The sequence below is a fragment of the Aegilops tauschii genome, chromosome 6 (assembly GCF_002575655.3).
Source record: "Aegilops tauschii subsp. strangulata cultivar AL8/78 chromosome 6, Aet v6.0, whole genome shotgun sequence".
Classification (NCBI taxonomy): Eukaryota; Viridiplantae; Streptophyta; class Magnoliopsida; order Poales; family Poaceae; genus Aegilops; species Aegilops tauschii.
The window spans coordinates 98,054,748-98,126,836 of NC_053040.3; positions in this window are offsets into that span (position 1 = coordinate 98,054,748).

The following is a 72,089-nucleotide window of genomic DNA, read 5'->3' on the forward strand; positions in this document are numbered from 1 at the left end:
TTTCGTCCACAAAGGTGGGACGTTCCCTACCGAAAACCATCATTCTTGTTGTGAGAGGCTTCGGTTTGTGAGAAGCATATACCCAAACCTGCCCCAAATCGGACAAAATTTGTACCACGGCATGTTGATGCCGCTCCATGATAGCTTGCCAAGTTTCATGAAATTTCAGACGAGTTTTGGATTTACTAGAATTTAAAGACCAGGCATCTCAATGTATTTCCTGCAATCAACGGTGCCCCGGTGTTTGGAATTCATTCCCATTTCTTGCATGGGACCTAAGCATGCACACAAGGACACATATTTGATTTTTCAACCAATTTATGTGCACTGGAGCATGTGCATGTTGTAAAATTTTGAATTGTTCACATAAAATGCATTGAAAACTCTATTAATGCATAAAAATGTTCACACGAACCCTGAAAAATCACAAAAAATCATACAACACTGCTGTTGTTCTATGTTTACATAAGAAAAAAAATTGAAAGCAACAAGAGGCAATGTATATCATTTCGTCCACAAAGATGGGACGTTCCCTACCGAAAACCGTCATACTTGTTGTGAGAAGCTCTGGTTTGTGAGAAGCATATACCCAAACCTGCCCCAAAGGGAACAAAAATTGTACCACGGCATGTTGATGCCGCTCCATGATAGCATGCCAAGTGTCATGAATCTCAAACGAGTTTTGGATTTACTAGAATTTAAAAACCAGGCATCTCAATGTTTTGCCGGCAATCAACGGTGCCCCAGTGTTTGAAATTCATACCCATTTCTTGCATGGGACCTAAGCATGCACCCAAGGACACAGATTAGATTTTTCAACCAATTTATATGCACAGGAGCATGTGCATGTAGTTCAAATTTGAATTGTTCACATGAAATGCATTGAAAACTCAGTTAATGCATAAAAATGTTCAAACGAACCCTGAAAAATCACAAAAAAAATACAACACTCCTGTTGTTCTATGTTGACACGAGAAAAAAAATTAAAGCACTAATAGGTAATGGATATCGTTTCTTCCACAAAGGTGGGACGTACCCTACCGAAAACCATCATGCTTATTGTGAGAAGCTCCGGTTAGTCAGAAGCATATACCCAAACCTGCCCCAATCGGGACAAAATTTGTACCACAACATGTTGATGCCGCTCCATGATAGCATGCCATGTTTCATGAATTTCAGACGAGTTTTGGATTTACTAGAATTTAAAAACCAGGCCTCTAAATGTTTTGCCGGCAATCAACGGTGCCCCGGTGTTCTAAATTCATTCCCATTTCTTGCATGGGACCTAAGCATGTACCCAAGGACACATATTTGATTTTTCAACCAATTTATATGCAGTGGAGCATGTGCTTGTAGCTCAAATTTGAATTGTTCACATAAAATGCATTGAGAACTCAGTTAATGCATAAAAACGTTCAAACGAACCCTTAAAAATCACAAAAAATCACACAACACTCATGTTGTTCTATGTTGACATGAGAAAAAAATTGAAAGCAATAAGAGGCAGTGGATATCGTTTTGTCCACAAAGGTGGGACGTTCCCTACCGAAAACCATCATGCTTGTTGTGAGAAGCTCTGGTTTGTGAGAAGCATATGCCCAAACCTGCCCCAAATGGGGCAATTTTGTTCCATGACATCTTGATGCCGCTCCATGATAGCATGCCAAGTTTCATGAATTTCAGACGAGTTTTGGATTTACTAGAATTTAAAAACCGGGCATCTCAATGTTTTGCCGGCTATCAACGGTGGACCGGTGTTTGAAATTCATTCCCATTTCTTGCATGGGCCCTAAGCATGCACCCAAGGACACATATTTGATTTTATAACCAATTTATATGCACTGGAGCATGTGCTTGTAGCTCAAATTTGAATTGTTCACATAAAATGCATTGAGAACTCAGTTAATGCATAAAAATGTTCAAACGAACCCTTAAAAATCACAAAAAATCACACAACACTCATGTTGTTCTATGTTGACATGAGAAAAAAATTGAAAGCAATAAGAGGCAATGGATATCGTTTCGTCCACAAAGGTGGGACGTTCCCTACCGAAAACCATCATCCTTGTTGTGAGAAGCTCTGGTTTGTGAGAAGCATATGCCCAAACCTGCCACAAATGGGGCAATTTTGTTCCATGACATCTTGATGCCGCTCCATGATAGCATGCCAAGTTTCATGAATTTCAGACGAGTTTTGGATTTACTAGAATTTAAAAACCGGGCATCTCAATGTTTTGCCGGCAATCAACGGTGGACCGGTGTTTGAAATTCATTCCCATTTCTTGCATGGGCCCTAAGCATGCACCCAAGGACACATATTTGATTTTTCAACCAATTTATATGCACTGGAGCATGTGCATGTAGTTCAAATATGAATTATGCACATAAAATGCATGGAATACTCAGTTAATGCATAAAAATGTCCAAACAAACCCTGAAAAATCACAAAAAATCACACAACACTCTTGTTGTTCTGTGTTGACACGAGAAAAAAATTGAAAGCAATAAGAGGCAATGGATATCATTTCGTCCACAAAGGTGGGACGTTCCCTACCGAAAACCATCATTCTTGTTGTGAGAAGCTTCGGTTTGTGAGAAGCATATACCCAAACCTGCCCCAAATCGGACAAAATTTGTACCACGGCATGTTGATGCCGCTCCATGATAGCTTGCCAAGTTTCATGAAATTTCAGACTAGTTTTGGATTTACTAGAATTTAAAGACCAGGCATCTCAATGTATTTCCTGCAATCAACGGTGCCCCGGTGTTTGGAATTCATTCCCATTTCTTGCATGGGACCTCAGCATGCACCCAAGGACACATATTTGATTTTTCAACCAATTTATGTGCACTGGAGCATGTGCATGTAGTTCAAATTTGAATTGTTCACATAAAATGCGTTGAAAACTCAGTTAATGCATAAAAATGTTCAATCGAACCCTGAAAAATCACAAAAAATCACACAATAGTCCTGTTGTTCTATGTTGACATGAGAAAAAAAAATGAAAGAAATAAGAGGCAATGGATATTGTTTCGTCCACAAAGGTGGGACGTTCCCTACCGAAAACCATCATGCTTATTGTGAGAAGCTCCGGTTTGTGAGAAGCATATACCCAAACCTGCCCCAAACAGGACAAAATTTGTACCACGGCATGTTGATGCCGCTCCATGATAGCATGCCAAGTTTCATGAATTTCAGACGAGTTTTGGATTTACTAGAATTTAAAAAATAGGCATCTCAAAGTTTTGCCGACAATCAACGGTGCCCCGGTGTTTGAAATTCATACCCATTTCTTGCATGGGACCTAAGAATGCACCCAAGGACACATATTTGATTTTTCAACCAATTTATATGCACTGGAGCATGTGCTTGTAGCTCAAATTTGAATTGTTCACATAAAATGCATTGAGAACTTAGTTAATGCATAAAAATGTCCAAACGAACCCCGAAAAATCACAAAAAATCACACAACACTCCTGTTGTTCTATGTTGACACGAGAAAAAAATTTGAGAGCAATAAGAGGCAATGGATATTGTTTCGTCCACAAAGGTGGGACGTTCCGTACCGAAAACCAACATGTTTGTTGTGAGAAGCTCCGGTTTGTGAGAAGCATGTACCCAAACCTGCCCCAAACGGGACAAAATTTGTACCACGACATGTTGATATCGCTCCATGATGGCATGCCAAGTTTCATGAATTTCAGACGAGTTTTGGATTTACTAGAATTTAAAAACCAGGCATTTCAATGTTTTGCCGGCAATCAAGGGTGCCCCGGTGGTTGAAATTCATTCCCATTTCTTGCATGGGACCTAAGCATGCACCCAAGGACACAAATTTGATTTTTCAACCAATTTATATGCACTGGAGCATGTGCATGTTGTAAAATTTTGAATTGTTCACATAAAATGCATTGAAAACTCTATTAATGCATAAAAATGTTCACACGAACCCTGAAAAATCACAAAAAATCACACAACACTCCTGTTGTTCTATGTCTACATACGAAAAAAATTGAAAGCAATAAGAGGCAATGTATATCATTTCGTCCACAAAGATGGGACGTTCCCTACCGAAAACCGTCATGCTTGTTGTGAGAAGCTCTGGTTTGTGAGAAGCATATACCCAAACCTGCCCCAAAGGGAACAAAATTTGTACCACGGCATGTTGATGCCGCTCCATGATAGCATGCCAAGTTTCATGAATCTCAAACGACTTTTGGATTTACGAGAATTTAAAAACTAGGCATCTCAATGTTTTGCCGGCAATCAACGGTGCCCCAGTGTTTGAAATTCATTCCCATTTCTTGCATGGGACCTAAGCATGCACCCAAGGACACAGATTAGATTTTTGAACCAATTTATATGCACAGGAGCATGTGCATGTAGTTCAAATTTCAATTGTTCACATGAAATGCATTGAAAACTCAGTAAATGCATAAAAATGTTCAAACGAACCCTGAAAAATCACAAAAAAACACACAACACTCCTGTTGTTCTATGTTGACACGAGAAAAATATTTAAAGCAATAATAGGCAATGGATATCGTTTCGTCCACAAAGGTGGGACGTTCCCTACCGAAAACCATCATGCTTATTGTGAGAAGCTCCGGTTTGTCAGAAGCATATACCCAAACCTGCCCCAAACGGGACAAAATTTGTACCACGAAAAGTTGATGCCGCTCCATGATAGCATGCCATGTTTCATGAATTTCAGACGAGTTTTGGATTTACTAGAATTTAAAAACCAGGCCTCTAAATGTTTTGCCGGCAATCAATGGTGCCCCGGTGTTTGAAATTCATTCCCATTTCTTGCATGGGACCTAAGCATGTACCCAAGACACATATTTGATTTTTCAACCAATTTATATGTACTGGAGCATGTGCTTGTAGCTCAAATTTGAATTGTTCACATAAAATGCATTGAGAACTCAGTTAATGCATAAAAATGTTAAAACGAACCCTAAAAATCACAAAAAATCACGCAACACTCATGTTGTTCTATGTTGTCATGAGAAAAAAATTGAAAGCAATAAGAGGCAATGGATATCGTTTCGTCCACAAAGGTGGGCCGTTCCCTACCGAAAACCATCATGCTTGTTGTGAGAAGCTCCGGTTTGTGAGAAGCATATGCCCAAACCTGCCCCAAATGGGGCAATTTTGTTCCACGACATCTTGATGCCGCTCCATGATAGCATGCCAAGTTTCATGAATTTCAGACGAGTTTTGGATTTACTAGAATTTAAAAACCGGGCATCTCAATTTTTGCCGGCAATCAACGGTGGACCGGTGTTTGAAATTCATTCCCATTTCTTGCATGGGCCCTAAGCATGCACCCAAGGACACATATTTGATTTTTCAACCAATTTATATGCACTGGAGCATGTGCATGTAGTTCAAATTTGAATTATGCACATAAAATGCATTGAATACTCAGTTAATGCATAAAAATGTCCAAACAAACCCTGAAAAATCACAAAAAATCACACAACACTCTTGTTGTTCTGTGTTGACACGAGAAAAAAATTTGAAAGCAATAAGAGGCAATGGATATCATTTCGTCCACAAAGGTGGGACGTTCCCTACCGAAAACCATCATTCTTGTTGTGAGAGGCTTCGGTTTGTGAGAAGCATATACCCAAACCTGCCCCAAATCGGACAGAATTTGTACCACGGCATGTTGATGCCGCTCCATGATAGCATGCCAAGTTTCATGAAATTTCAGACGAGTTTTGGATTTACAAGGATTTAAAGACCAGGCATCTCAATGTATTTCCTGCAATCAACGGTGCCCCGGTGTTTGGAATTCATTCCCATTTCTTGCATGGGACCTAAGCATGCACCCAAGGACACATATTCGATTTTTCAACCAATTTATGTGCACTGGAGCATGTGCATGTAGTTCAAATTTGAATTGTTCACATAAAATGCGTTGAAAACTCAGTTAATGCATAAAAATGTTCAATCGAACCCTGAAAAATCACAAAAAATCACACAATAGTCCTGTTGTTCTATGTTGACATGAGAAAAAAATGAAAGAAATAAGAGGCAATGGATATCGTTTCGTCCACAATGGTGGGACGTTCCCTACCGAAAACCGTCATGCTTGTTGTGAGAAGCTCCGGTTTGTGAGAAGCATATACCCAAACCTGCCCCAAACAGGACAAAATTTGTACCACGGCATGTTGATGCTGCTCCATGATAGCATGCCAAGTTTCATGAATTTCAGACGAGTTTTGGATTTACTAGAATTTAAAAACCAGGCATCTCAAGGTTTTGCCGACAATCAACGGTGCCCCGGTGTTTGAAATTCATTCCCATTTCTTGCATGGGACCTAAGCATGCACCCAATGACACATATTTGATTTTTCAACCAATTTATATGCACTGGAGCATGTGCTTGTAGCTCAAATTTGAATTGTTCACATAAAATGCATTGAGAACTTAGTTAATGCAGAAAAATGTCCAAACGAACCCCGAAAAATCACAAAAAATCACACAACACTCCTGTTGTTCTATGTTGACACGAGAAAAAAAATTGAGAGCAATAAGAGGCAATGGATATTGTTTCGTCCACAAAGGTGGGACGTTCCGTACCGAAAACCATCATGCTTGTTGTGAGTAGCTCCGGTTTGTGAGAAGCATGTACCCAAACCTGCCCCAAACGGGACAAAATTTGTACCACAACATGTTGATGTTGCTCCATGATGGCATGCCAAGTTTCATGAATTTCAAACGAGTTTTGGATTTACTATAATTTAAAAACCAGGCATCTCAATGTTTTGCCGGCAATCAACGGTGCCCCGGTGGTTGAAATTCATTCCCATTTCTTGCATGGGACCTAAGCATGCACCCAATGACACATATTTGATTTTTCAACCAATTTATATGCACTGGAGCATGTGCTTGTAGCTCAAATTTGAATTGTTCACATAAAATGCATTGAGAACTTAGTTAATGCAGAAAAATGTCCAAACGAACCCCGAAAAATCACAAAAAATCACACAACACTCCTGTTGTTCTATGTTGACACGAGAAAAAAAATTGAGAGCAATAAGAGGCAATGGATATTGTTTCGTCCACAAAGGTGGGACGTTCCGTACCGAAAACCATCATGCTTGTTGTGAGTAGCTCCGGTTTGTGAGAAGCATGTACCCAAACCTGCCCCAAACGGGACAAAATTTGTACCACAACATGTTGATGTTGCTCCATGATGGCATGCCAAGTTTCATGAATTTCAGACGAGTTTTGGATTTACTAGAATTTAAAAACCAAGCATCTCAATGTTTTGCCGGCAATCAACGGTGCCCCGGTGGTTGAAATTCATTCCCATTTCTTGCATGGGACCTAAGCATGCACCCAAGGACACAGATTAGATTTTTGAACCAATTTATATGCACAGGAGCATGTGCATGTAGTTCAAATTTCAATTGTTCACATGAAATGCATTGAAAACTCAGTAAATGCATAAAAATGTTCAAACGAACCCTGAAAAATCACAAAAAAACACACAACACTCCTGTTGTTCTATGTTGACACGAGAAAAAAATTTAAAGCAATAATAGGCAATGGATATCGTTTCGTCCACAAAGGTGGGACGTTCCCTACCGAAAACCATCATGCTTATTGTGAGAAGCTCCGGTTTGTCAGAAGCATATACCCAAACCTGCCCCAAACGGGACAAAATTTGTACCACGGCAAGTTGATGCCGCTCCATGATAGCATGCCATGTTTCATGAATTTCAGACGAGTTTTGGATTTACTAGAATTTAAAAACCAGGCCTCTAAATGTTTTGCCGGCAATCAATGGTGCCCCGGTGTTTGAAATTCATTCCCATTTCTTGCATGGGACCTAAGCATGTACCCAAGACACATATTTGATTTTTCAACCAATTTATATGTACTGGAGCATGTGCTTGTAGCTCAAATTTGAATTGTTCACATAAAATGCATTGAGAACTCAGTTAATGCATAAAAATGTTAAAACGAACCCTAAAAATCACAAAAAATCACGCAACACTCATGTTGTTCTATGTTGACATGAGAAAAAAATTGAAAGCAATAAGAGGCAATGGATATCGTTTCGTCCACAAAGGTGGGCCGTTCCCTACCGAAAACCATCATGCTTGTTGTGAGAAGCTCCGGTTTGTGAGAAGCATATGCCCAAACCTGCCCCAAATGGGGCAATTTTGTTCCACGACATCTTGATGCCGCTCCATGATAGCATGCCAAGTTTCATGAATTTCAGACGAGTTTTGGATTTACTAGAATTTAAAAACCGGGCATCTCAATTTTTGCCGGCAATCAACGGTGGACCGGTGTTTGAAATTCATTCCCATTTCTTGCATGGGCCCTAAGCATGCACCCAAGGACACATATTTGATTTTTCAACCAATTTATATGCACTGGAGCATGTGCATGTAGTTCAAATTTGAATTATGCACATAAAATGCATTGAATACTCAGTTAATGCATAAAAATGTCCAAACAAACCCTGAAAAATCACAAAAAATCACACAACACTCTTGTTGTTCTGTGTTGACACGAGAAAAAAATTTGAAAGCAATAAGAGGCAATGGATATCATTTCGTCCACAAAGGTGGGACGTTCCGTACCGAAAACCATCATTCTTGTTGTGAGAGGCTTCGGTTTGTGAGAAGCATATACCCAAACCTGCCCCAAATCGGACAGAATTTGTACCACGGCATGTTGATGCCGCTCCATGATAGCATGCCAAGTTTCATGAAATTTCAGACGAGTTTTGGATTTACAAGGATTTAAAGACCAGGCATCTCAATGTATTTCCTGCAATCAACGGTGCCCCGGTGTTTGGAATTCATTCCCATTTCTTGCATGGGACCTAAGCATGCACCCAAGGACACATATTCGATTTTTCAACCAATTTATGTGCACTGGAGCATGTGCATGTAGTTCAAATTTGAATTGTTCACATAAAATGCGTTGAAAACTCAGTTAATGCATAAAAATGTTCAATCGAACCCTGAAAAATCACAAAAAATCACACAATAGTCCTGTTGTTCTATGTTGACATGAGAAAAAAATGAAAGAAATAAGAGGCAATGGATATCGTTTCGTCCACAATGGTGGGACGTTCCCTACCGAAAACCGTCATGCTTGTTGTGAGAAGCTCCGGTTTGTGAGAAGCATATACCCAAACCTGCCCCAAACAGGACAAAATTTGTACCACGGCATGTTGATGCTGCTCCATGATAGCATGCCAAGTTTCATGAATTTCAGACGAGTTTTGGATTTACTAGAATTTAAAAACCAGGCATCTCAAGGTTTTGCCGACAATCAACGGTGCCCCGGTGTTTGAAATTCATTCCCATTTCTTGCATGGGACCTAAGCATGCACCCAATGACACATATTTGATTTTTCAACCAATTTATATGCACTGGAGCATGTGCTTGTAGCTCAAATTTGAATTGTTCACATAAAATGCATTGAGAACTTAGTTAATGCAGAAAAATGTCCAAACGAACCCCGAAAAATCACAAAAAATCACACAACACTCCTGTTGTTCTATGTTGACACGAGAAAAAAAATTGAGAGCAATAAGAGGCAATGGATATTGTTTCGTCCACAAAGGTGGGACGTTCCGTACCGAAAACCATCATGCTTGTTGTGAGTAGCTCCGGTTTGTGAGAAGCATGTACCCAAACCTGCCCCAAACGGGACAAAATTTGTACCACAACATGTTGATGTTGCTCCATGATGGCATGCCAAGTTTCATGAATTTCAAACGAGTTTTGGATTTACTATAATTTAAAAACCAGGCATCTCAATGTTTTGCCGGCAATCAACGGTGCCCCGGTGGTTGAAATTCATTCCCATTTCTTGCATGGGACCTAAGTATGCACCCAATGACACATATTTGATTTTTCAACCAATTTATATGCACTGGAGCATGTGCTTGTAGCTCAAATTTGAATTGTTCACATAAAATGCATTGAGAACTTAGTTAATGCAGAAAAATGTCCAAACGAACCCCGAAAAATCACAAAAAATCACACAACACTCCTGTTGTTCTATGTTGACACGAGAAAAAAATTGAGAGCAATAAGAGGCAATGGATATTGTTTCGTCCACAAAGGTGGGACGTTCCGTACCGAAAACCATCATGCTTGTTGTGAGTAGCTCCGGTTTGTGAGAAGCATGTACCCAAACCTGCCCCAAACGGGACAAAATTTGTACCACAACATGTTGATGTTGCTCCATGATGGCATGCCAAGTTTCATGAATTTCAGACGAGTTTTGGATTTACTAGAATTTAAAAACCAAGCATCTCAATGTTTTGCCGGCAATCAACGGTGCCCCGGTGGTTGAAATTCATTCCCATTTCTTGCATGGGACCTAAGCATGCACCCAAGGACACAAATTTGATTATTCAACCAATTTATATGCACTGGAGCATGTGCATGTTGTAAAAATTTGAATTGTTCACATAAAATGCATTGAAAACTCTATTAATGCATAAAAATGTTCACACGAACCCTGAAAAATCACAAAAAATCACACAACACTCCTGTTGTTCTATGTTTACATAAGAAAAAAATTGAAAGCAATAAGAGGCAATGTATATCATTTCGTCCACAAAGATGGGACGTTCCCTACCGAAAACCGACATGCTTGTTGTGAGAAGCTCTGGTTTGTGAGAAGCATATACTCAAACCTGCCCCAAAGGGAACAAAATTTGTACCACGGCATGTTGATGCCGCTCCATGATAGCATGCCAAGTTTCATGAATCTCAAACGAGTTTTGGATATACGAGAATTTAAAAACAGGCATTTCAATGTTTTGCCGGCAATCAACGGTGCCCCGGTGTTTGAAATTCATTCCCATTTCTTGCATGGGACCTAAGAATGCACCCAAGGACACAGATTAGATTTTTCAACCAATTTATATGCACAGGAGCCTGTGCATGTAGTTCAAATTTCAATTGTTCACATGAAATGCATTGAAAACTCAGTTAATGCATAAAAATGTTCAAACGAACCCTGAAAAATCACAAAAAAAACACAACACTCCTGTTGTTCTATGTTGACACGAGAAAAAAAATTAAAGCACTAATAGGCAATGGATATCGTTTCTTCCACAAAGGTGGGACGTTCCCTACCGAAAACCATCATGCTTGTTGTGAGAAGCTCTGGTTTGTGAGAAGCATATGCCCAAACCTGCCCCAAATGGGGCAATTTTGTTCCACGACATCTTGATGCCGATCCATGATAGCATGCCAAGTTTCATGAATTTCAGACGAGTTTTGGATTTACTAGAATTTAAAAACCGGGCATCTCAATGTTTTGCCGGCAATCAACGGTGAACCGGTGTTTGAAATTCATTCCCATTTCTTGCATGGGCCCTAAGCATGCACCCAAGGACACATATTTGATTTTTCAACCAATTTATATGCACTGGAGCATGTGCATGTAGTTCAAATTTGAATTATGCACATAAAATGCATTGAATACTCAGTTAATGCATAAAAATGTCCAAAGAAACCGTGAAAAATCACAAAAAATCACACAACACTCTTGTTGTTCTGTGTTGACACGAGAAAAAAATTTGAAAGCAATAAGAGGCAATGGATATCATTTCGTCCACAAAGGTGGGACGTTCCCAACCGAAAACCATCATTCTTGTTGTGAGAGGCTTCGGTTTGTGAGAATCATATACCCAAACCTGCCCCAAATCGGACAAAATTTGTACCACGGCATGTTGATGCCGCTCCATGATAGCATGCCAAGTTTCATGAAATTTCAGACGAGTTTTGGATTTACTTGGATTTAAAGACCAGGCATCTCAATGTATTTCCTGCAATCAACGGTGGCCCGGTGTTTGGAATCCCATTTCTTGCATGGGACCTAAGCATGCACCCAAGGACACATATTTGATTTTTCAACCAATTTATGTGCACTGGAGCATGTGCATGTACTTCAAATTTGAATTCTTCACATAAAATGCGTTGAAAACTCAGTTAATGCATAAAAATGTTCAATCGAACCCTGAAAAATCACACAATAGTCCTGTTGTTCTATGTTGACATGAGAAAAAAAATGAAAGAAATAAGAGGCAATGGATATCGGTTCGTCCACAAAGGTGGGACGTTCCCTACCGAAAACCGTCATGCTTGTTGTGAGAAGCTCTGGTTTGTGAGAAGCATATGCCCAAACCTGCCCCAAACAGGACAAAATTTGTACCACGGCATGTTGATGCTGCTCCATGATAGCATGCCAAGTTTCATGAATTTCAGACGAGTTTTGGATTTACTAGAATTTAAAAACCAGGCATCTCAAAGTTTTGCCGACAATCAACGGTGCCCCGGTGTTTGAAATTCATTCCCATTTCTTGCATGGGACCTAAGCATGCACCCAAGGACACATATTTGATTTTTCAAGCAATTTATATGCACGGGAGCATGTGCTTGTAGCTCAAATTTGAATTGTTCACATAAAATGCATTGAGAACTTAGTTAATGCAGAAAAATGTCCAAACGAACCCCGAAAAATCACAAAAAATCACACAACACTCCTGTTGTTCTATGTTGACACGAGAAAAAAATTGAGAGCAATAAGAGGCAATGGATATTGTTTCGTCCATAAAGGTGGGACGTTCCGTACCGAAAACCATCATGCTTGTTGTGAGAAGCTCCGGTTTGTGAGAAGCATGTACCCAAACCTGCCCCAAACGAGACAAAATTTGTACCACAACATGTTGATGTTGCTCCATGATGGCATGCCAAGTTTCATGAATTTCAAACGAGTTTTGGATTTACTAGAATTTAAAAACCAGGCATCTCAAAGTTTTGCCGACAATCAACGGTGCCCCGGTGTTTGAAATTCATTCCCATTTCTTGCATGGGACCTAAGCATGCACCCAAGGACATATATTTGATTTTTGAACCAATTTATATGCACTGGAGCATGTGCTTGTAGCTCAAATTTGAATTGTTCACATAAAATGCATTGAGAACTTAGTTAATGCAGAAAAATGTCCAAACGAACCCCGAAAAATCACAAAAAATCACACAACACTCCTGTTGTTCTATGTTGACACGAGAAAAAAAATTGAGAGCAATAAGAGGCAATGTATATTGTTTCGTCCACAAAGGTGGGACGTTCCGTACCGAAAACCATCATGCTTGTTGTGAGTAGCTCCGGTTTGTGAGAAGCATGTACCCAAACCTGCCCCAAACGGGACAAAATTTGTACCACAACATGTTGATGTTGCTCCATGATGGCATGCCAAGTTTCATGAATTTCAGACGAGTTTTGGATTTACTAGAATTTAAAAACCAGGCATCTCAATGTTTTGCCGGCAATCAACGGTGCCCCGGTGGTTGAAATTCATTCCCATTTCTTGCATGGGACCTAAGCATGCACCCATGGACAAAAATTTGATTTTTCAACCAATTTATATGCACTGGAGCATGTGCATGTTGTAAAAATTTGAATTGTTCACATAAAATGCATTGAAAACTCTATTAATGCATAAAAATGTTCACACGAACCCTGAAAAATCACAAAAAATCACACAACACTCCTGTTGTTCTATGTTTACATAAGAAAAAAATTGAAAGCAATAAGAGGCAATGTATATCATTTCGTCCACAAAGATGGGACGTTCCCTACCGAAAACCGACATGCTTGTTGTGAGAAGCTCTGGTTTGTGAGAAGCATATACTCAAACCTGCCCCAAAGGGAACAAAATTTGTACCACGGCATGTTGATGCCGCTCCATGATAGCATGCCAAGTTTCATGAATCTCAAACGAGTTTTGGATATACGAGAATTTAAAAACAGGCATCTCAATGTTTTGCCGGCAATCAACGGTGCCCCAGTGTTTGAAATTCTTTCCCATTTCTTGCATGGGACCTAAGCATGCACCCAAGGACACAGATTAGATTTTTCAACCAATTTATATGCACAGGAGCCTGTGCATGTAGTTCAAATTTCAATTGTTCACATGAAATGCATTGAAAACTCAGTTAATGCATAAAAATGTTCAAACGAACCCTGAAAAATATCAAAAAAAAACACAACACTCCTGTTGTACTATGTTGACACGAGAAAAAAAATTAAAGCACTAATAGGCAATGGATATCGTTTCTTCCACAAAGGTGGGACGTTCCCTACCGAAAACCATCATGCTTGTTGTGAGAAGCTCTTGTTTGTGAGAAGCATATGCCCAAACCTGCCCCAAATGGGGCAATTTTGTTCCACGACATCTTGATGCCGCTCCATGATAGCATGCCAAGTTTCATGAATTTCAGACGAGTTTTGGATTTACTAGAATTTAAAAACCGGGCATCTCAATGTTTTGCCGGCAATCAACGGTGGCCGGTGTTTGAAATTCATTCCCATTTCTTGCATGGGCCCTAAGCATGCACCCAAGGACACATATTTGATATGTCAACCAATTTATATGCACCGGAGCATGTGCATGTAGTTCAAATTTGAATTATGCACATAAAATGCATTGAATACTCAGTTAATGCATAAAAATGTCCAAAGAAACCGTGAAAAATCACACAACACTCTTGTTGTTCTGTGTTGACACGAGAAAAAAATGAAAGAAATAAGAGGCAATGGATATCGTTTCGTCCACAAAGGTGGGACGTTCCCTACCGAAAACCGTCATGCTTGTTGTGAGAAGCTCCGGTTTGTGAGAAGCATATACCCAAACCTGCCCCAAATAGGACAAAATTTGTACCACGGCATGTTGATGCCGCTCCATGATAGCATGCCAAGTTTCATGAATTTCAGACGAGTTTTGGATTAACTAGAATTTAAAAACCAGGCATCTCAAAGTTTTGCCGACAATCAACGGTGCCCCGGTGTTTGAAATTCATTCCCATTTCTTGCATGGGACCTAAGCATGCACCCAAGGACACATATTTGATTTTTCAAGCAATTTATATGCACTGGAGCATGTGCTTGTAGCTCAAATTTGAATTGTTCACATAAAATGCATTGAGAACTTAGTTAATGCAGAAAAATGTCCAAACGAACCCCGAAAAATCACAAAAAATCACACAACACTCCTGTTGTTCTATGTTGGCACGAGAAAAAAAATTGAGAGCAATAAGAGGCAATGGATATTGTTTCGTCCACAAAGGTGGGACGTTCCGTACCGAAAACCATCATGCTTGTTGTGAGAAGCTCCGGTTTGTGAGAAGCATGTACCCAAACCTGCCCCAAACGGGACAAAATTTGTACCACAACATGTTGATGTTGCTCCATGATGGCATGCCAAGTTTCATGAATTTCAGACGAGTTTTGGATTTACTAGAATTTAAAAACCTGGCATCTCAATGTTTTGCCGGCAATCAACGGTGCCCCGGTGGTTGAAATTCATTCCCATTTCTTGCATGGGACCTAAGCATGCACCCAAGGACACAAATTTGATTTTTCAACCAATTTATATGCACTGGAGCATGTGCATGTTGTAAAAATTTGAATTGTTCACATAAAATGCATTGAAAACTCTATTAATGCATAAAAATGTTCACACGAACCCTGAAAAATCACAAAAAATCACACAACACTCCTGTTGTTCTATGTTTACATAAGAAAAAAAATTGAAAGCAATAAGAGGCAATGTATATCATTTCGTCCACAAAGATGGGACGTTCCCTACCGAAAACCGTCATGCTTGTTGTGAGAAGCTCTGGTTTGTGAGAAGCATATACTCAAACCTGCCCCAAAGGGAACAAAATTTGTACCACGGCATGTTGATGCCGCTCCATGATAGCATGCCAAGTTTCATGAATCTCAAACGAGTTTTGGTATACGAGAATTTAAAAACAGGCATCTCAATGTTTTGCCGGCAATCAACGGTGCCCCAGTGTTTGAAATTCATTCCCATTTCTTGCATGGGACCTAAGCATGCACCCAAGGACACAGATTAGATTTTTCAACCAATTTATATGCACAGGAGCCTGTGCATGTTGTTCAAATTTCAATTGTTCACATGAAATGCATTGAGAACTCAGTTAATGCATAAAAATGTTCAAACGAACCCTGAAAAATCACAAAAAAACACACAACACTCCTGTTGTTCTATGTTCACACGAGAAAAAAATTTAAAGCAATAATAGGCAATGGATATCGTTTCGTCCACAAAGGTGGGACGTTCCCTACCGAAAACCATCATGCTTATTGTGAGAAGCTCCGGTTTGTCAGAAGCATATACCCAAACCTGCCCCAAACGGGACAAAATTTGTACCACGGCATGCTGATGCCGCTCCATGATAGCATGCCATGTTTCATGAATTTCAGACGAGTTTTGGATTTACTAGAATTTAAAAACCAGGCCTCTAAATGTTTTGTCGGCAATTAATGGTGCCCCGGTGTTTGAAATTCATTCCCATTTCTTGCATGGGACCTAAGCATGTACCCAAGGACACATATTTGATTTTTCAACCAATTTATATGTACTGGAGCATGTGCTTGTAGCTCAAATTTGAATTGTTCACATAAAATGCATTGAGAACTCAGTTAATGCATAAAAATGTTCAAACGAACCCTGAAAAATCACAAAAAATCACACAACACTCATGTTGTTCTATGTTGACATGAGAAAAAAATTGAAAGCAATAAGAGGCAATGGATATCGTTTCGTCCACCAAGGTGGGACGTTCCCTACCGAAAACGATCATGCTTGTTGTGAGAAGCTCCGGTTTGTGAGAAGCATATGCCCAAACCTGCCCCAAATGGGGCAATTTTGTTCCACGACATCTTGATGCCGCTCCATGATAGCATGCCAAGTTTCATGAATTTCAGACGAGTTTTGGATTTACTAGAATTTAAAAACCGGGCATCTCAATGTTTTGCCGGCAATCAACGGTGGACCGGTGTTTGAAATTCATTCCCATTTCTTGCATGGGCCCTAAGCATGCACCCAAGGACACAAATTTGATTTTTCAACTAATTTATATGCACTGGAGCATGTGCATGTAGTTCAAATTTGAATTATGCACATAAAATGCATTGAATACTCAGTTAATGCATAAAAATGTCCAAACAAACCCCGAAAAATCACAAAAAATCACACATCACTCTTGTTGTTCTGTGTTGACATGAGAAAAAAATTTGAAAGCAATAAGAGGCAATGGATATCATTTCGTCCACAAAGGTGGGACGTTCCCGACCGAAAACCATCATTCTTGTTGTGAGAGGCTTCGGTTTGTGAGAAGCATATACCCAAGCCTGCCCCAAATCGGACAAAATTTGTACCACGGCATGTTGATGCCGCTCCATGATAGCATGCCAAGTTTCATGAAATTTCAGACGAGTTTTGGATTTACTAGAATTTAAAGACCAGGCATCTCAATGTATTTCGTGCAATCAACGGTGCCCCGGTGTTTGGAATCCCATTTCTTGCATGGGACCTAAGCATGCATCCAAGGACACATATTTGATTTTTCAACCAATTTATGTGCACTGGAGCATGTGCATGTAGTTCAAATTTGAATTGTTCAAATAAAATGCGTTGAAAACTCAGTTAATGCATAAAAATGTTCAAACAAACCCTGAAAAATCACAAAAAATCACACAATAGTCCTGTTGTTCTATGTTGACATGAGAAAAAAAAGCAATAAGAGGCAATGGATATCGTTTCGTCCACAAAGGTGGGACGTTCCCTACCGAAAACCATCATGCTTGTTGTGAGAACCTCCCGTTTGTGAGAAGCATATACCCAAACCAGCCCCAACCAGGACAAAATTTGTACCACGGCATGTTGATGCCGCTCCATGATAGCATGCCAAGTTTCATGAATTTCAGACGAGTTTTGGATTTACTAGAATTTAAAAAACCAGGCATCTCAAAGTTTTGCTGACAATCAACGGTGCCCCGGTCTTTGAAATTCATTCCCAGTTCTTGCATGGGACCTAAGCATGCACCCAAGGACACATATTTGATTTTACAACCAATTTATATGCACTGGAGCATGTGCATGTAGTTCAAATTTGAATTATGCACATAAAATGCATTGAAAACCCAGTTAATGCATAAACATGTCCAAACGAACCCCTAAAAATCACAAAAAATCACACAACACTCCTGTTGTTCTATGTTGACACGAGAAAAAGATTTGAGAGCAATAAGAGGCAATGGATATTGTTTCGTCCACAAAGGTGGGACGTTCCCTACCGAAGACCATCATGCTTGTTGTGAGAACCTCCCGTTTGTGAGAAGCATATACCCAAACCTGCCCCAACCAGGACAAAATTTGTACCACGGCATGTTGATGCCGCTCCATGATAGCATGCCAAGTTTCATGAATTTCAGACGAGTTTTGGATTTACTAGAATTTAAAAACCAGGTATCTCAATGTTTTGCCGGCAATCAACGGTGACCCGGTGGTTAAAATTCATTCCCATTTCTTGCATGGGACCTAAGCATGCACCCAAGGACAGAAATTTGATTTTTCAACCAATTTATATGCACTGGAGCATGTGCATGTAGTTGAAATTTCAATTATGCACATAAAATGCATTGAAAACTAAGTTAATGCATAAAAATGTCCAAACGAAACCCAAAAAATCACAAAAAAACACACAACACTCCTGTTGTTCTATGTTGACACGAGAAAAAAATTAAAGCAATAATAGGCAATGGATATCGTTTCGTCCATAAAGGTGGGACGTTCCCTACCGAAAACCATCATCCTTGTTGTGAGAAGCTCCGGTTTGTGAGAAGCATATACCCAAACCTGCCCCAAACGGGATAAAATTTGTACCACGGTGTTGATGCCGCTCCATGATAGCATGCCAAGTTTCATGAATTTCATACGAGTTTTGGACTTACTAGAATTTGAAAACCAGGCATCTCAATGTTTTACCAGCAATCAATGGTGCCCCGGTGTTTGAAATTCATTCTCATTTCTTGCATGGGACCTAAGCATGCACCCAAGGACACAGATTTGATTCTTCAACCAATTTATATGCACTGGAGCATGTGCATGTAGTTCAAATTTGAATTATGCACATAAAATGCTTTGAAAACTCAGTTAATGCATAAAAATGTCCAAACGAACCCCGAAAAATCACACAACACTCTTGTTGTTCTATGTTGACACGAGAAAAAAATTGAAAGCAATAAGAGGAAATGGATATCATTTCGTCCAAAAAGGTGGGACGTTCCCTACCGAAAACCATCATGCTTGTTGTGAGAAGCTCCGGTTTGTGAGAAGCATAGACCCAAACCTGCGCCAAACGGAACAAAATTTGTACCACGACATGTTGATGCCGCTCCATGATAGCATGCCAAGTTTCATGAATCTCAGACGAGTTTTGGATTTACTAGAATTTAAAAACCAGGCATCTCAATGTTTTGCCGGCAATCAACGGTGCCCCGGTGTTTGAAATTCATTCCCATTGCTTGCATGGGACCTATGCATGCACCCAAGGACACATATTCGATTTTTTCAACCAACTTATATCCACTGGAGCATGTGCATGTAGTTCAAATATGAATTGTTCACATGAAATGCATTGAAAACTCAGTTAATGCATAAAAATGTTCAAACGAACCCTGAAAATCACAAAAAATCACACAACACTCCTGTTGTTCTATGTTGACACGAGAAAAAACATTTAAAGCAATAATAGGCAATGGATATCGTTTTGTCCACAAAGGTGGGACTTTCCCTACCGAAAACCTTCATGCTTGTCGTGTGAAGCTCCGGTTTGTGAGAAGCATATACCCAAACCTGCCCCAAACGGGACAAAATTTGTACCACAGCATGTTGATGCCGCTCCATGGTAGCATGCCAAGTTTCATGAATTTCAGACAAGTTCTGGATTTACTAGAATTTAAAAACCAGGCATCTCAATGTTTTGCCGGCAATCAACGGTGCCCCGGTGTTTGGAAATCATTCCCATTGCTTGCATGGGACCTAAGCATGCACCCAAGGACACATATTTGATTTTTCAACCAATTTATATGCATTGGAGCATGTGCATGTAGTTCAAATTTGAATTGTTCACATAAAATGCATTGAAAACTCAGTTAATGCATAAAAATGTTCCAACGAACCCTGAAAAATCACAAAAAAATCACACAACACTCTTGTTCTATGTTGACACGAGATTTTTTTAAAGCAATAAGAGGCAATGGATATCATTTTGTCCACAAAGGTGGGACGTTCCCTACCGAAAACCACCATGCTTGTTGTGAGAAGCTCCGGTTTGTGAGAAGCATATACCCAAACCGGCCCCAAATGGGACAAAATTTGTACCACGGCATGTTGATGCCGCTCCACGATAGCATGCCAAGTTTCATGAATTTCACGCGTTTTGGATTTACTAAAATTTAAAAACTAGGCATCTCAATGTTTTGCCGGTAATCAACGGTGCCCCGGTGTTTGAAATTCATTCCCATTTCTTGCATGGGACGTAAGCATGCACCCAAGGACACAGATTTGATTTTTCCACCAATTTATATGCACTGGAGCATGTGCATGTAGTTCAAATTTGAATTGTTCACCTGAAATGGCTAGAAAACCAATTTAATGTATAAAATGTTCAAACGAACCCTGAATAATTCCAATTCTTTTATGACATGCATATAGCTACATGTTCACTCTAGGTAAAAGGTCTAGCTAGTCAAACACCGTCCATTACCGCTGTGACCCCATTATGTAATTCAAATCAAGATGAAAAATCAAGTAGATTGCACACAATTTATTATATGCAACCGTGTGAGATGTAGTACACAATATCTTGGAGCACCGTCGGTGTATAGTACGCCTATGGCTTATGCGAGAAGGTGCGTCGGCTACAGTCCACAGCCGGCGTCTCAAACACACTAGCTCACTCCCCAAATATCACTTCACTGTTCAATCATCGCCGGTGAAAGATGGGCACGTGGACCCACGTCGTGAGGGAAACTTCGGTGGCCCACTCCGGCGAGAGCGCGGCTGCAGCCGCCATGCGCGTGCTAACAAGGTGCATGAGCGCGGCCGCTATTTGCTACTGGGCGGCAAAGGCAGCCCAAACGGCCGATGTTGCTTCTCAGGTGGCGGCAGCAACATCTTCCTCGGGGATAGCAACTGGCGAGAGCGGCACAATAGCTGTCCGTTCCGCAGCGGCGACCTTAGCCCTGATGGAGGCCACCCATGACCATGTCGAGGCTGCCTATACCCAGCTCCTGGCGGTCACCGCACAAATCGAACGAAGCTTCTCCGACAACGGTCGGCAACACACGGCCGAAGAGCTGGCAATCGCCGAGAGCGTTCGAGTAGCCGTCCGTTCCTCCGCCGCATACCTTGTGACGATGGAGCCCGTCCAAGCCCAGATCGCATCCGCCGACGCCCAGCTCGTGGCGGCCTTTTCCAAAGAGATGTCGGATGCGGCTAGTGACATGCTTGCCGAGTATGGTGCGATGGATGCTAGGGAGCCCCTTCCCCAGGAGACCTTCAGGCGCGAGCTGGACATGGAGGCGGCGGCAGAGATCGACGAGCACCAGCCGTAGTACTCTATGTTTTGTTTAATTAAGAGCGCCGGCCTTTAATTTGTTAGAGTAATGTTTAGGTCAGCTAGCTCTGTTTAATTGCTGAACTTGCTCGATTAAGAAGTGTGGGGGTGTTGTAGTCTCCTTTGTGTACCCAAATTATGCAATGACGTCTATGACCACTGTAACCATGGAAATTCGAACCAAAACTTTTGATGTTCAAACTCATAACACACAGGTTAAGCTATCTGAATCGTTTGTGATGTCCACATATCGTAGACAGTTCTAAGTAAGGGACCGTGTCTGATACTCTGATGACACTTTGCGCGCCAGTGTTTTGACTGAAGCGATTTCAAATTTTCGACTTCCGCGGAAATATCTACCTCCCCGCCCCTCCCCCTTACTAGAAGCCACATTTCCCCTCTTTCCTCCTTCCTTCCCAAGTTGAAACCTTCACTCCTTGCTTGCAGCGCCGCCGCCTCCTCGCCGGCGACCCTCCTTCACGCTGCTCGGCCTCCTCTATCCAGGCAGGTAATCCACACCCGACCCCCATCCTCCTCCTCCTTCCACATCCCACATGCCCCGACCGCCGGTGTGAGCGCGACACCTTCCACCCAAATCACCGACCCCTCCACCAAATAAGTGCCGACCTAAGCCATGGTGCACGCAGTATAGCCAGGACCTCAAGGAGCATTTGGCAGCGAAGAAGAAAATCGCGGCCGCACGCGCAGATGAGGTCGCGATGGTTGCAATTCGTGCCGACCGCTAGATCTTGGAGGAGCACCTTGCCAATTGCTAGCTACGCCGGTTAAGCATGCTCGGTTTACCCGTTGCGTGTGCTGCTCCTGCCTTTCCTTCACAAAATCTAGTGAATTGTGCTATCTAATTTCACCATGCAATTTGTTGCTCTAGTGTATATGTTCTATATGTCGTGCAGTGTGGTGCTCACTTATTAACTGTTTTGTTAATTAGTTGTCGTCTTCAGTTAACTATTTGGTTCAATTCTGCAAATGTGATGTTCAATTCTTCAGGCTGCAATTTTGTATTGTCTTCCATGTGAGAAATAAATCGAATTTATCTTTACAAAATTGTGGGTGCATTCTGTTATTGTATACCATGTAAGGAATAAATTGAATTTGGCTATAGTACATACATGAGAAACAAATACAATTGCTACAATTGGCTGTAGTTAACTGTTTGTTTAACTCTCTGATCTTCTATTAGGAGTATGTTATATTGTGCAATGTGGTGCTCAGTTAATGTTTGGTTCATTTGTTGTGGTGCTTAGTTAACTGCTTGGTTCAATGTTATATTGTCCAATGTGGTGCTCAGTTAATGTTTGGTTCATTTGTTCTGGTGTTTAGTTAACTGCTTTGTTCAATTCTGCAATGCGATGTCCAATTGTCGTGGGTAGAATTTTGTATTGTTGTGCATGTGAGGAATAAATCGAATTTGGTTGCACTTAATACATGAGAAACATATAAAAGTGCTATATTTCCTAGTTCCTAATCATGCTTGGTTTGTGTAAATGGGTTTTCCGTGTGGCTTCAATTAATCTGATGAATCTGCAATGTGCTTATTTTTCATCAACATATTTTACTGATAGCATGCGAACCCTTACATAACCTGATGACTAACTACCTTATATGTGTTACAGGGAAACAATGGGAAGCACTGAGGTTTACAATCGAGGTTAGCACGTGCATGGTCCGTTGTCTAATAGCACATTATTGTGCAATTGCAGGAACCATTCTAATATTTTGGTTTTTAACAATTTGGTCTTGCACATGTAGGTCCTGCTGTCAAAGGTTTTGACCCACAGTTCGACCCTTTTCGCAAATGGGGAAATGAGTTGTCCCTGAATATCAATCAAATGAAGAAACTCAAAAAGATTGTTAGGATAAAGAAATTAGCGACAAAAAACAACAAGATCTTTGTCTGCACAATGAAGAAGACATGAGTTCGCTACAAGATGGTACTAACTATTATACCTTGCCTTTTTTATTCCTTTGCCCCATTTCCAATATAGAGAAGATATTTATGCACATCCTTGTTTTTAGGCCTTTCCAAAGTAGTTCACTGATGATTACCTCTTAAACCACCTCTATGGTCAGCAGGCGAGGAAGGTTTTCATACAACACCCATGGTTCAAAATTGAAGTGTCCCTGAACAGGTCAAAGGACGGACGGTCAATCATCCACAGGCACTGGCCTAAAGTTGCAAAGACCTTCAACATGAATGAAGGCTCAATATTCGCCTTCCGCTTCAGCAGTTTTCCAGATGAGATGCATCTGTCTATATACCCACTAGTAGAAAACAGGGCTTTGGTTCGGGCATGGCAAGCCCATTAGTCCCGGTTCAGTCACGAACCGGGACCCATGGGGGTATTCGTCCTGGTTCTTGAGCCCAGGGGGGCGGCTGGGGCCTCGTGGGCATTGGTCCCGGTTCGTGTGGACCCATTTGTCCCGGTTCTGGGCACGAACCGGGACCAATGGTCCTCGCTCCTGGCCCACAACCATTGGTACCGGTTCTTGGCTTGAATCGGGATAGAAGGCTGGGCTTTAGTCCCAGTTCCAGCCAAGAACTGGGACAAATGAGTTGCCTATATATACCCCATCGCTGCAGCAGATCACTCCATAGTGCTCTGATTTTTGCTAGCTGGCGAGGGGAGGGCATTTGGGTGCTCTAGCTCACCTCCTATGCACTTGAGGTGTTCGATGAAATGCCCGAGCCACACTAGTTAAGCTTTCTCCTCTTGAAGCTCGACCTCCTAGCTCCATTTTTCCCGAGATTTGTCTAGGTTTATATTAGCGGTCCGTCACGCCCCGTCCCCGTCTTCACCGCCGTCGATCGCCCGTGCCAATTTCGTTGCCGGCACCACCGTGGTGAGCCTCTTGTCCTTATCTTCTTTCTGAAAGAAAAAATTCTTACTTCAGATAGTTACATGTCTAATTTTTTTACTTTTATTATTCCTTGTTATTATATAGTGCAATGGTTTTGGTATCCGCCCCCGTCGGCCCTCGTCCTGTCTATGACTCGGATGTGGTATATATTATCCTTTTATAACTATTTGGTTCATTTATTGTTTATGACAATTATGCCGACCAACGTGACATAGATTTTATTTATCTAGGAGGTGGTTGAACTGGAAATTCTAACCGACCCTATTGTCGAGAGGTTAAATTTAGTTGAAGAAGAAAACAATTACTTAAAGGAAAAAATAAAAAAATTAAGGAGGAGAAGATGATATTGGAGTTGCATGTTGCGGATGTCGTTGATGATCACAAGATCAAGATGGATGCAATGCGCTTGAAGATTAGAAAGATTAGAAAATATGCAATTCATACCGAGGCTTGGTATCATTATGCCGTTGGATCAATTGTTACCTTGGTTGCGATTATGATCGCATTTGTTTTCGCATTGAAATGTTTTACATAGTTTCAATGTATGGTTTAATTAATTAGATGCTCTGGAGAGCTATATATATGTTGTTAGATGAGAACTATGTATGTACTTTGGTTCTAATGTGATGATGAACTTCTATTAATTTGGTCACTTAATTATCTATTCATGATGTTCTGTAATGGTTTTTGACACACTTAATTATATATAATGCACGCAGATGAACCGGCAATGGATGTACGGTGACAGACACACCTCCGAGTACATTAAGGGCGTGCATGATTTTCTCGAAGTGGCTGAGGCAAACAAGCAGAATGGTTTTATGTGTTGTCCATGCCCTACATGTGGGAATACGAAGTCTTACTCTGACCGGAAAATCCTTCACGCCCACCTGCTTTACAAGGGTTTCATGCCACACTATAATTTTTGGACGAGGCACGGAGAAATGGGGGTTATGATGGAAGACGGCGAAGAAGAAGAGGACGATGACAACTATGTGCCCCCTGAATACGATGATGCTGCAATGGGGGAAGCTGCTGAAGATCAAGAGGAACCAGATGATGTGCCCAATGATGCTGCAAGGGGGGAAGCTGCTGAAGATCAAGAGGAACCAGTGCCCGATGATGATGATCTCCGCCGGGTCATAGTCGATGCAAGGACGCAATGCGAAAGTCAAAAGGAGAAGCTGAAGTTCGGTCGCATGTTAGAGGATCACAAAAAAGGGTTGTACCCCAATTGCGAAGATGGCAACACAAAGCTCGGTACCGTACTGGAATTGCTGCAGTGGAAGGTAGAGAATGCTGTGCCTGACAAAGGATTTGAGAAGCTATTGAAAATATTGAAGAAGAAGCTTCCAAAGGATAACGAATTGCCCGACAGTACATACGCAGCAAAGAAGGTCGTATGCCCTCTAGGATTGGAGGTGCAGAAGATACATGCATGCCCTAATGACTGCATCCTCTACCGCGGTGCGTACAAGGATCTGAACGCATGCCCGGTATGCAGTGCATTGCGGTATAAGATCAGACGAGATGACCCTGGTGATGTTGACGGCGAGCCCCCCAGGAAGAGGGTTCCTGCAAAGGTGATGTGGTATGCTCCTATAATAGCACGGTTGAAACGTCTGTTCAGAAACGAGGAGCATGCCAAGTTGATGCGATGGCACAGTGAGGACCGTAAGAAAGACGGGAAGTTGAGAGCACCCGCTGACGGGTCGCAGTGGAGAAAAATCGAGAGAAAGTACTGGGCTGAGTTTGCAGCTGACCCAAGGAACGTATGGGTTGGTTTAAGCGCGGATAGCATTAATCCTTTCGGGGAGCAGAGCAGCAATCACAGCACCTGGCCCGTGACTCTATGTATGTATAACCTTCCTCCTTGGATGTGCATGAAGCGGAAGTTCATTATGATGCCAGTTCTCATCCAAGGCCCTAAGCAACCTGGCAACGACAATAATGTGTACCTAAGGCCATTAGTTGAAGAACTTTTACAGCTGTGGAATGGAAACGGTGTACGTATGTGGGATGAGCACAAACAGGAGGAATTTAACCTGCACGCGCTGCTGTTTGTAACCATCAACGATTGGCCCGCTCTCAGTAACCTTTCAGGACAGACAAATAAGGGATACCATGTGTCGTGGAATTCTCATGGCAGATGTCCTCGAGCTTGGACTTATTCGTGGAGCCATCGCAGCTAGGAAGCTTGAAGGGGTTATGCGGGACAAGGAACACGAGAGTTTATACTGGTTTGGCCCCTTACGGTGAAGGTAAAAGCCTACGTCCAGTTTGAGGTGATATTGATTAGGGTTACGATCACCAGGGAGCTAAACAGCTATGCCCGGCTCTCGATGAGATTGTTGTCGTCCCTAAACCGCTGCCGGGTCGTCCCTTTATATAGGGAGGTTGACGCCCAGCTGCCCTTAGAGTCCCGGCCGGCTCATAAGAGTGTCCGGCTCGGACTCTCAACTATACTTGCCTTACACTACAAGTTCTACCATAATAATGATTGTAACTACGGGCCTTAAGCCATATCCGGGTCTCAGCCCATCTCTGGCCCATCGTCTTCAAACTTGGCTCCGGGCTTCTGGCAATGACCACGCGAGTAACCCGGCCCCTCCTGGCGGGTGACTCTAAGGTCTATATCCTCAACATTAGGCCCCAGGTTGATTTGAGCCGGCTCCTGTCAATCTTCAACTCTTCTGACAGAAAAAATCTCCGTCTTACCATTCATGTGAAGGCCATAACCCGGCATGACGTCATCCTCTGGACTCCGGATAATCCGCCGTGACATCATCCTCCATTAAGTCCGTTTTTTACTCTGTCAGATCCGCAACGGATCTTTGCTTTTACTGTCATTCCGAAAATCGAGGCGTCGTGGGGGGAGATAACCACGCCGTGGTCTCCTTGAATCTCGCGCCCACTTATGACCTTGCCTTATAAATAGGCCGGCCCGACGGGCTCTTCTCACGCTCCCTTCTTCCTCCTCGCGCCACTGCCTTTCTCACTGAGCTCGCACTCCGCCGTCGTCGTCTCGCCTCCGGTCTTCATCAACCTCGGCCGCTGCATCACCCTGACTCGGACCAGATAAACGGCGGCGACTCCCGCACCTCTTCGGCTCCGGTAAGTTCTCACCATCCTGTAGAGTAGATCTGCAGTAGAGTTCATCCACGTTCTTCGTGTTCATCGCCATTGCCATAAGCTTCGGTAGTTCTCCTAGTCACTGCCCTTGTTTGATCTTTAGTCTTGTATAGAACCAGTGCGACAGTTGTTTAGGACTCATTTCAAATGCCCGTAGATCTCTTTCTACTGCATAAATGCTTCATTTGAGCTCAAGAACATCCGCTCGTCTGTTTCTAGGTCTAGAAAATTTTCATTTCACCCGACTATTTTGATCCAAAAAAGTTACTGCAATACGTGAAACCTGTTTTACCACACTTAGTAAAAATTGTAACCATTGAAACTTGGCGGCTTACGATTCCGGTTTAAAGAAACCACGCGACGTAGAATCTTCCGGCTTAAAGGAAACCATGCTTCGTAGAATCCTCCGGCTTAAATAACCCACTGTATTTGAGTATATACCATTAGTCCCCTTCATAAGCCGCCACCGTAGTTTTAAACTGTAGATCTCCGGCTTATAATTAACCCGGACATTTTTCCTTTTTGTCATAGACCACCAACTTTCACCATGCCTCCCAAGGCTCCCATCACTTGCAACTGGATGAGGTCCAACGTCACCGACGAGACCCTAGCCAATTTTGTTAAGTCCGGATATTTGCCTAAGAAGGAAATCATGTCCTACCGTGCCCCTGACCCGTCAGAAGAGAGACCACAGCCAAAGGACGGGGAGGTAGTGATTTTCGCATATCATATGAGCCGGGGCTTCGCACCGCCCGGCTCAAAGTTTTTCAGGGACGTGCTCAACTTCTTCGACTTGCGGCCTCAAGATATAGGACCCAACTCCGTATCCAACATCTGCAATTTTCAAGTCTTCTGCGAAGTTTACCTAGGAGAAGAACCTAGTCTGCTGCTCTTCAGAGAGCTTTTTTACTTAAACCGCCAGAATTAGTGCGCCAACGGGCCAAGTCTGGAGCTAGGTGGCATTTCCATCCAGCGACGTAGGGACTGTCTGTTCCCTTATGCAGAGCCGCCGAGCCACCCCAAGGACTGGAACATGACTTGGTTCTACTGCCAAGATACGTCCCCGGCTGACGAAAGCCTGCTGCCCGGCTTTCGCCCAACACGTCTAGAGCCGACTCACCCACTGTTGGACAAGCTGACTCCAGCGGAGCGCCAGCCTCTGCTTCCTACTATCAATAAAATCAAGGCCCTCCTGGGCAACGGTCTGAACGGAATCGACCTGGTCCGGGTCTGGATCTCATGGCGGGTGATCCCATTGAGCCGCCACCCCGGCTTAATGTGTGAGTACACCGGGCGAAAGGATGACCCTCAGAGGTAGAGTCGCAATGATCTTCCAGAAGACGTTGCAGAGGAGGAGACCAAGGCTCTTTTAAACGAGAGCCTGGCAGACTGCGGAAGGACCGGGTTAGCCCCCTTCTGCAAGACCAATCCAGCCCCAGCGATAAGCCGCTGACTTTAACTTTTATCTTCGTCTACATATAACCTTCATCTGAACCGTCTTAAGAATCCATCATTGTAGTTTTCGGGCTGATGATAAGTTCTAGCGGGTCAAATATGACCATGAGGCGGCCAAGAAGGCCAGGAAGGCGAAGAAAGCCGCCAAGAAAGCCGCCCCTCGCAAAAAAGGAAGCAGACCTACTGCTTCGGAGCTGATGCAATTAAGCGACAGCTCCGAGTCAGAGGTAACCCTAAGCCTTTAAATTCTTGCTGTATCTGTTGTTTGTTGCTGTCCGCCTTATCAACACTTGCTCATTGACAGGATGACACCGGCGCCAGTAACCCGGTGGTTGAAGAGGTAATGTCACTTTCCTCCGACTCGGAGCCCTTGCCACAGCTGAAAGTCTGAAGGGTAACCCGGAAAGTAAGCTTTTCACATCCTTTAGCTTACCAAGACCCTCAATTTATTTTGAAGCGACAGGTTCATGAAAGCCGGCGTCACACCCGGACCAACAAGGACACCGATCTCTCCGCCGGGTTACCCGACGCAACAAGGAAGCGTCGAACTGAGGTTTTTTCTCACTTGTACCCTTTTCATCCGTTGGCGGGTGTTATCCATCAGCCACTCAATTCTTCTGACTCCAATTATTAGGAGACCTCCCCTTCTTCGGGCAACTCTATGCAGTCGAGTCTTCCAACTTTCAAGACCGCGCCCGGGTAATGACAACCATCTCTCATTATACTTGTCTGTACTTACTCTCTTTGTGCTGAATGTTTCTGTCCTTTCAGCGCCCAGGCAAAGCTCACCAAAAGAGAGAAAAAGACCAGGTCAGCCGGAGTGCCGGACTTACCTGAACCAGAGGTGACGGCTCAAGAGCCGCCAGCTGCCTCCGCCCCCGAAGCCACCACTCCAATGGACACGGCACCTGAGGCTACTGCCCCGACTACCAAGGCAACGACCGAAGCTTCGGTTAACCCGGAGGCCTCCAGCTCAGCTCCGCCAGAAGACGACCCGGACGTGGTAATCACCTGGACGGAGTTTGTTGAGCCGGGGAGACCGACCGTGTTGGCCAAGTGCTCCGCGAAGGGGGAGTTGCTGCAGCCCCACCGGGTGAACCTGGATCTCTCCGACTACACCAACTTGAGCATTGGAGAGCTCGTCTCTGGCTACATCAGCCAGGTGCACAAGAGCTGGGACGCGGAGGTCGCCATGGTAAACCAAATCTAACAAAAATCGGAGGTATCCTTCTACTGTCTTCTTACTTACTGCATAGTTACCTTTGCCATGCTAGCCCCCAAGTCCACGACTTATGCTTGAATATGTTGTAGACTTAGGTTCCGGCTTACTCAATTGAGCCGGCTGTATGTAGATAGATACATTCAATATGCATTAGCCCCCAAGTGCCAAGTGTCTTTGCTTGGAAAGTGCTTGGGACTTACATAGTAACTGCTCATAACCTGGAAATTTATACAGGCTGTGGGCAAGAAGCTAGAGGCGGACCTTGCGGATCTCAAGAGCCGGCTGAAGATGCAGGAGATGGAGACCCGGAAGGCAAATGCCAAGTTTGTATCCAGCGTCGCCACTCAAGAGAAGTTGAAGACCAAGTTTGATGCTGAGAGAAAAGCCTGGGCCGAAGAGAAGGCCGCACTGATGACCCGAGCAGAATAGGCGGAGAAGGCTCTCTCTGAGAAGACCGCCGAGCTCTCCGGCCTAAAGCGCCAAGTTTCCCAAATGGTGGCTGCCATCTTCGGTAAGTCGCCTCACCGGCTTTCATCAATGTTGGAATGTTTATATCTCATTGTTCATCCTTGCCGCCGGCTTATCTGATTCTATTAAACAGGTCCCAGAAGCGCCAATCTCAACCAGAGCGTGGTCACCAACCTAAAGGCCGTGTATACCCTGGTGGAGCAGCTCTACACCGGGTCACAACGTGCCTTAGCTGTGGTGGCCCTATCCAACGAGGTGCCGACTCACCTGGCCGAAGTCCTGCACCGGCTCGCCGTTCTGCCTCAGCGGATCCAAGAGCTGCGACGGGCCTCTGCGAGAGCCGGAGCTATCGCCGCGCTGAGCCGGGCCAAGGCATTCCTGCCGGAGCTAGACCCGGCAGACATCGCCCTGGGTTATCCAAGCCTGAAGGAAGACGGCTCAACTTTCGATCAGAAGGACTTCGCAGCCTGCGTGAAGGCGGTACGCCCGGTGGCCACCCTTATCGGGAACGACACGGACCTGACCAAGTACCTGCCGGGTTATGATGCGGAGAATCAGAGGATTCCAACCCCTCGCTACGAAGCCCTCAACCTGATCCTGCCGGCTCGTCAACACACCTTCGCCCCGGAGATTGACCCGGCCGGGTAATTGACGAGGAAGCCCAGTTCGAGGCTCTCAGCGGCATCGACTGGAAGTCATCAACCTTCGAAGTCTTGGGATTAGCCGGAGGAGAAGATAGGAACGAGCCGGGGACTTCAACTCAGCGAGCATCATAATTTGGCTGGCGGTTTACCAAACAATGTTCCACCTTTTTAGACTTGATGAGTTTTTGTAATAGAGTAGGTGCAACAGTTCACCTCTGTCGTGCCATCGTGCACGTATTGAATGCGAAAAGTCCTTTGAAGTTATCTCTTTTGATGTTTCTCCGGATCATAATCATCCCTTTGTTTTTCTCAACCTCAAAGAGGTGCCTTTAAGTATCCTGCATAGAAAGGCAAACCACGAGTCTCGAGGCGGCTTACCGCCCTGAGAATCAGGTGTTTGAGATAGATAACCCGGAATATGAATCAAAGAAGACTGGTCCTTAATTATACCCTTAACATAGCCGTAGTAACACACTTAACGGCCTGTAAGCATACTTCCGGTTTAGATAACCCGGGTAGCAAGGTTGGTACCTTAACTCCGATTTACTTGCCTTGATGACACCCATGATGTTCAACTAACACTGTAAACCAAAGTTAAGCCGGCAAAGTGAGACCCAGCCGTGCACACCTTGTCATAATCAGAGTAAACTTGTGATAAAGCAGGAGAACTTAGGGGCTTCCGGTTCGAATACGACCAGAGACCCAGCCCAAAGGGGTTAAGCCAAGATTCGGATACGATCATATAGCCCCCAGTGGGTGTGGCGATGCCAATCAAGAGGGTACCGACAGCTATGTTCTCTTTGGTTCGAATACGACCCATGTTTGAACAGGAAGCCCCCAAGTGATTTTTAAAATTGTTTAACGACGCTGATTCGAATATGATCCACGTCGGTTCTCAGAGGGGTTAAACTATGATTCAAATATGACCAAAGGTAACCTCCCAATGAGCTCGGCACTTTGCCAATCAAGTGGGTATCGACAACTATGTTCTCTTTGGTTCGAATACGACCCATGTTTGAACAGGAAGCCCCCAAGTGACTTTACTGCTTACGGCTATATTCGAATACGATCATAAGCCGAATCCTCCTTTAAGTCATCATGTAATCTTGTAATAAAAACAACACGTGCATATTTGGAGGAGAAAAAAGGACAGAGGTCCTGCTTTATTGCTTATCATAATATATACATGGCTGAGACAAATATGTACACCACGAGAGCCGGTAGCTCAAGTGTAGTAAGGCCGAAGCTGAGCTATGTTCCACGGCCGACGGGTCTCTTCCTCCGACTTACGTGAATCTTTGTGCTCCCGAATGTCAATGAGGTAATATGACCCATTGTGCAAGTTCTTGCTGACCACAAAGGGCCCTTCCCAAGGTGGGGATAACTTGTGTGCATCTGTTTGATCCTGGATGAGCCGGAGCACGAGATCGCCTTCCTGGAAGACCCGGGATTTGACCCGGCGGCTATGATAACGGCGCAGGTCTTGTTGGTAAATCGCTGAACGGGCTGCTGCCACATCACGCTGTTCGTCCAACAAGTCCAGAGCATCTTGGCGCGCCTGTTCATTATCCGTCTGAACATAAGCCGCCACGCAAGGTGAGTCGTGACGGATGTCGCTGGGGAGGACTGCTTCTGCTCCATAAACCATGAAGAAAGGCGTGAAGCCTGTAGACCTGTTAGGAGTAGTGTTGATGCTCCATAAGACGGAGGGCAACTCCTCCACCCAACAGCCCCGCGTCCGTTGCAAAGGGACCAAAAGCCGGGGCTTGATGCCCTTCAGAATCTCCTGATTAGCTCCTCAGCTTGACCATTGGATTGAGGATGAGCCACTGAAGAAACATCAAGTCGGATATGCTCTCGTTGACAAAACTCTTCCATGGCGCCTTTGGAGAGATTGGTGCCGTTGTCAGTTATAATACTGTGCGGAAAGCCAAAGCAGAAAATCACCTTTTTCATAAATTGAACCGCCGTGGCTGCATCGCACTTGCTAACTGGCTCAGCTTCCACCCACTTTGTGAATTTGTCAACTGCCACCAAGAGGTGGGTCTTCTTATCTTTGGACCTTTTAAAAGGCCCCACCATATCAAGCCCCCAGACCGCAAAGGGCCAAGTGATTGGGATCATCCTCAACTCCTGAGCCGGCACGTGAGCCCGTCGTGAGAACCTTTGGCAACCATCACATTTACTGACCAAGTCCTCTGCATCAGCATGAGCCTCAACCAATAAAAACCATGATGAAAAGCCTTGGCCACAAGGGACTTTGAGCCGGCGTGATGGCCACAATCCCCTTCATGGATCTCACGCAAGATCTCTTGACCTTCCTCAGGGGAAACACAACGCTGAAATGCTCCTGTAACACTGCGATGATGCAACTCGCCATCGATAACAATCATTGACTTGGCCCGCCGGGTTATTGGCCTGGCCAAAGTTTCATCGTCAGGCAACTCTCCCCGGGTTATATAAGCCAGATATGGCATTGTCCAGTCTGGTATGACATGAAGAGCCGCTACCAGTCGTGCCTCCGGGTCAGGGATAGCCAAGTCTTCCTTTGTAGGCAACTTAACCGAAGGGTTATACAGGACGTCCAGGAAAGTGTTAGGCGGCACCGGCTTTCGCTGAGAGCCCAGCCGGCTTAGAGCATCAGCCCCCTTGTTCTTCCTGCGATCAATGTGCTCCACTTGGTAGCCCTGAAAGTGCCCAGCAATAGCATCAACCTCGCGGCGATAAGCCGCCATGAGAGGATCCTTAGAATCCCACTTGCCTGATACTTGTTGAGCCACCAAGTCTGAGTCACCAAAGCACCTTACCCGGCTTAAGCTCATCTCCTTAGCCATCCGAAGACCATGGAGCAAGGCCTCGTACTCAACCGCATTGTTAGTGCAAGGAAACATCAACTGTAGGACATAATGGAACTTGTCACCGTTAGGGGAAGCCAATACAACGCCAGCCCCCGAGCCCTCCAACTGCTTGGACCCATCAAAGTGAATAGTCCAATAAGTGTTATCCGGCTTTTGCTCGGGCACTTGTGACTCTGTCCAATCATTGATGAAATCCACCAAGGCCTGAGATTTAACAGCAGTGCGTGGCACATATCTGAGACCATGAGGTCCAAGTTCTATAGCCCACTTAGCAATTCTCCTTGTGGCCTCTCTGTTTTGAATGATATCGCCAAGGGGAGCAGAGCTGACCACAGTGATGGGATGACCCTGAAAATAATGCTTAAGTTTCCGGCTTGCCATGAATACACCATATACCAGCTTCTGCCAATGCGGGTATCGCTGCTTGGACTCAATGAGCACTTCGCTCACATAATAAACCGGCAGCTGAACCGGATGCTCCTTACCCTCCTCCTTGCGCTCCACCACAATAGCGACACTGACGGCTCGTGCATTTGCCGCCACATACAGTAGTAAGGGATCCTTATCAACCGGAGCAGCAAGGACTGGGGGCTCTACCAGCTGCTTTTTCAAATCCTCAAAGGCGGTATTAGCTGCATCATTCCAGACAAAGTTATCAGTTTTCTTCATCAACTGATATAAGGGCATGGCCTTCTCACCCAAACGGCTTATAAACCGGCTTAACGCAGCGATGCGACCCGCCAAGCGCTGAACGTCATTTATACACGCCGGCTTAGCCAGGGAGGTGATGGCCTTGATTTTCTCCGGGTTAGACTCAATGCCTCTGTCAGAAACCAAGAAGCCCAAGAGTTTGCCTGCAGGAACACCAAAGGCACACTTGGCCGGGTTAAGCATCATCTTATAGACCCGGAGATTATCAAAGGTTTCCCTTAAATCATCTATCAGGGTTTCCTCTTTGATGGATTTAACCACAATATCATCCACGTAAGCGTGACCATTGCGCCCGATCTGTTTATGAAGACAGTTCTGTACACAACGCTGGTAAGTCGCCTGTGCACACTTGAGTCCAAAGTCATAGACACATAGCAGAAGGCTCCAAAGGGAGTGATGAACGCCGTCTTCTCCTGGTCCTTAACTGCCATCTTAATCTGATGATAACCGAAATAAGCATCCAAGAAACTTAAACGTGCACAACCTGCCGTAGCATCAATGATTTGATCAATACGGGGGAGGGCAAAAGGATCAGCCGGACACGCTTTGTTCAAGTCCATGTAGTCCACACACATCCGCCAGGTGCCGTTCTTCTTGAGTACGAGCACCGGGTTAGCCAACCACTCTGGGTGAAAAACTTCAACAATAAACCCGGCCGCCAAGAGCCGGGCTACTTCTTCACCAATAGCTTTCCGCCTTTCCTCATTAAACCGCCGAAGGAACTGTCTGACCGGCTTAAATTTCGGATCAACATTGAGAGTATGCTCAGCGAGTTCTCTAGGTACACCTAGCATGTCAGAAGGTTTCCACGCGAAGATGTCCCTATTCTCACGGATGAACTCGATGAGCGCGCTTTCCTATTTTGGATCCAGATTTGCACTGATGCTAAACTGCTGAGATGAGTCACCTGGAACAAAATCAACAAGTTTAGTCTCATCAGCTGACTTAAATTTCATTGCCGGCTCTTGTTCTGTGGTTGGCTTTTTCAGAGAGGTCATATCTGTCGGGTCAACATTGTCTTTGTAAAACTTCAACTCCTCTGTAGCACACACAGATTCTGCATAAGCCGCGTCGCCTTCCTCACACTCCAGAGCCACTTTCTGGCTGCCGTGAACCGTAATAGTCCCATTGTGACCCGGCATTTTGAGCTGCAAGTACACATAACACGGCCGTGCCATAAACTTGGCGTAAGCCGGCCGTCCAAATATAGCATGGTATGGACTTCTTATCTTAACCACCTCAAAGGTCAATTTCTCCACCCTGTAGTTGTTCTCATCACCAAAGGCCACTTCCAATTCAATCTTGCCAACTGGATAAGCCGACTTACCAGGTACTACACCATGGAAGATGGTGTTTGATTGGCTGAGGTTCTTATCAACCAACCCCATACGGCGAAAGGTCTCATAATAGAGGATGTTGATGCTGCTGCCTCCATCCATGAGCACTTTTGTGAACTTATATCCTCCCACTTGAGGAGCCACCACTAAGGCCAAGTGGCCCGGGTTATCCACCCGGGGAGGGTGATCCTCCCTACTCCACACTATAGGCTGCTCAGACCACCGCAAGTAGCGTGGGACCGCCGGCTCAACAGCATTCACAGCCCTCTTGTGAAGCTTCGGATCTCGCTTGCACAGACTAGTGGTAAACACATGATACTATCCCCCGCTAAGCTGCTTTGGATTGGTCTGATAACCCCCCTGCTGCTGTTGATGACCCTGGCCAGACTGTTGATTAAAGCCCCCTTGACCGTTCTGAGGACCGGAATTTGAGCCACCGCCCGGGCCATGAAAGCCGCCAGCGCCTGAACCGCCGCCCGGGCCATTGTAATTCTTAAAGGCCTTCATGATCGCGCAATCCTTCCACAGATGAGTCGCTAGCTTCTCTCTAGAGCCATGCCTTGGACAAGGTTCATTCAACAGCTGCTCCAGCGTTGGACCTGACCCGCCGCCTCGGGGAGGGGGCCTCCCCTTGCGTCGCTGGTTATTACCTTGGGAGTTGGCATTGGCTACAAACTCTAGGCTGCCATCGGCCTTGCGCTTGCCTCCTCCTTGGTTCCCCGGGTTAAACTGAGGACTCTTGCCATTGCCGTTCTTCTTTCCCTTCCCTGTCCTTTCATCATCTGAAGGGGGATCCTTGGTACCATCGGAATCGGCGTACTTGACAAGAGCCGCCATTAGTGTACCCATATCGGTGCAGTCGCGCTTAAGCCGCCCGAGTTTCATCTTTAGGGGCACAAAGCGACAGTTCTGTTCCAACATTAAGACTGCAGAGCCGGCATCCATCTTATCTGATGAATGTATGATCTCCTTAACCCGGCGAACCCAATGGGTCGTGGATTCACCCTCCTGCTGCTTACAGTTAGTCAAATCCAAAATTGACATAGACTGCCTACAGGTATCTTTGAAGTTTTGGATGAACCGGGCTTTCAGCTCAGCCCAAGACCCAATGGAATTCGGTGGTAGCCCTTTCAACCACGTGCGGTCAGTTCCATCTAACATCATGGTGAAATATTTGGCCATGGCCGCCTCACTGACCTCCAGCAATTCCATAGCCATCTCATAACTCTCAATCCAGGCTGCAGGCTGTAAGTCAGCTGTGTAGTTAGGCACCTTCCTAGGGCCTTTGAAGTCCTTAGGTAGACGTTCATTACGGATAGCTGGCACCAAACAAGGGACACCCCCGGTCCTGGTAGGGATACCCACATCAACGGAAGTCGTCGGATAAGCCGCGGGGGTCTGGTAAGCCGTCAATTGAGGCACTTACTCCGCCTCTTGGCGCGCTTTGTCCTGGTCTGCTGCGTAAAAGGCTCCATTATGAGCCGGGCCATGGCCAGGGGGCGGGTCATGGCGTCGGACATTGCTTGAGCCGGTTGCTGAGACCATGTGCCGGCTGTAACTCGGGCTCTGACACGGACGAGGGGTCGAGTGGATCCTATCCCGGCTGTAGGAGTACGCCTCTTGCTGTGCCAGTGCCGTCTGCAGGAGTTCCCTGACCCGGCGGGTTTCAATAGCCGTCGGGGAGTCGCCGTCAACTGGGAGAGCCGCCAGCCGTGCTGCCGCAGCGACCATGTTCTCTAGCGGGTTATTATAATGACCCGGGGGTATTGGCACATACTGAGGCGGGGCAGGTGGCACCTGGGGAGGCCCCATCACTCGTGGCTGAATAAGGGGTCCAGACCAGGGCGCTATGACCCCTGGCGGGTTACTAGACCCTGCACCTGGCGTGTTGAAGAGGTTCCGTGGATCGTAAACCGGTGGGAGTCGAGACTGGGCCTTTTGATGCCTTCTTCTCATGACCTCATTGGCCGCGTTCTGATCCATCGTGTGTTGGAAGGACTGTGCCTGAATCTGCTGAGTCTGGGCATCGAGAGCCGCCCGCTCCGCAGCCAGCCTGATCCCTTCCGCTGCAAGATCCTCTTTAGCTTTTATCAGATCCAATTTTAACTGTGTCACCTCCGCATCATGCTGAGCTTGATCCGCCGGGTCAACCGTGGCGGTTAACAGGGCCGTCATCTTGTCCGTGAGATCCATTAGCACCTGAGCCGGAGAAGGCACCGGGCTTCCCGCTCCAGCAGCGGGGTTCTGAACGGGCTGCGCACCAGCCATAAAAACTCCAACCTGACTTGGCGGCTCAAAAAGGTCCGGAATACTATCACCGTCGGAACAACCCATGAGCCTGCCATCTTGAAGTTGGTACAACGAGTTTGACTCATCGGTGGCCGACTTGCCGTCAGAGCTGGCGGCCGTCCCATCACCAGATCTAGATTGATCGGAGAGTCCTCCATGGATACACCCCACAAAAGCATGCCTTAAGGCAGGCCGGGCCTGGGCGGGTCACGCAAGCTGAGCCGTCTCGACGAGACCAGCGCAGAGACCCGGCTCAGGGCCCAGCTCACCAGTCTTGCCAATGAAAACATGAATTCCGCCGAAGGGGACCCGGTACCCGTACTCAATTGAGCCGGCTTCGGGGCCCCAGTTTGCATCGTCGATGTAGAGCTTGTCGCGACGACTTTTGGTCATCCGGCCCACAGCGTATCCCTTAAGCCCTTCGAAGATGCCCTTCAAGAACTCAAATCCACCGTACGCTGGCCCCACGGTGGGCGCCAACTGTCGTGGAATTGTCACGGCAGATGTCCTCGAGCTTGGACTTAGTCATGGAGCCATCGCAGCTAGGAAGCTTGAAGGGGTTATGCGGGACAAGGAACACGAGGGTTTATACTGGTTCGGCCCCTTACGGTGAAGGTAAAAGCCTACGTCCAGTTTGAGGTGATATTGATTAGGGTTACGATCACCAGGGAGCTAAACAGCTATGCCCGGCTCTCGATGAGATTGTTGTCGTCCCTAAACCGCTGCCGGGTCATCCCTTTATATAGGGAGGCTGACGCCCAGCTGCCCTTAGAGTCCCGGCCGGCTCATAAGAGTGTCCGGCTCGGACTCTCAACTATACTTGCCTTACACTACAAGTTCTACCATAATAATGATTGTAACTACGGGCCTTAAGCCATATCCAGGTCTCAGCCCATCTCTGGCCCATCGTCTTCAAACTTGGCTCCGGGCTTCTGGCAATGACCACGCGAGTAACCCGGCCCCTCCTGGCGGGGGACTCTAAGGTCTATATCCTCAACACCATGCATGCACGCACTGTTTAGATGACACTGGAAGTATATACCTGGACAAAAGCAGGAAGAATGTGTACCTGGGCCATCATCGATTTCTTCCGACCAACCATCAATGTCGAAAGAAAATGCAAGCATTTCAAAGGCGAGGCAGATCACCGGAAGAAGCCCGCCATGCGTACCAGTGATCACGTACTTGCTATGGTCAATGATTTACACGTAATCTTTGGAAAGGGTCCCGGCGGACTAGCTGTTCCGAATGACGCTGAGGGACACGCACCCATGTGGAAGAAGAAATCTATATTTTGGGACCTACCCTACTGGAAAGAGCTAGAGGTCCGCTCTTCAATCGATGTGATGCACGTGACGAAGAACCTTTGCGTGAACCTGCTAGGCTTCTTGGGCGTGTATGGGAAGACAAAAGATACACCTGAGGCATGGGAGGACCTGCAACGTTTGCACGAAAAAGACGGCATGCCTCCGAAGCAGTATGAAGGTCCTGCCAGCTACGCTCTTACGAAAGAAGAGAAATAAATCTTCTTTGAATTCCTCCTCAGTATGAAGGTCCCGACTGGCTTCTCGTCGAATATAAAGGGAATACTAAATATGCCAGAGAAAAAGTTCCAGAACCTAAAGTCTCATGACTGCCACGTGATTATGACGCAACTGCTTCCGGTTGCATTGAGGGGGCTTCTACCGGAAAACGTCCGATTAGCCATTGTGAAGCTATGTGCATTCCTCAATGCAATCTCTCAGAAGGTGATCGATCCAGAAATCATACCAAGGCTAAGGAGTGATGTGGCGCAATGTCTTGTCAGTTTCGAGCTGGTGTTCCCACCATCCTTCTTCAATATCATGACGCACGTCCTAGTTCATCTAGTCAACGAGATTGTCATTCTGGGGCCCGTATTTCTACACAATATGTTCCCCTTTGAGAGGTTCATGGGAGTCCTAGAGAAATATGTCCGTAACCGCGCTAGGCCAGAAGGAAGCATCTCCATGGGCCATCAAACAGAGGATATCATTGGTTTTTGTGTTGACTTCATTCCTGGCCTTAAGAAGATAGGTCTCCCTAAATCGCGGTATGAGGGGAGACTGACTGGAAAAGGCACGCTTGGAGGGGGGACTCAATAATATGCAGGGACGGATATTCTTTGTCTCAAGCACACTACACAGTTCTACATAACTCTACCTTGGTGACCCCGTATGTCGATGAACACAAGAACAGTCTGCGCTCCAAACACCCGGAGCAGTGTGACGACTGGATTACATGTGAACACATCAGGACTTTCAGCAGTTGGTTGGAAACATGTCTCAGAGGTGACACCACTGTTTGTGATGAGTTGTACTCGTTGTCCAGGAGACCATCTTCGACTGTATTGACTTACAAAGGATACGAGATAAATGGGAATACATTTTACACGATCACCCAAGATCAAAAGAGCACCAACCAAAACAGCGGTGTCCGCTTTGATGCAGCAACCGAGAGGGGAAAGGACACATATTATGGTTACATAATGGACATATGGGAACTTGACTACGGACATGATTTTAAGGTCCCTTTGTTTAAGTGCAAATGGGTCAATCTGTCAGGAGGCGGGGTACAGGTAGACCCACAGTACGGAATGACAATAGTGGATCTGAACAATCTTGGGTACACTGACGAACCGTTCGTCCTAGCCAATGATGTGGCACGGGTTATCTATGTGAAGGACATGTCTACCAGACCGAGGAAAAGAAAAGATAAGGAAGCGAATACATCATACGATGAGCCAAAGAGGCACATAGTTCTTTCAGGAAAAAGGGACATTGTGGGAGTGGAGGGCAAGACAGACATGTCTGAAGATTATGAAAAGTTTCATGAAATTCCTCCCTTCAAAGTCAAGGCTGACCCAAGCATCCTGATAAATGATGAAGATTATCCATGGTTACGGCGCAATAAGCAAATGACACAAGCGAAGAAAAAGTGAAGACTTTCTCCCGCAACTATTATGATGACCATGCCAACTTTGTAATAGATGAGTATGATACCATTGTCCGTTTTGTACAAGAAGTGCATCTAGTTTTTGCCGTAACCCTCTCAACTTTCTTGCACATGCTATGTGGATGAAATGATGATACCATGCCAACTTTCAACCTTTTCAGAGTTCATTTGAAATGCTTTTCAATTTTAGGGTCTTATAGCTCAAAATAATTAGTAAATGCATGAAAAAGAACAGGCCAAAAAGTAGAAATTATGCCACCTACTGGGCCACCACGGCCTGAATACGATTAGAAACCCATCCATGGGCCAGGATTCAGGCCCGCAGAAGGCCCAGTAGGCCCACAGGCATGTACAGAGAGGTTAGGCCCGTAAGCCTGCTTTAGAGAGGAGCTCGACAGCTCAGGCGCACCGCACCTTATAAACAGGTGCGGCTCTCTCTTAGCTAGCGAGGTGGGACTAAACTCACCACCACGCCGCTGTGCAAGGCCATTGGTCCCGGTTGGTGGCACGAACCGGGACCAATTCCACCCTTTGGTCCCTGTTGGTGCCATGAACCGGTACTAATGAGGCTGTGGCCCCACGAGCACCTTTAGTACCTGTTCGTGGCACGAACCAGTACTAGAGTTTCTTACTAGCTAAGCAGTTTTTTAGTCCCACCTCGCTAGCTGAGAGGCACTAGGTGCGGTTTATAAGCCCTGAGTGCAGAGACGATGAAGAAGAGCCGCAATGCTCACGTTGCTTAGCTTCAAGCCTTGAGGAATAAGGTAGACTGCCTCGAGCTATGTGCAGTGCAGTCTACACTATTCCAAAAGGCTTGAAGCAAATCAACGCGCATTGCGCCTCTTTTTTATTTTTAATCATCAAAAGCAAAAAGAATTTTCATAAAGAACTTTTTTTGATAGAAACTTTAATAGCAGAAATAATTATCATAAAGTAAAATAAATAAGTTTTAGAAACAAAATAAAATAAATAAGTTTTTTGTTGTAAGTAGAAACAAAACAAAATAAATATAGCAAAAAAGAAAACAAAAAAACTAAATACAGCAAAAAGAATTTTCATAAAGAACTAATGGCACTAATAGAAAGTTTATATTTTTTCTAAAACTAATGGCACTAACAGACAGTTTATAATTTTGCTGACCTAAAAGCAAAAAGAATTAAAAAATAAAGCAAAAAACAAAACAAAATAAATAATGCAAAAAATAGAACCAAAAAACTGGAGAAAAAATTTAAAAAACTGCCACCTATTGGGCCACCACGGCCTGAATACGACTAGAAACCCAACCTGGGCCAGGATTCAGGCCCGCAGAAGGCCCAATAGGCCCACAGACAGCACAGTATGACATTAGGCCCGTAAGCCTGCATTTGAGAGGAGCTCGAGAGGGCAGCCGCAGTGGGGCTTATAAACCACTTCGAGCCCCTCTCAACTAGCGAGGTGGGACTAAACTTTTGGCCGCGGGCAGCGCAAGGCCTTTGGTCCCGGTTGGTGGCACCAACCGGGACCAATGCCCCCCCTTTAGTCCCGGTTGGTGCCACCAACCGGGACCAAAGGCCGCCGCTTCCCGCCCTTTGGGCTGCTGAAAAGGGACCTTCGCCACCAACCGGGACTAAAGGGTGGCATTGGTCCCAGTTGGTGCCACCAACCGGGACCAAAGGTGTGCCTATATAATGCAACACTTGGGAAATTTTCAGATACCTCGCCAGTTGCCCCCGACGCCGCCAGGCTGCCCGTGCTCGCCGTCGCCGCCCGCTCCTCGTCGCCATCGCCCCGCGCCCTTGCCTCGACGGGTCGCCGCCCGGTGCTCGTCGCCGTCGCCCTGCCCCCACGCGCCGCCCCGCCTCGTGCTCCCCTGCTCGCGCGCGTCGCCTCGGCGCCCCAAGCCCTCCTGCCCGGCCCGCGCGTGCTCGCCGGCGCCCTCGCCGCCCCCGCCCCGCGCTCCGGCGCCCTCGCCGCCCCCGCCGTCGCCATCGCCCTAGCCGCCCCCGCTGTGAGAGCCGCCGCCCCGGCTCTGTTTTTTTATTAGTTAATTTTTTTGATCATATATATATATAATGTATATGTGTATGTATGTGGCTATATGTTTTCGTTCATATGTGGCTATATGTTTTTTATTTTTATTAGTTTAATTTTTTGTTCATATGTGATGTATATGTGTATGTGGCTATAATGTATATGTGAACAAAAAAAATTGTATGTATGTAGATGTTCAAAATGTATGAATATATATGTCAAAATGTTTTTTTGTTCATAGAAAGTTTTTTGTTCATATATAGAAAGTTTTTATATATGACAATGGATATATATTCGATATATATGAGAAATGATGATCCACATGGAAAAGTTTTATATATGCAAAAGTTACAATTTTAGAAAAGTTTTATATATCTAGCTAGGAAGGGAAGAAGAAGAAAAAGAAGGATAGGAAAGAAGAAAATAAGAAGAGGAAAGAAAGAAGAAGAGGAGAGGAAGAAGAGGAGAAATAAATAAGAAGAGAAAAAAAGAAGAAAAAGAAGAGGAGAAGAAGAAAAAATAGAAAATATTCTATTTTTTCTTCTTCTCCTCTTTTTTTCTTCTTTTTTTTCTTCAATCCTCTCCTCTATTCCTTTCTTCTTCTCCTCTTTTTATTTCTTCTTCGTTTTCTTATGTTTTATCGGGTCTGTCGTCGTCGATATATACCCCTCCCGATAACTTCAACACGAGGGGGATAACTTCAACACGAGGGGGTCGCTATACCCCCTCCCCGATAACATTATTTTCCCGTGTATATATGTCGTCCTTGTCGATATAACCCCCTCCTGATAACTTCAACACGTGGGGGGGGGGTCGATATACCCCCTCCCCGATAACATTATTTTCCCGTGTATGTATGTTGTCGTTGTCGATATTACCCCCTCCCGATAACTTCAACACGTGGGGGGATAACTTCAACACGAGGGGGGGTCGATATACCCCCTCCTCGATAACATTATTTTCCCGTGTATGTATGTTGTCGTTGTCGATATAAAACCCCCTCCCGATAACTTCAACACGTGGGGGGTGTCGATATACCCCCTCCCCGATAACATTATTTTCCCGTGTATGTATGTCGTCGTTGTCGGTATATATAACTCCCTCCCAGATAACTTCGACATGATGGATGGTCGATATGTATGCCCCCTCTCGACCGTGATAACTTATACCACGGGAGCACCCCGTCGGCCCTCTCACTCGACCAAAACTCTCGAGGACACCCAAACCCTAGAAAAAAACGATGTCGGTCTCCTACCCCCTCCCGCCGCGCCCCTACCCTTGAAGCGTTGCCTAGGCCACCCCAAACTCGGAATAAGCTAGGTCTACGTTTGCACTAATATATCCACCTGCTGTCATGTTTGTGTAATAATTGCCATGTTGTAATATTTGCAGAAACAATGGAGCACTGACGAGATGAGCAAGCAGAAGAGGTGTTGGGGGACATAATCTTAGCCGGAGGTGATATCTTGTCGTATCTTAACGACAATGATGGTCTGGAAGAACAGGGTGAAGAAGCAGGCTACGGTGATCGAAGAATGGAGGAGGAAAGACATGACGGTGACCCAATGCTGGTGCAAGAAGGAACCCGTGGTGACGGCTCTGGTGACCGAACAGAGTCCGGCCAGGTAAATATATTAGTTAAGCCTGTGCTGACTAGCTAATTGATGCATTCATTGTTTTGGTATGTACACATATTAATTAACACCCTCGTCTTTCTTCTTTTTTCTAGCCCTCCGGATCGAGCACAACTGCGGTAAAGAGACGAGGCCCAAAGAGAAATTTGCGCTCGGATGAAAGGTTTGAGATCACAGCAATCGCGCGCGACGGCCAACCGATTGAAACCCTCCGGACAGAGGATGCTTTTGCTGCTCAGTGCGGGGTTCTAGTTAGGGACAAGATCCCGATCAGCATCCACCAATGGTATAAGCCTAAGAAGGAAGACCCTGAGGTGTCTTATGTCAATGATATGCAGAAAGATGATCTTTGGACTGAGCTGAAGGCAAATTTCACCCTACCGCCAGAGGAGGATCCGGAGAAGCCAGTTATAGAGCAATTAATCAAGACTCATGCTCTTAAGAATATGGCAGACCTATTCAGGAGGTGGAAGAATGAGCTGAAAACGTTTGTCGACAAAGAAGAGACACCAGAATTCATCGGCCGGTATGAGAAGATCAGAGATCACTGGCCCGCATTTGTGGCCCACAAGACATCGGAAAAGAGTAAGAAGATGTCAGCGACAAACAAGAAGAATGCTGCAAAGAAGAAGCTTCACCATCGCACGGGGTCAGGTGGCTACCTCAAAGCCCGGCCTAAGTGGGCCAAGTCTGAGAGGGATCTGCTTGATAAAGGGATCAAACCAGAGACAATGAACTGTCCAGACCGTTGCCGGACTTGGTTCTTCGGGGCTGGCGGAACCTTGGACCCTGTATCAGGGAGGTGTCGTTGGACGGACGAGCAACTTGCAATACCCGTCAAGGGACGTTCGTTCCAGACAGAGAGAACGACGAGCTCACAATGGCCCTCGGGAATCCTGAGCACCGTGGATGGACACGAGGCACGCCAGGCTCCGTTCCGTGGAAGGCTGGTTTTCCGGACGCGGGCAGTTACAAAACCCAGGAGAGGAGGAAAAAAGTGGAGCAGATCCAAATTCAGAAGCTGCACGAAAGGGTTCAAGCGCTAGAGGAATGAGACGGCAATCGAGATGCCGAAACTGCCCCCCATGCTACGCCGCCATCTCAGCGGAGAAGCAGCGTGGCTTCCACCGAGCTGCCTCAGCTGGAGCATGCGGCTCCTGCTAGCTACCCCGTGGATGCTATCACGGAGTCTCAACATTGCCACCTTATGGCGGAATGGCAGAACTTGAAAGTCAAGGCGGCTGTTGGCTCTGTTTTACCTACTGAACCCGGCGCAACCTACCACTGCCCACCGATTCCAGAAGGATATGCTAGGGTGATGGTGGATGAAATAACGGAGGGATTTGAGGACCTCCAGCTTGACCACCCTACCGGTGAAGGGGAGACTCGGCTCTGTTTAGCTCTGAAGACTCCATGCCTATGGCGGAAGGAGCTCATCAAGCTTCCGAACTGGACGGCTCTGACGAGTAAGGGCACTCCGCCTCCTCCTCCGGCGAGTGATCAGGGCACTCAGCCTCCTTCTCCGGCACGCGGCGGCACTCCGCCTCCTTCTCCGCCAGCTCCGGCGCGCCAGAGCAGCCAACCTCCTCCTTCTCCGCCTCGTCAGCAAGGGCGGAAGAGACCCGCCGCCGCTGCGGCTGCTCCGGCGCGTCGTAGTCCTTCTCCTCCGCCTCGTAAGCAAGGAAAGAAGACAGCTGCAGCCGCTTCGTCTGCTCTGCCGGCGTCTAGCAGTACAGCTGCCAGAGGCGGGAGGCAATATAGATTCGGTCCTTCTCTAAAGACTCCAGAGAAGTTACCATATGAGAGGACCGAGGAGGAGAACGCGAAGATCGTGCGAGCCGAAGTGAAGAACTTCTTTGAAGGGGTGAAAGCAAAGAAACATCCACCTTCGGAGGAGAAGGTAGATCTGGTGAAAGCAAAGCGCACTCTGGCTGCCCTGACAAAACCACCAAAGTCTCCACCGAGAGGCAACTATGAGCGCGTTCTTGCAAAGGCATATGCCGAAGCGAAGCGGTCCGGAAGTACTGTCAGTGATAAAAGGATGAAAGAACGACGAGCTGGGAAAAAAATTGCCCAGCTCGGCGAACAAGCGAACCAATCGTGCCCCCCGCTCAAGGTGTCAAAAGACATCGTCGCTAATGATCCGAGTATGGTGCCCGGTTATAGCAATCTTGGAGATTACCTGCCCGACGATGTACATTATGAAATCATGCAGGTGGACGAACACAAATACCATTACGGGAAGCCTCTCGCCAAAGATGTCAGATCTCTAAGCACGATGATGCGAAGACTACATGATTGGTACATGAAAACCTGCAGAGAGTCTGATGGGATGAGTACTTTGATGCTCAGAGTTAAACCGGAGCATGACCTCGTTGGAATTGAACTGCTGAATGTTCCATTTGAGGATTTCTTCCAGTTTTACAATCAAAAGTCCCTCGATAAAACAACAATCACTTGCTACTGTCTGTAAGTAGTACTACTTCTGTCATTAAGTCTCTCTATATAGGTCAGCTCTTTCATTGCATGTATTTATACTTATCCTCACTATATTATGCAGATTGAAGATCGCCGAATTGAAGAAAAGACAAATCGGTGATATTGGGTTCATTAACACAAATCTCATAGATGCATATATGGTTCAAAAACATCCCAAAGAAGCCGAGGCCAACTTGCTACAATCGTCGGTATTAAATCAAAACAAAGATATAATACTCTTTCCTTACAACTTCAAGTGAGTGTTACTGTCTTGTGCATATTCGGTTTCCCTTATTAGTCCAGGTTATGGTAATGTAATTGATGACTTATGCATGCATGCGCAGCTTCCACTATATTCTCCTAGAGATTAAGCTTGAGCCGGGAGTAGTAACCGTCTTAGACTTGAGACGAAAAGATCCCCAGGACTATGCGAACATGACTCAAATGCTCCAGAAGTAAGTTAAATCGATCATTATCCACCATATCAGCAACTTTGTTCATTTCCTGATATCAAGTAATTGTTTTCTTTGTTTGGCAGGGTTTGGAGAAAATTCACCTCAAAAGCTCCGGGACTCCCGAAGAAGCTGCAATTTAGACACCCGAAAGTAAGTACCATAGTAGCATGTTCCGCACATCTCCTAGTGATTCAAGCGCTAGTTTCATCAATACCATTTAGCATGCTTGCTTATCAGTTTGATTGACCTCTATTTCTTGTAAAGTGGTTGTGGCAGGAACCCGGGAATAATTACTGTGGATACTACGTTTGCGAGTCCATCCGCCACACGACCAGTGAGCGGGGCTACACTGAAGAACAATATGAAGTGCGTAAGCAATAATATTCACAATTTTATTTTATTACCATCATTTGTGTTGAGTTTCATTTATTCATATATATATATGTATTGACCCCCTTCTTCAAATTAGATCTTTCGGATGCGGGATGAACTCCTAGCACCAGATCGTATGCGAGCAATTCAAGAGTAATTGGCGGCATTCTTCCTTGACCACGTGATCGCTGAAAACGGAGAATACTATGTGGACCCTGTGTTCCTACAATATAATTAGGAGATTGTATTGTAAGAGATAATTATTGTATATATGTAGCCGGTAGTGTCGGATAGATATACGAGAACTTGTTGTTCGACCAATATCTCGGAGAAGGAGAGGTGGTCGATATCACTTCTCTCTGTATGCATATGTTCATGACGATCTTCTGTTTCCTTCATTTGATTACTAGCTAGCCTGTCTACTCCTCTCCATACGTATATAGTACGTAGCGTCGACCAAGCACGGAGATAATAAGAGAGGACACTTCTCTCTATTAATTAGCTAGCTAACACAATATATGAAACACCTAAATTAACCCCCCAAAACCCCTAAACCACCCCCTTTCAAAAAAAACAAAAACCTCAGCTCCTGCCAGGTGCTGACGCGTGGATGCCTATTGGTCCCGGTTGGTGACACCAACCGGGACAAAAGGCCCTCCTGCCTGGGCTCCCCGCACCGGCCACGTGGACGGCCTTTAGTCCCGGTTCGTGTAAGAACCGGGACTAAAGGGCTAGGGCATTAGTAACGACCCTTTAGTCCCGGTTCCAAAACCGGGACTAAAGGCCCTTATGAACCGGGGTAAAAGCCCCTTTTCCTACTAGTGATCGTCTATGATGCTAATTTCGAAAGGTTCTACATGTTGCATGTGGAACTTGCTGCTGGTGCAGTTGTGTAATGGGATAGCTGAGTGCTGAAGCTATATCATGTTGTACTCTGATGTATTTCAATTATGAAATTCTGCTTCCTTAATATGGAAATGAAATATATTGTGTGCTTAATATGAATGTCAATTAGATTAATAAATGGATTATTAATAATAGGGCAATTAGCCTGCTAATGGCGAATTAGCCTGCTAATTGGGTTTTGATATTGCAAACGGTTGTTGAAAAAATACAGTGGGCGATGACCTCAGGCAACGCACACAGTGTCTTTGAATAAACCGTGTTGGATCAATGAACAATCACACACGACTTTCTCTTGAAAACTGTTTGCGTTAGGCCACCTTGCACAGATGTTTACCACATAAAAACTGTGTGTGATGGACAGCCTTTAATTTGCCACATAGTTTCTTCTATGGACCGTGTGTGCTACATTCAATAACGCAAACGATTTAACGGGAAAAACTGTGTGTGATGTACCTGTGAACGGAAACGTTTTCCATGGAGCGACTGTGTGGGATGTGCATACGAACAGAAACGTTTAGCGGGGACTGACTGTGTGGGATGTACTTGCGACCAGAAACAATTTTGCCGTATAATTGCATTTTTTTATCTGTACTGTATGTATTTCCGTATTTGAGCGCTCGTCGGTCGCACACGACCTCATTTTGCCGAACGTGTGTGCTAGGAGGGCATATCCTCGATGGTTTCTGGGTCATGTGGGAAGGACCCCCTATCGCCCACACTCACTTGGAGACGGTTCCAGATACGGTGACACCCAAATTTTTATTTGGATTTTTCAAAAGATTTTATTTGACTTGAGAGGAGTGATTTAAATTTTTCTTCAAGAGAACTCTCCCTCTCTAATAATTTTTTTATGGCAAAAGTTTTATTTGGATTCACACAAGATCTGTCCTTGGTCTTGGAGGTTCTTGCTTTTATTTTTGGTCTCAAAACAAAATACTTTTCACTTGGGAAAATAACTTTTGAAAATCTTTTTGAAAATGCACTATGGCTTTTGGAATAACCCTTTGCTACTTTCAACAATTCCTTCTTGCCATGGTCTTAGTGCAAATCCTCTCTCCTAACCCTTCCCTCACCTTTGGATCATGATTTGCATCAAATCCAGCAAGTTGAACCTCCCCATGTGATTATTTCCATTTAAATTCTATTCAAATAAATTTTTGCCTTCTTTTCTAGCACATGGAGATTTACAAAGGAACTCCACTTTCTGTCTTGATTTTTGGCCCCAAACTTCTTTCCCCTCCTAGTCCTTTGAACCCTCAACCAAGAACCATGAAGATCCACTGGTCTTCAGTTCAAATTTTTCAAACTACACTTGCTGCAAGTTTGGACCAGATTTGCCAAATTTGGTGAAATTCATTCAAAACCTTCTCCAAAAATTCCAAGTAAAATCAGGCAGCCTCTGGGTGCATTGAGTGGTCACCTCACCAAGTTACAGCTCCAGAAAAATTTATCTCATAGCCAAAACCTTCTGTCGAACACCTGCAGTGCACTGTCTATGTCAAGTTCAGAAAATTCAGAGATTCAGTCAGTGGCCTGTTGTCGTTTTCTTCAGAGAAGGACGTCGATCTCGCCAGTGCCACCGCGTCGCGTTGCTCCTTGTCCCCTCCCCCTTGTTCCTGCACCGCACGAACGCCTGGCGCCTTGCGGGCGTCGGCGACGAGCAGCAGAAGGTGCGCCGCCCCGTGACCGACGCCGGCGGCGGCTTTGCGGACACCAGCGGGAGACAAGGCGCCGACGACGCCACCCAGCGCCGCCCAAACCACCGGAGCCCGCCGCGTGGCCTTCCACTCCCCCGAACGCGCTGCCGCTCTCGTCGTGAACCGCAGGGCGCGGAGCACGCTCTCTGCCGCCGTTGAGCCCGTGCGGTCACCTCACCGTGGACCAACCGCATTACGCCAAGACCGACCCCGTTTAGCTGTGAAACGACTCCAGTAACCTCCACTGATGCTGCCTGGCCGCTCAAACCACCTGCCAATCCACTGCTCCACCGTAATCGCTCGCCGGAGATTCTCCGTTCACGGCCACCCCGTCGATCTGCCTATAAATAGAGGCCCCGAGCTTCAACTCGAGCACCCACCATCCCTACACTCCCCCTAGAGCACGCCTAGACACTAGAAGAGCCCCGAGGAGGTCTCCATCCTCGACTCCGGCCGCCGCGACCCGCCACGGGATCCAGCCCGATTCGCCCCCGTGTGTGCTCCTCCGCCTCCATTCTCTTGCCAGTAGCTTCACCTTGCATCCCTCGTTCTGACCCGCGCCTCAATTTGTAGCTTGCAGCCCTCCACCGGAGTTCCCCATCCTCACCCGAGCCGCCGTCCGCCGGAGATAGTGTCGCCGTCGACGTAGTGCTCCCCGTTGGACGAGTCCACCACCCACCGACGCGGAAGAAGACGCTGAAGCTCTTGGTACCCTCCGTTTCTCCTAACTCGCCGTGGTTCGACGCCGGCGTCCACCGCAGTCTTCGGGCGCCCGCGAGCTTTTTAAACCTGACAGGTGGACCCCGCCTGTCAGCCTCTATTCTATTCTCCTTCGAACCGTTTTCTGTTGGCGCCTTCGGGCAAATACGTTTTCTCCTTTGCGCTTGCGCATTCCCAACCTAGCGTTTTCTGTTTTCTCAGTTAAAACCCTGGAACTTTTCTGTTTCATTACAGATAAGTTCCTGGACAGAAACCTTTATAACTTTTTAATAAAAAGGTATTTTTGAGTGTTTCTTTTTCTGACAATCTTCAAATTTTGTCTAGTTTTTTTATGGGATTTATTTGAAATTTCTTTGGAAAAGTTTCTGTGCATGTGTTGGTTTTCACGTTAGTACCCGTTTCGTGATTGCTGTAGGTTCCGGGAGAGGTGACGGAGCCGCGAACTTCGCCGAGCTAGACTCCGACTTCTCCGAACCAGGCAAGCATGTTTTGAACATTTGATATGACAGGTGTTTTGCATGTTTGCGTGAAAGTTTGTGCGTGGCATATGAGTGTCGGTAAATACCTCGTTGCTGGTAAGGCAACTACCCGGTTGTTCCAAAGTTGCGATGATCTCTGATGAGAGATGGCCTAATCATGTGGTGACATGAAGGGCAGCAAGGTGGTATTGTTGTAGCATACCAGCCTTGCGTCATCCGACTTTCTCCAACGTTAACGTGGTTGGAGCCACGTTATCATTCTTTTTCCGCATGTTCCAAAGTTGCGATGATCTCTGATGAGAGATGGCCTAATCATGTGGTGACATGAAGGGCAGCAAGGTGGTACTGTTGTAGCATACCAGCCTTGCGTCATCCGACTTTCTCCGACGTTAACGTGGTTGGAGCCGCGTTACCGTTCTTTCCCCCTTCCGTGCTACCACATGTCTCATTGCCAGGATGCGGTTTAGTAAGTTGGTAACCTCTTTCCGTGTACACACCAAACAGAGAAGCCGGGATGATGGTACCTTGGCCCAGGATTAAAGCCAGTCATCCGGTCAGGGGGCATGGGTGTTTCCGGTTGGGACCGAGAGGGGGGGCACCCCCTTAAAGCGCGCGTATAGAAATTTGATCCCATGCTACGTGAGGTTGTAGCCTCCCCGTCTCAAGGTTTTTCTTGAACGATGCCGAGGGTGATCCCTGGCTTCGCATGGTTGAATTGGGTGTGTACTGGTTAGACGTGTTTCTTCCAAAACACCGTACGGAACTAGTCCCCATGACTACTGAAATCCGTTGGCTGTGGTTAAGTACAAACTCTGCAGAGTCAATTCATTCCAAATCATCGTATCCATGATCAAGTAATGAAAACATTATATCCATATCTATCCGTGTGGAAAACATGTCCCCGGTGAACAAGCTCAAGTGGTAAATCCAGTTTTATCGTTATTCCTGTGGATGGACTAACTTTATTTTTGTCTCATGCTTGTGATAATTTATGTTCCCGAACTATTGTATTATTGAGCTACAATATAATCCCTTTATGAGACGTCGCTCAGACCTCCGACTGTGGCGTGTTCTTACTTCTTACTTTAATTATAAGCCCTTTATGTGATGTCGCTCAGACGTTCGACTGTGGCATGCACTGTCTTTATTTTCTGTTACAAGCCCTTTATGTGGTGTTGCCTCGACGCCCGACTGTGGCAATACTATTCTGCATTTTCCGCTCGAGGAGTCTTTCAGACACTCGTTTGGCACCAGTATTACTATTCTGCATTTTCCGCTCGAGGAGTCTTTCAGACACTCGTTTGGCACCAGTATTACTATTCTGCATTTTCCGCTCGAGGAGTCTTTCAGACACTCGCTTGGCACCAGTATTACTATTCTGCAGTTTCCGCTCGAGGCGTCATTCAGACCCTCGCTTGGCACCCAGCATTTACTACCTCTATGTCTGATCGTACTGGTTAACTTATTCATGTACTTCATGTTCGCATTTGTTATATCTTATGTCCGAACTATCTTGCGAGTACTTTCATAGTACTCACCTGCCTTGTTGATTTGGCCAGATGTTGACGAAGGCGATCTCTTGGATGAAGAGTTTGATAGCGCGTCCGATGCCTAGAGGAGTCCCAGTCAGTCCTGCGCGATCCTGGATATTGGTCACTTGTATTGTTTACGCTTCCGCCACCCGCAATAAGTCTTCTCGAGCCTCACTCCGACGCTCGAAGAGCTGTAGTCTTCTGGAATCATATCACTCGCTTCGCGGTGATATTTCCACCACCGTTATTATCGTGAGTTAGTAGTTTGCCACCCTATCCGCCGTATTGTTTTATCGGCGTGCATGTAATAAATTGTTGGGCAGTCTCTGCTCAACCTTGTATTATATTCAGTACTCCTGGTATTTTTCTTCTGTGACCAAGATATTGTCTACCAGTGAGAAGGAATTCTTCCTCGCTGGTCCGTAAAAGGGATTGGTCTCTCAATAATTATTTTATTGAAAAACCGGTCGTGACAAGCTTGGTATCAGAGCCAGGCTGACTGTAGGAAGGCACTAGGTGCGATCGCTAATCGGTTATTAGCGTCTTTTGTGCTTTTTCAGCATTTTCCAATTGTAGCTATTTTCTGTTGGTCATCATAAATTTATGACATGACTACTCAGAATTTTTGCCTACTTTTGTAGATGGCTGGCAGCAGCTGTGAGAATCGAGTGTTCACCAACGTGCCCGAGGGGTTTGTCAAGCTCCTCGTCTCCATCACCAAGCTCGCGATCGGGCCAGCAGCTCGCCCGGAGTTCACACTCTATCAGCACAAGCTCAGTGACGACGTGTCTATGCACCAAGCCGTGGTGCAGTTCAAGGGAGGACGATCTGCTGCTCGCCACTTCCTTTTTGTGGGAAGGGCCATGCCTACGGAGAGGCATGCCATGCAGATGGCTGCCCGCGAGGCGATAGCTCGCCTTCGGGACATCCTTCCTACGATGAAGACTCGTCGCTACCGCTACCTCCCATGCCATGTGCCCTACACCAGCCACTATGCGTTCGCCTGCCATCGGGGACAACGAGATGAAGCCATCGAGATGGTTGTGGAGTATCTCAAGGCTCTGGAGGTGTCTTTCAACAACCTCGTAGATGATCTTGTGGCTGCCCGCATGGACTTAGTCCGGGGCGGTCCTGCTAGCAGGAAGGAGCTTCTCCACATGGCGCCACCTCTGACATTCGTCTCGTCTTCAGCCTCGTATGCACCGGCCATTTTGGCCACTGCTCGCCGTCTGCCTACCACTGAGGAGTTCGACCGAGTCATCGCTCCTACTCCAGTCAGGGCCGCACCGCCTGCCGCACGCGCTCTACCACCAGTCGCCCCCGCACCATCACCGCAGCACAGCGTTACACGCCAGGAGCCAGCTAGAGAGGAAGTGGAGGTTGACTCTCCTGGACCGCTGAGCCTTGCCATCGGCAAGGGGAAGGAGATCTTCACCATCTCGGACTGAGAGCACCGAGTAGCCGCGTGTTATGTCTGCCTGTATGGTGTGCTGTTTTATCTGTACGCTAGTTTGTATTGGTGTGTTTGCTGCCTTCTGGAGTAGTACGCTAGTTTTAATAACATGTCAGGATGTGTACGTGCATCCTTAGTGTTGTATCATGTGTTTGCTTTTCGCATGTAAGACTTATGTTAAGCACTCCTTCTCCATGAAAAACCATTTGTGTTTCTTTGAAAACCTTGAAGCCTTTTCTTAATTGTTGCCTTTGCAAGAGTTTTCTTGTGCTACACAGTTTTTCTCATGGGCTTTGCAAATAATACCCCAGACTGGAAAAATGTCTCGCCCATGGACTCGCTCCATGCCCAATCAGCCAGAAGAGGTTTACGGGACACACACCAGCAACAATTTCACTCAAGGTCAGTCCAGCCAACAAGACAGCGAAGCAGCACTGTCCCAAGTATGCCGTCTCTTCGAGCAAAGTCAGCAACAACACCAAGAGATGATGAACCATGTCATCAACATGGGAAACCACCGTGAACACTATCAACCACATTCCAAGTTATCTGAGTTACAGAAGACTCGCCCCTCAACTTTTGCTCACACCGATAGGCCGCTAGAAGCCGATGATTGGCTTCGTGAGATTGAAAGGAAACTTATTATTGCTCAGTGCTCAGATCATGAGAAGGTGCTTTATGCACCACACTACCTTACTGGAGCAGCCGCAGCATGGTGGGAAAACTTCCTACACATGCATCCCAGGGAACACAACATCACCTGGGAAGAGTTCAAGGAAGGTTTCCGTGGGGCACACATCCCCAGGAGCATCCTAAAGATCAAGAAGAGAGAGTTTGATGACCTGAAGCAGAGAGGCATGTCAGTGACAGAGTACAATGGTCAGTTTACCCTGCTGTCTCGTTATGCCTACGACGAGCACATGACAGAAAGCAAGAAGATGGAAAAATTCCTGGACGGCCTTGCACCAGCACTGAGATGCCAACTAATTGTGCACACCTTTCCGTATTTTAAGACGCTGGTGGACAAGGCCATCACCTTGGAGAATGAGCGCCGTAGTCTGGAAGATATCGGCAAGCGAAAGAGGGACAAGACGACTCTTGCCCGCAACAACCGAGGCAAGACTGAGGTCCCGAGGACAGACGCAAGGAGATCCACGACTACTGAGCCAAGGCCCGTCGGACAGTTTTATGCCAGGGATAAGGAGTACACATACCGTCTAGGGGTCACCTGCTATGCTTGTGGTCAACAAGGGCATTATGCTAAACAGTGACCGAAGCCAAGAGACTCGGCACCCAAGCCGAACAATGGTGGAAACAATCCCGCCCCCAAGCGCAACAACTTCAACCCCAGCAACAACCACAGGAAGGGTCACCTGAACCATGTGACCAGGGAAGAAGCGCAGAATGCCCCAGACATCGTGCTCGGTACGTTCCCTGTCAACACAGTACCTGCCACGGTTTTGTTTGATTCTGGAGCTTCCCATTCGTTCGTTTCGAAGAGTTTTGTTTCGCAACATGGTTTTCCGATACTTCCCTTGGAAAAATCTATGATCATCACGTCCCCCGGAAACAAGCAAATCGCTCAGGGTTACTGCCAAGGAGTGGTCATTGAGTTCGAAGGACTGCGGTTCCACGCGAATCTCATCGTGTTAGAAAGTAAAGGACTGGATGTCATTTTAGGGATGGACTGGTTGACCACCAACAAAGGATTCATTGACTGTTTCAATCGGACCGTGATTCTCACTCACCATCATGGCAAGACAATAAGAGTTTCCGCTCAAGAAAGGCCACGATCACATAAACCAAAGCTGAACAAAATGGACATTGCAGAACTGAGAGAAGTTCCAGTGGTATGCGAGTTTCCTGATGTGTTCCCTGAAGAACTACCAGGCATGCCACCAGACCGAGAGATAGAATTCAGCATTGAACTAGCACCTGGCACCGCTCCCATCTATAAGAAGCCTTATAGAATGGCACCCTCAGAATTGGTGGAGTTGAAGAAGCAGATAAAGGAGTTGTTGGACAAAGGATTTATTCGAGCCAGCTCCTCACCATGGGGTTCGCCTGTGTTGTTCGCCAAGAAAAAGGATGGGACACTGAGACTGTGTATAGACTATCGAGCCCTCAATATGGTTACCATCAAAAACAAATATCCGATGCCACGGATAAATGATTTGTTTGACCAGCTCGCCCAAGCTAAGGTGTTTTCAAAGATTGATTTGAGATCGGGATACCATCAACTGAAGGTACGGACAGAGGATATCCCCAAGACAGCATTCACTTCCAGATATGGGTTATACGAGTTCACAGTGATGCCTTTTGGACTAATGAACGCCCCCGCATATTTCGTCCTCCTCATGAACAAAGTGTTCATGAAATTCATGGACAAATTTGTGGTGGTATTCATTGACGATATTCTGGTTTACTCAAGGACACCCGAAGAGCATGCTGAGCACCTCAGAATTGTTTTGGGAGAATTGAGGAAGCATCAGCTGTACGCCAAGTTTAGCAAATGCGAATTTTGGCTAAGACATGTTGGTTTCTTAGGCCATATACTGAACCAAGAAGGCATGGCCGTAGACCCAGAAAAGGTCAAGGCCATACTGGACTGGAAGCCGCCCACCAACGTCACAGACGTGTGGAGTTTCCTAGGAATGGCCGGATATTACAGGAGATTTATTGAAGGATTCTCCACTGTGGCGAAACCTATGACCCAGTTACTCAAGAAGGACAAGAAATTCGTATGGACGGAAGCGGGCGAGCAGAGCTTCCAAGAACTCAAGAAGAAGCTGACAACCGCACCGGTCTTAACTATACCAGACATACACAAAAGTTTTGAAGTGTATTGTGACGCGTCCCGAAAAGGTCTCGGATGTGTACTAATGCAGGATGGCAAAGTTGTCGCATATGCCTCCAGGCAGCTGCGAAAACATGAGGAAAATTACCCAACACATGACTTGGAGCTAGCAGCAGTCATACATGCACTCAAGGAGTGGAGGCACTTTCTGTTGGGAAATCGCTGTGAGATATATACGGACCATAAGAGCCTCAAATATATTTTCACGCAGCCAGAGCTGAATTTACGCCAACGACGCTGGTTGGAACTGGTCAAGGACTATGATGTTGGTATTAACTACCACCCAGGGAAAGCAAATGTAGTAGTCGATGCCCTTAGTCGAAACCCCAGCCCGGACAATGACGGTCAGCAAGAGTTGAGGCCTGAGTTTCAGTGAGAATTCGCTAGGCTCAACATGATGTTAGTCTCTGAGGGCACCGTATCGAACCTGGAGATACAACCCACCCTGGTGGAACAAATTAAGAAGGCTTAACAGGAACATCCCAGCATCGAAGGCATAAAGAATAAGATGAACCTTGGTAAGGCTTCAGAGTTCGTCATAGACAGTGAAGGAACATTGTGGTACGGAGACATACTTTGCGTACCTAACATTGAGGAACTCAAGCAACAGATTTTGACGGAGAGCCACACCGCTCCATACTCGATCCATCCTGGAGGAACCAAAATGTACAAGGACATTCAGGAAAGATTTTGGAGGCACGGTATGAAAAGAGATATAGCCACACTCATTGCTTGTTGCGATTCATGTCAGCGCATCAAGGCCGAGCATCAAAAGCCAGCAGGGCTACTCCAGCCTAACAGGATACCACAGTGGAAATGGGATGAAATAGGAATGGACTTCATTGTCGGATTACCCCGGTCACAACGCGGAAATGACGCCATATGGGTCATCACGGACCGACTAACCAAGGTTGCTCATTTCATTCCTGTGAAAACTACCTACTCCACACAAAGACTGGCAAAACTTTATCTCTCCCGTATAGTTTGCTTGCACGGAGTCCCAAAGACTATAATATCAGACCGAGGCACCCAATTCGTCTCCAAATTTTGGGATCACCTACAACAAGCTCTGGGCACGCAACTAGCTTTCAGTACAGCATACCACCCTCAGACTGATGGACAAACGGAACGTGTAAACCAAATCCTAGAGGATATGCTGAGATCCTGTGTGCTCACCTATGGATCCAGTTGGGAAGAGAGTCTGTCGTATGCCGAATTTGCTTACAACAATAGTTACCAAGCCAGCTTGCAAATGGCACCCTTTGAAGCGTTGTACGGACAAAGGTGTCGTACCCCACTGAACTGGTCAGAAACAGGTGACAGCCGTATCTTCGGCCCAGACATGCTTAAAGAGGCCGAGGAGAAAGTTAAGCAAATCAGGGACAGACTCAAGACAGCACAGAGCAGACAAAAGAGCTACTATGATCAGAAGCATCGTGAGGTCAGCTTTGAACCCGGTGACTCCGTATACCTCCGAGTATCTCCTATGAGTGCTCTGTAACGGTTCAAAATTAAGGGGAAGCTAGCCCCAAGATTTATTGGACCATTTTGTGTAAAGGCACGAAGAGGCACGGTAGCTTACCAACTAGACCTACCCAAGGAGCTGTCAGACGTCCATGATGTATTCCACGTCTCTCAATTGAGAAAATGTGTGAGTAACCCGGAGAAGCATGTACCTCATGAGAACATCGACATGCAACCAGATCTCACCTACAGAGAAAGGCCAGTAAAGATTTTAGAAGAGTCTGAACGGAGGACCCGTCAGAAGACGACAAAAAATTTCAGGGTTCAGTGGAGCAACCACTCTGAGGATGAAGCTACATGGGAAAGGGAGGATTTCCTTCGAGCAGAGTATCCATATCTATTTGGGGATCAGCAGAAATCTCGAGGACGAGATTTTTCCTAAGGGGGTAGGTGTTGTGACACCCAAATTTTTATTTGGATTTTTCAAAAGATTTTATTTGACTTGAGAGGAGTGATTTAAATTTTTCTTCAAGAGAACTCTCCCTCTCAAATAATTTTTTTATGGCAAAAGTTTTATTTGGATTCACACAAGATCTGTCCTTGGTCTTGGAGGTTCTTGCTTTTATTTTTGGTCTCAAAACAAAATACTTTTCACTTGGGAAAATAACTTTTGAAAATCTTTTTGAAAATGCACTATGGCTTTTGGAATAACCCTTTGCCACTTTCAACAATTCCTTCTTGCCATGGTCTTAGTGCAAATCCTCTCTCCTAACCCTTCCCTCACCTTTGGATCATGATTTGCATATAATCCAGCAAGTTGAACCTCCCCATGTGATTATTTCCATTTAAATTCTATTCAAATAAATTTCTGCCTTCTTTTCTAGCACTTGGAGATTTACAAAGGAACTCCACTTTCTGTCTTGATTTTTGGCCCCAAACTTCTTTCCCCTCCTAGTCCTTTGAACCCTCAACCAAGAACCATGAAGATCCACTGGTCTTCAGTTCAAATTTTTCAAACTACACTTGCTGCAAGTTTGGACCAGATTTGCCAAATTTGGTGAAATTCATTCAAAACCTTCTCCAAAAATTCCAAGTAAAATCAGGCAGCCTCTGGGTGCATTGAGTGGTCACCTCACCAAGTTACAGCTCCAGAAAAATTTATCTCATAGCCAAAACCTTCTGTCGAACACCTGCAGTGCACTGTCTATGTCAAGTTCAGAAAATTCAGAGATTCAGTCAGTGGCCTGCTGTCGTTTTCTTCAGAGAAGGACGTCGATCTCGCCAGTGCCACCGCGTCGCCTTGCTCCTCATCCCCTCCCACTTGATCCTGCACCGCACGAACGCCTGGCGCCTTGCGGGCGTCAGCGACGAGCAGCAGAAGGTGCGCCGCCCCGTGACCAACGTCGGCGGCGGCTTTGCGGACGCCATCGGGAGACACGGCGCCGACGACGCCACCCAGCGCCGCCCAAACCACCGGAGCCCGCCGCGTGGCCTTCCACTCCCCCGAACGCGCTGCCGCTCTCGTCATGAACCGCAGGGCGCGGAGCGCGCTCTCTGCCGCCGTTGAGCCCGTGCGGTCACCTCACCGTGGACCGACGCCATTACGCCAAGACCGACCCCGTTTAGCTGTGAAATGACTCCAGTAACCTCCACTGATGCTGCCTGGCCGCTCAAACCACCTGCCAATCCACTGCTCCGCCGTAATCGCTCGCCGGAGATTCTCCGTTCACGGCCACCCCGTCGTTCTGCCTATAAATAGAGGCCCCGAGCTTCAACTCGAACACCCACCATCCCTACACTCCCCCTAGAGCACGCCTAGCCACTGGAAGAGCCCCGAGGAGGTCTCCATCCTCGACTCCGGCCGCCGCGACCCGCCACGGGATCCAGCCCGATTCGCCCCCATGTGTGCTCCTCCGCCTCCATTCTCTTGCCAGTAGCTTCACCTTGCATCCCTCGTTCTGACCCGCGCCTCAATTTGTAGCTTGCAGCCCTCCACCGGAGTTCCCCATCCTCACCCGAGCCGCCGTCCGCCGGAGATAGTGTCGCCGTCGACGTAGTGCTCCCCGTTGGACGAGTCCACAACCCACCGACGCGGAAGAAGACGCTGAAGCTCTTGGTACCCTCCGTTTCTCCTAACTCGCCGTGGTTCGACGCCGGCATCCACCGCAGTCTTCGGGCGCCCGCGAGCTTTTTAAACCTGACAGGTGGACCCCGCCTGTCAGCCTCTATTCTATTCTCCTTCAAACCGTTTTCTGTTGGCGCCTTCGGGCAAATACGTTTTCTCCTTTGCGCTTGCGCATTCCCATCCTAGCGTTTTCTGTTTTCTCAGTTAAAACCCTGGAACTTTTCTGTTTCATTACAGATAAGTTCCTGGACAGAAACCTTTATAACTTTTTAATAAAAAGGTATTTTTGAGTGATTCTTTTTCTGACAATCTTCAAATTTTGTCTAGTTTTTTTATGGGATTTATTTGAAAAAAAATTGGAAAAGTTTCTGTGCATGTGTTGGTTTTCACGTTAGTACCCGTTTCGTGATTGCCGTAGGTTCTGGGAGAGGTGACGGAGCCGCGAACTTCGCCGAGCTAGACTCCGACTTCTCCGAACCAGGCAAGCATGTTCTGAACATTTGATATGATAGGTGTTTTGCATGTTTGCGTGAAAGTTTGTGCGTGTCATATGAGTGTCGGTAAATACCTCGTTGCTGGTAAGGCAACTACCCGGTTGTTCCAAAGTTGCGATGATCTCTGATGAGAGATCGCCTAATCATGTGGTGACATGAAGGGCAGCAAGGTGGTACTGTTGTAGCATACCAGCCTTGCGTCATCCGACTTTCTCCGACGTTAACGTGGTTGGAGCCACGTTATTGTTCTTCTTCCGCATGTTCCAAAGTTGCGATGATCTCTGATGAGAGATGGCCTAATCATGTGGTGACATGAAGGGCAGCAAGGTGGTACTGTTGTAGCATACCAGCCTTGCATCATCCGACTTTCTCCGACGTTAACGTGGTTGGAGCCGCGTTACCGTTCTTTCCCCCTTCCGTGCTACCACATGTCTCATTGCCAGGATGCGGTTTAGTAAGTTGGTAACCTCTTTCCGTGTACACACCAAACAGAGAGGCCGGGATGATGGTACCTTGGCCCAGGATTAAAGCCAGTCATCCGGTCAGGGGGCATGGGTGTTTCCGGTTGGGACCGAGAGGGGGGGCACCCCCTTAAAGCGCGCGTATAGAAATTTGATCCCATGCTACGCGAGGTTGTAGCCTCCCCGTCTCAAGGTTTTTCTTGAACGATGCCGAGGGTGATCCCTGGCTTCGGATGGTTGAATTGGGTGTGTACTGGTTAGACGTGTTTCTTCCAAAACACCGTAGACGGAACTAGTCCCCGTGACTACTGAAATCCGTTGGCTGTGGTTAAGTACAAACTCTGCAGAGTCAATTCTTTCCAAATCATCGTATCCATGATCAAGTAATGAAAACATTATATCCATATCTATCCGCGTGGAAAACTTGTCTCCGGTGAACAAGCTCAAGTGGTAAATCCAGTTTTATCGTTATTCCTGTGGATGGACTAACTTTATTTTTGTCTCATGCTTGTGATAATTTATGTTCTCGAACTATTGTATTATTGAGCTACAATATAAGCCCTTTATGAGATGTCGCTCAGACGTCCGACTGTGGCGTGTTCTTACTACTTACTTTAATTATAAGCCCTTTATGTGATGTCGCTCAGACGTCCGACTGTGGCATGCACTGTCTTTGTTTTCTGTTACAAGCCCTTTATGTGGTGTCGCCTCGACGCCCGACTGTGGCAATACTATTCTGCATTTTCCGCTCGAGCAGACTTTCAGACACTCGTTTGGCACCAGTATTACTATTCTGCATTTTCTGCTCGAGGAGTCTTTCAGACACTCGTTTGGCACCAGTATTACTATTCTGCATTTTCCGCTCGAGGAGTCTTTCAGACACTCGCTTGGCACCAGTATTACTATTCTGCAGTTTCCGCTCGAGGCGTCATTCAGACCCTCGCTTGGCACCCAACATTTACTACCTCTATGTCTGATCGTACTGGTTAACTTATTCATGTACTTCATGTTCGCATTTGTTATATCTTATGTCCGAACTGTCTTGCGAGTACTTTCATAGTACTCACCTGGCTTGTTGATTTGGCCAGATGTTAACGAAGGCGATCTCTTGGATGAAGAGTTTGATAGCGCGTCCGATGCCTAGAGGAGTACCAGTCAGTCCTGCGCGATCCCGGATATTGGTCACTTGTATTGTTTACGCTTCCGCCACCCGCAATAAGTCTTCTCGAGCCTCACTCCGACGCTCGAAGAGCTGTAGTCTTCTGGAATCATATCACTCGCTTCGCGGTGATATTTCCACCACCGTTATTATCGTGAGTTAGTAGTTTGCCACCCTATCCGCCGTATTGTTTTATCGGCGTGCATGTAATAAATTGTTGGGCAATCTCTCCTCAACCTTGTATTATATTCAGTACTCCTGGTATTTTTCTTCTGTGACCAAGATATTGTCTACCAGTGAGAAGGAATTCTTCCTCGCTGGTCCGTAAAAGGGATTGGTCTCTCAATAATTATTTTATTGAAAAACCGGTCTTGACAGATACCGTCATCGAAAGGGGTTTTAAAGCGTTTGTTTAGGACCGACGTGCACCAGTGTATGATGAGGGTAGTAGGAGCACACCAGCACTACAAAAAAAGACACATCCGTGCCATTTTGGGCCGAACGAAAAAAATTATGTCATACTTCTATGACAAAAAAAATTGTGACAATAATTGTGACAAAACACGGTATCATCATAGATGTGGTAGGGTCCTACTTCTATGACAAAAAATCATGATAGAAAATGGGCTTTTCGTCCTGGGCGGGCTGGAGACGCAGCTGCATGACATTCTTTGGGCCGTCGATGACGGAAAAAACCATGGTAGAAGCGAGGGCGAGGAAAATATCGGGGTGTTCCCGGTTACGGTGGGTGGTCGGGGCCGAGCGATGCGCGTTTCTCTCGTACACGCATGCGTGTGGGTGCGATGCGTTGGGCTCTAACTGAACCCGAGCGATTGCACTGCAGGCTACGCGTCACTGAACCCGAGCGATCAATCGATGGCTGTTAACTGAACCCGATCGAGCAATTCCTTCGCTACTGCCGCTAACTGAAGCCGATCGATGCTGCCTCTAGATGAACAGTGAGCGTTGCTGGGGGGTTTGGATGAATAGTTCCCCGTGGGGGTGGATGAATAGGCCCCCGTGGTGTTGCCTCTGGTTGAAAAGGACCCTGGTCGATCGAGCCGGTTGGGGATGGACGAACAGGACCCCGTGGAGGGCTGGATGAACAGGACCACCCCGTGGAGGGCTGGATGAACAATAGACGGTGGAGGGCTGGATGAATAGTAGCCCGTGGAGGGGTGGTTGAACAGGAGCCCGTGGAGAGGGCTGGTTGAACAGTAGCTGGTGGAGTAGCGCGCGGTGGAGGCTGGATGAACAGGAGCCCGTGGATGAATAGTCGCAGGTGGAGGCTGGAGGAGGTCGACTGTGGATGAACAGTAGCCCGTGGAGGCTGGAGGGGGTTGACGGTGGAGATAAACAGTATCCCGTGGAGTCCCGTTTTAGGGTATGCCACACCCCTCCCGATGAACAGGACCCCTGTTTCGACCGTAGCGCTCCAACACAAGTCTGTTTCCTCCGTTTTGCGGTACGCCACACCCCTCCCGATCAACAAGACCCCCGTTTCAACTGTAGGAGGTCCGTTTCCTCCGTTTTGCGGTACGCCAGACCCCTCCCAATGAACATGATCCTGTTTTGAATGTGGCCGGTCGAACACAAGGCCGTTTCCTCCGTTCTATGGTACGCCAGGCCTCGTTTCCATCAGTTGTTCCATCCAAGCCGGTTGGCTCCCACGCGTTCCGTTGCCTCCCGATGAACATGAAGCATTCCGCTGCCTCCCCATGAACACGACGACGACGCAGTTTCTCCGTTCTGACCCAGCCATGTACATGAGCCCTGGCCGTACGTACGCGCGAGTAGGCGTTCGAGACCACGCCCGTATGTACGTATGTGGCCGTATTTACTTTCTTGCACCCTGGCCGCTGTACGTACATGTACATGCTACGTGCGCGCCTCTACTACGGCACGTGCGTGCCTCTACATTGACCAGTATGTACGTACACATTCGCGACCAGAATGACAACGCTATGTACGCTTCGGCCAGGTGGGTCCCGGCCGTCAGGCACTTCCTTGCCTGCGAAGATGTAGCTGGTGGGTCCCAGCATTCAGGGGGCGAATCATTTTTTTTGCCCGGACGCACTTCCTTGCATGCGAAGATGTAGCTGGTGGGTCCCAGCAGTCAGGGGGAAACATTTTTTGGCGAAATACGGTGGCCCGTCCGGTGTGTCCCCGCTGTCAGGTGGGGGAATAATTATTTTGCGCGTAATAAGGAGGCACTTCCTTGCTGCGGCCGTGGACCCAGCTGTCAGCCTCTCCACGTACAGTACTCTTCCGATGGAAGTCATTCCTTGACCATGTTGACCACGCCGCGCCGAGAGCACTAGGGCGGTGGATGACGGCGAGGCCAAGGAAAGGGACGACGCGGAGCCGGGGAAGACGCGGCAGTGGAAGCCCGCGCGGAGAGGAGTACGAGGGTTCACTGATCGGCTGCGGTGTGAGGCTGTCGTCGCCGTAGGGCCTGTCCAGCGGTGGGAATAGTAGGGGCGGTGAGGCCTCCGCGGCAGCACAGCGGGCCACGGGAGGCAGGAGCATGCGGCATGACCGGCGCTGCTTTGGGCGGCTGGAGCAAGAAGACCAGAGGTTGAAGAAGCACTACGGCCGTTGGATTGACATCGTACGGTCACTTGAGCTAGAATCGTTCATATTGACTAAGTTGACAAAGCACTCCGTCCCCGTCAACTTAGTAGGCCCACAAGTCAGCCTCCCACCAAGGTGGGTCCCAACTAGCAGGGGGAGTATTCATTTTTTTGTGCGTAATAAGGAGGCACTTGCGGTGGGTCCGAGCTGACAGCGGGGGAACGTTTTTTTTGCGAAATACGGTGGCCCGTCCGATGGGTCCCAGCTGTCAGGGGGAAATGTTTTTTCGCCAAATACGGTGGCCCATCCGGTGGGTCCCTGCTATCAGGTGGAGGAATAATTATTTTCCGCGTAATAAGGAGGCACTTCCTTGCAGCTGCTGTGGACCCAGCTGTCAGCCTCTCCACGACAGTACTCTTCCGATGGAAGTCATTCCTTGACCACGTTGACCACGCCACACCGAGAGCACCAGGGCGGTGGACGACGGCGAGGCCTAGGAAGGGGACGACGCAGAGTTGGGGAAGACGCGGCAGTGGATGCCCACACGGAGAGGAGTACGAGGGTTCACTGGTTCGGCTGCAGTGTGAGGCTGTCGTCGCCACAGAATAACAGGGGGTTTGGGTGTGTAGAGGGATGCCCTGGCCAGCGGTGGGAGTAGTAGGGGTCGCTGAGGCCTGCACAGGAGGCGGTAGCAGGCGGTCCCGCCGGCGCTGGATTTGGCGGTTGGAGCAAGAAGATCAGAGATTGAAGAAACACGACGGCCGTTGGATTGACATCCAAAGGTTACGTCTGCTAGAATCGTTTGTTGACGTATATAATAACTAAAAAATTCTTGCATACGCGTCAACTTAATAGGCCCATAAGTCAGACCATTCCATCTTTTTTTAATAATTTATATATAGCTCATTGTGACTTCTTATGCAATTTATTGCAGTCCCTTTTTTTGGTTGGCCAGGGCCAATTTCGCATATTTCTGTGGGTTCCAAACTATTTTTAATACCGAAATGTCGAGCCAGATTTAAAGTACTTTGAAGATATATTTAAATTAGGTTAATGCCAAGTGAAATAGGAATCTGAAAATGTGAAAAAAATTCAGAAATTATAAAGTAATTGCCAATTTGTCATCTTTTTTTATATTTACAACCCATTTCATATTACTTTCAAGATTTGCAGGCGTCTTGAAAGAGTTGCAGCCCATTAGGGCGTAGAAAAATAAGTAGGCCTGGATTGGGTATTCTTCAGAAAAAATAAACTGGGCTCATTTTCACAAAGAAAAAATAGCTGGGCTGGTCACATGGTGAACATAAAATATAAACCTGGGCTAGACGGGCCACAGCCCAGTTCTAACCCTGATCCGTCTCAACAATAACAAAAAAATACAGCTCGAGCTGCTACGTCCCAGGTGTCAGCCGATCTTGTGTTGTTCTCTTGCCTATTGACTATATACACTCACAATGTCGTGGGTCCCAGATTTCAGGAACACACTAGGAGGAAGCATTTTATTTTTCCATACGCTGACATGGTGGGCCCTAATGTCATCCTTTCCACGTACTTCTGCCGATTCCTCTTGTTTGTTGACCATGTTGACAACGCGAGAGGGCGGCGCCGTGGCGAGTGCACCAAAGCGTGCGGAGGACGACGGCGAGGCCTCGGACGTCGGTGTTAACGATTTAGGAGACGGTGGGGCAGTGATGTGTGCGCTGAGGCGCAGCCAGCCGTGGGAGGCGGAAGCAGGCGACCCCGCCAGCGCTGGTTTGGTTTTGGCGGCTGGAGGAAGACAGAGCTGAAGAAACACGATAGACTGTAAAAGCAGCAGGAGTACTTAACAACCTTAACTGAAACCAGCAGGGGCACTTAACAACCATAGCTGAAAGCAGTATGAGTACTTATACAGGTTCAACCGTACAAAGCATGCCTCGAACAGTGCTACTTTGCCTTCAGTTAACCAAGGGTGAGGCCGCCAAGCCCCAGGACAAGGCCCAGGCGCCACCTCGCGCATCCACAACCTTCTGAAAGCGGCTTCATCTTGCAATGTGGTCAATAAATAGGATATTCGCTTTAGATCCATGGAAAAGCAGGAACATAATCTTCTGTCCTATTCTCCAAGATGGACGGGCCTTTATTATTTGAGACCACCCATGAATAAGTATCTTTTCACCTCCAAGGGGAATGGAGTAGGTCGACATAAACATCACGTTGTGACCAAGCGCAAGTCTGACTCGACCATGGTCAGGCATCTCTATAGGAACAATAGAACTGGGCAGTTTCTGTTTCAAGAAGATCACAGCTGTAAAACTGTGTATAAGCAATAGTTTATGAACAACATATATAACAGAAAATAGCTCGTACCATAAGTTTCTCGACACAGTTGGACCTGTTCAACGAGTGCAGCAGTGGCACACATATCCCACGTGGCCTTCCACCATTGAAACGCCCCACAAGGACCTCAAGACGATCAATAAAGTGTAGGAACTTGTGGATGTCATCCCAGTCAACTTCAGTGCCATCAATAACAGCCGAGTTGTTACAGAATAACAAACGAGCAGCCTGCTTAACTCTGAAAAAACCTACACGTGCCACCAATTATAAGAAAATATTAGTTAGAAGTAGCATCTTCGTGAGAGATTCGTTGCTACTTCTAAAGTTAAATTGTGATCACTTAGACAGAATAGGTGGATTAAGAAGTAATCGAGGCAACAAGCAAGAACCAGATACAAAAATAACATGGATGAACAATTGGAACGACGTCGGGGTGGAAGATCGCAGTGAAGATGAGACCAGGTTCTGCTATTTCCATCAACATTCGTGCGGCAACTTTCAGTCCGTAACACTTGAGAAAGTTTATCCAAGTTCGGCCATAAAAAAAGAAGCGATCATCTTGGTTCATGAACCCAACTCGAAACTTATATCCATGGCTTGTCTTCACTGTTAGCATTAAACTGGTGTATTCAGTTATGGCAAGGCCGAGCATCTTGAGTACATGTGTTCTGGCAGAGCAAGGAATGCACTGCAGGAAAAATAATATGACAACACAATGTATTCCCTATATCCAAATCTAGAAATACTTTACTCCTTCACGTTAGTGTTGACCATGGTACTAGTACCTTTTATCCAAATATAGCAATCCAAATTTCCAAATTAGTCGACATCTTGTTCAAAAAACCCCACCCTCCCGGACAGAAAAGAGGATTCTAGGAACATACTGTGCGCGTTTTAAAATCCTGTGTTAGGATGAGAAGGAACAAGTGTGGCGTCTCGCCGAGGGCGCAGAAACCTGTAGGGTGCTCGCACTTTGGGCACTGCAAATGAAACACACTAGATTCAGTAGGAAGAAAAATGCATCAACGGCGGCGGCTACCATCCTAGGAGTACCCGCGACCAAGGGACTTGGATTTATCGGGGATGGATGAAGAATTCGTACCAGGTTCCCCATGAGAAAACCCTATGCAATCGCCAAGCGGGGGTTTTCTCTAAACAAGCAGACAAGGGAGAAGGGATTTAGGCCGAGTGAAATATTGCCGCTTCGTCCGTCCAGCTTACTGCTAAAGCTGGAAAGGTGGGGGTTGTTGTGATTTGACGGCTCATTGGGCATTAATGCGGCGCTACGACCGGGGTGTGTCTACCGTGCAGTTGTGCACTCTAATTTGGTGCATATGGCATGTGGACCCTGTTGCCGGATGCCCCACACATCAGCGCAAGGAAGTAGAAAGACATGAGTAACTAGTTATTACACATAAATATATTTTTGACAGAGAGATATTCCCTCTGTAAAGAAATATAAAGATCTTTTATATCACAACTTTATACATAAGAAAATCAAGGGGAATATATATAACATATATAATTATAAAAAACAGAGTTTTTTTAACACGGTATAGACGAGTTGGTGATGATGGTGTGCCTTTCATCCTGCAATATAGGCCGTCCAATTTATATCTGACGGATAGGAAGGAAACTATGGCAATTTTGCAAAAAGGTACCCACACACCTCTCCACATTTGCAAATAAGGCCTTCCCTCGTTCATCCTCTTCTCTCACAAGATAAAATACTCATACAAATGCATCTTGATGTTACGTGCAACGCACGGGCATTATGGGGGTTCAGCTGAGAAATACTCAGACAGGCTCACGGTTCTGGACTTTGGACCATAGGCCGGTGGGCCTGCATGTTTGGGGGCCCATGTGTTCTACCTCAGCGCTTTTCATATTGCAAGCGGTCGGTACGACGCTGGTTTTAGATGCTGTCGCAAGGCGAATACACAAAATTGAATAAAGCACAACAGTTGTTCGAAGGAAATCAAACGACAGTTCCTAACCAGCAATCAGAGTTGCAATTCTATCAATGATACTGTCGTACTACTTATACACACATGACACTTGTTTCACCATGCCAGAGTATTACATCAAAATCTCTCGACGGATAGATCAGTTCGGCAGTACTGAAGAATTTCAAAGTTGATTTGGACCAGCTATCCTTGCCGAGAAAGTTCGATTTTGACATCATCCCCTACCGCAAGATATGATTTAGATTTGAACCTGGACCATCCTTTAGCATCAATCATCATGCGACCATCCTTTGTACTTATGGTATATTAAGCAGGTTCATTCACACCAAGGTTGCGCATGGTAAGAGAAACTTGGCCGCTGTCGCCCGGATTGTTGAACGACTCCCTCGTTGCTCTAGGAATTCTCTGTTTGCAAACAAGAAGACATACCCAAATAGTTAGATCAACACAGTGAATCATGTGAAACAACATGGAAATAAAAAAGAACGAAACACTTGGGCGGCCAATGCTTACCAAGAAGGTGGACATGTCGGTTTTTGTAAGGACTTTGGTATATGAAGTGCGAACTGCAGCCCAGTCTGTTGCCGGTGCAACTGCTCATTCGGTTGGCGCTGCACGGGCCGGAGCAGATGCAAGTGCAAGTGTTGGTGCAGGTGCCGAAGCCGCCGCTGCTGCCGGAGATGGTGCTCCTTGTATAGCTGGTGCCGGTGTCGGAGCCGGTGCCGGTGTCGATGCCCGATCCTCCGGTAGATCAGCCTGATCCGCTAACGCGGTCGGTGCCCAATCCTCAGCTCGATCAGACTGAGCTGCTGTTGCTGTCAGTGCTAGAGCAACTGCCGGTGCTCGATCCGTTGCTGATGGTGGTACCAATGTGCGAGACAGCGGTGGTACCAATGATCCAGTTTTTTTCTTCATTTCTTTTAAACGCGAGAAGGACTAATTGTGGCATTTTTGTTAAACCAAACTGCAGCTCATCATAGGGATTCTGCTTGTACTCAAACAACAGACTGATCCAATTTTTTCCAGTAATATAAGTGATGGACAGTGCCTTCATTACTGACACGACATAAGAAGTGAAACCTGCAAAATGGCCATCGTAGAGCAAACCAAACGGTTTATTCTGTGATGAATGTCACATGGCAAAACCTACATCGTAAAATTGCAGGAAAAGAAAGAAAACATGACATTAAATCAATAAGATTTTGACAGTAAATCAATAAGATTTACTTGATGTGACGAGTGAATCCTTACCAGGAAATCACTATGTTGAAGTACTAAATAGAAGATTGATCGTCCAACTACGGGTGGCATGCAGGGGCCCCGCCTACTCCCACAAGTAGGACAGTCCAAAGGTCGTGACAAATTGTATGGACCGAACATCCATGGGACTGGAAATCCTGGTGGGTGCGGTAAACCTTGCAATGCATACACATATTGGAGTGTAACCATAATTGATAAACTGTCC